The sequence below is a fragment of the Lethenteron reissneri genome, chromosome 10 (assembly GCF_015708825.2).
Source record: "Lethenteron reissneri isolate LAM-NWPU_2019-01 chromosome 10, ASM1570882v1, whole genome shotgun sequence".
NCBI classification, from domain to species: Eukaryota; Metazoa; Chordata; class Hyperoartia; order Petromyzontiformes; family Petromyzontidae; genus Lethenteron; species Lethenteron reissneri.
Genome location: NC_083788.1, coordinates 3,762,950 through 3,823,897, shown reverse-complemented (window position 1 = coordinate 3,823,897; position 60,948 = coordinate 3,762,950). Strand labels below are relative to the sequence as shown.

General features: G+C 54.8%; 1 protein-coding gene across 1 annotated transcript; it reads right to left on the bottom strand.

Moving 5' to 3' along the window:
- Positions 1-264: 264 nt before the first annotated feature.
- LOC133340851 (disintegrin and metalloproteinase domain-containing protein 17-like) lies at positions 265-28,555 on the bottom strand. The gene is made up of 13 exons (XM_061549287.1): positions 28,524-28,555; positions 27,787-27,906; positions 26,985-27,129; positions 26,361-26,449; positions 23,476-23,625; positions 21,527-21,726; positions 20,101-20,204; positions 14,361-14,492; positions 12,991-13,121; positions 12,221-12,299; positions 11,595-11,683; positions 9,442-9,501; positions 265-5,796 (listed from the first exon to the last, which is right to left on the bottom strand). The coding sequence occupies exons 2-13, from the start codon at positions 27,841-27,843 to the stop codon at positions 5,359-5,361; spliced, it is 1,674 nt and encodes a 557-aa protein (XP_061405271.1). The 5' UTR covers positions 27,844-27,906; positions 28,524-28,555; the 3' UTR covers positions 265-5,358.
- Between the last annotated feature and the right edge of the window lie 32,393 nt (positions 28,556-60,948).

Below are 60,948 nucleotides of genomic sequence, written 5' to 3'. Positions count from 1 at the left end.
CCTCGCTCACTCAACCACTCACCCCGCTCACTCAACCACTCACCTCGCTCACTCAACCACTCGCCTCGCTCACTCAACCACTCACCCCGCTCACTCAACCACTCACCCCGCTCACTCAACCACTCACAACCTCGCTCACTCAACCACTCACCCCGCTCACTCAACCACTCACCCCGCTCACTCAACCACTCACCTCGCTCGTCATTTATGGACGGCCCCTCGTGTTGTTATGTTTGTGCGACACAGGCGCTCACAAGCACGGAGTCGAGAGTGGATGAGTTTATTCTCAGGAATGAGGAGGGGGGGACGGTACAGTAGTAGTAGCTTTTATAAAGAGGCAAACGGCAGAATGCACCTTTTTGGTCCAAAGATAATGTAACATCGTATCGTCATTCAGCATTGTCGAGAACTCATCACTTAAAAAAACACTCTCTCTCCAGAACTCCTCACTCAAACACTCTCTCTGCAGACTCACACCAGAACTCATCACTCAAACACTCTCTCTGCAGACGCACTCACACCAGAACTCATCACTCAAACACTCTCTCTGCAGACGCACTCACACCAGAACTCATCACTCAAACACTCTCTCTGCAGACTCACTTACACCAGAACTCATCACTCAAACACTCTCTCTGCAGACGCACTCACACCAGAACTCATCACTCAAACACTCTCTCTGCAGACTCACTCACACCAGAACTCATCACTCAAACACTCTCTCTCTCTGCAGAACTCACGACTCAAACACTCTCTCTGCAAGACTCACTCACACCAGAACTCATCACTCAAACACTCTCTCTGCAGACTCACTCACACCAGAACTCATCACTCAAACACTCTCTCACTCTCTCTGCAGACTCACTCACACCAGAACTCATCACTCAAACACTCTCTCACTCTCTCTGCAGACTCACTCACACCAGAACTCATCACTCAAACACTCTCTCACTCTCTCTGCAGACTCACTTACACCAGAACTAATCACTCAAACACTCTCTCTGCAGACGCACTCACACCAGAACTCATCACTCAAACACTCTCTCTGCAGACTCACTTACACCAGAACTCATCACTCAAACACTCTCTCTCTAGACTCACTCACACCAGAACTCGTCACTCAAACACTCTCTCTCTAGACTCACTCACACCAGAACTCGTCACTCAAACACTCTCTCTCTCTCTGCAGAACTCACGACTCAAACACTCTCTCTGCAAGACTCACTCACACCAGAACTCATCACTCAAACACTCTCTCTGCAGACTCACTCACACCAGAACTCATCACTCAAACACTCTCTCACTCTCTCTGCAGACTCACTCACACCAGAACTCATCACTCAAAACATTCTCTCACTCTCTCTGCAGACTCTCTCACACCAGAACTCCTCACTCAAACACTCTCTCACTCTCTCTGCAGACTCACTCACACCAGAACTCGTCACTCAAACACTCTCTCTGCAGGCTCACTTACACCATAACTCATCACTCAAACACTCTCTCTGCAGACGAACTCACACCAGAACTCATCACTCAAACACTCTCTCTGCAAGACTCACTCACACCAGAACTCATCACTCAAACACTCTCTCTGCAGACTCTCTCACACCAGATCTCATCACTCAAACACTCTCTCACTCTGCAGAACTCACGACTCAAAACACTCTCTCTGCAGACTCACTCACACCAGAACTCATCACTCAAACACTCTCTCTGCAGACTCACTCACACCAGAACTCATCACTCAAACACTCTCTCACTCTCTCTGCAGACTCACTCACACCAGAACTCATCACTCAAACATTCTCTCACTCTCTCTGCAGACTCTCTCACACCAGAACTCCTCACTCAAACACTCTCTCACTCTCTCTGCAGACTCACTCACACCAGAACTCGTCACTCAAACACTCTCTCTGCAGGCTCACTTACACCAGAACTCATCACTCAAACACTCTCTCTGCAGACGAACTCACACCAGAACTCGTCACTCAAACACTCTCTCTGCAAGACTCACTCACACCAGAACTCATCACTCAAACACTCTCTCTGCAGACTCTCTCACACCAGATCTCATCACTCAAACACTCTCTCACTCTGCAGAACTCACGACTCAAAACACTCTCTCTGCAGACTCACTCACACCAGAACTCATCACTCAAACACTCTCTCTGCAAGACTCACTCACACCAGAACTCGTCACTCAAACACTCTCTCAGTCTCTCTGCAGACTCACTCACACCAGAACTCGTCACTCAAACACTCTCTCTCTCTCTCTCTGCAGAACTCACGACTCAAAACACTCTCTCTGCAGACTCACTCACACCAGAACTCATCACTCAAACACTCTCTCTGCAAGACTCACTCACACCAGAACTCGTCACTCAAACACTCTCTCAGTCTCTCTGCAGACTCACTCACACCAGAACTCGTCACTCAAACACTCTCTCTCTCTCTGCAGAACTCACGACTCAAAACACTCTCTCTGCAGACTCACACCAGAACTCATCACTCAAACACTCTCTCTGCAGACTCACTCACACCAGAACTCGTCACTCAAACACTCTCTCTCTATGCAGAACTCATCACTCAAAACAATCTCTCTCCAGACTCACTCACACCAGAACTCATCACTCAAACACTCTCTCTGCAGAACTCACGACTCAAAACACTCTCTCTGCAGACTCACTCACACCAGAACTCATCACTCAAACACTCTCTCTGCAGACTCACTCACACCAGAACTCGTCACTCAAACACTCTCTCTCTCTGCAGAACTCATCACTCAAAACACTCTCTCTCCAGACTCACTCACACCAGAACTCATCACTCAAACACTCTCTCTCTCTGCAGAACTCACGACTCAAAACACTCTCTCTCTGCAGACTCACTCACACCAGAACGCATCACTCAAACACTCTCTCTCTGCAGAACTCATCACTAAAACACTCTTTCTCTAGACTCACACCAGCACTCATCACTCAAACACTCTCTCTGCAGAACTCACGACTCAAAATACTCTCTCTCCAGACTCACTCACACTAGAACTCATCACTCAAACACTCTCTCTCTCTGCAGAACTCATCACTCAAAACACTCTCTCTGCAGACTCACTCACACCAGAACGCATCACTCAAACACTCTCTCTGCAGAACTCATCACTCAAAACACTCTCTCTGCAGACTCACTCACACCAGAACTCATCACTCAAACACTCTCTCTCTCTCTGCAGAACTCATCACTCAAAACACTCTCTCTGCAGACTCACTCACACCGGAACTCATCACTCAAACACTCTCTCTGCAGAACTCACGACTCAAAATACTCTCTCTCCAGACTCACTCACACCAGAACTCATCACTCAAACACTCTCTCTCTCTGCAGAACTCATCACTCAAAACACTCTCTCTGCAGACTCACTCACACCAGAACGCATCACTCAAACACTCTCTCTGCAGAACTCATCACTCAAAACACTCTCTCTGCAGACTCACTCACACCAGAACTCATCACTCAAACACTCTCTCTCTCTCTGCAGAACTCATCACTCAAAACACTCTCTCTGCAGACTCACTCACACCGGAACTCATCACTCAAACACTCTCTCTGCAGAACTCACGACTCAAAATACTCTCTCTCCAGACTCACTCACACCATAACTCATCACTCAAACACTCTCTCTCTCTGCAGAACTCATCACTCAAAACACTCTCTCTGCAGACTCACTCACACCGGAACTCATCACTCTGCAGTACTGCAGCTAGTGAGTGAGTACTGCTGGTAGTGAGTGAGTACTGCTGGTAGTGAGTGAGTACTGCTGGTAGTGAGTGAGATCTGCAGCTAGTGAGTACTGCTGGTAGTGAGTGAGTACTGCTGGTAGTGAGTGAGTACTGCTGCTAGTGAGTGAGTACTGCTGGTAGTGAGTGAGTACTGCAGCTAGTGAGTGAGTACTGCTGGTAGTGAGTGAGTACTGCTGGTAGTGAGTGAGTACTGCTGCTAGTGAGTGAGTACTGCTGGTAGTGAGTGAGTACTGCAGGTAGTGAGTGAGTACTGCTGGTAGTGAGTGAGTACTGCTGGTAGTGAGTGAGTACTGCTGGTAGTGAGTGAGTGAGATCTGCTGGTAGTGAGTGAGTACTGCTGGTAGTGAGTGAGTACTGCAGCTAGTGAGTGAGTACTGCTGGTAGTGAGTACTGCAGCTAGTGAGTGAGTACTGCTGGTAGTGAGTGAGTACTGCAGCTAGTGAGTGAGTACTGCAGCTAGTGAGTGAGTACTGCTGGTAGTGAGTGAGTACTGCAGCTAGTGAGTCAGTGAGTACTGCAGCTAGTGAGTGAGTGAGTACTGCTGGTAGTGAGTGAGTACTGCTGGTAGTCAGTGAGTACTGCTGGTAGTGAGTGAGTACTGCTGGTAGTGAGTGAGTACTGCAGTGAGTGAGTGAGATCTGCTGGTAGTGAGTGAGTACTGCAGCTAGTGAGTGAGTACTGCTGGTAGTGAGTGAGTACTGCAGCTAGTGAGTGAGTACTGCTGCTAGTGAGTGAGTACTGCTGGTAGTGAGTGAATACTGCTGGTAGTGAGTGAGTACTGCTGCTAGTGAGTGAGTACTGCAGCTAGTGAGTGAGTACTGCAGTGAGTGAGTGAGTACTGCTGGTAGTGAGTGAGTACTGCAGCTAGTGAGTGAGTACTGCTGGTAGTGAGTGAGTACTGCTGGTAGTGAGTGAGTACTGCAGCTAGTGAGTGAGTACTGCTGGTAGTGAGTGAGTACTGCTGGTAGTGAGTGAGTACTGCTGGTAGTGAGTGAGTACTGCAGCTAGTGAGTGAGTACTGCAGCTAGTGAGTGAGTACTGCTGGTAGTGAGTGAGTACTGCTGGTAGTGAGTACTGCTGGTAGTGAGTGAGTGAGATCTGCTGGTAGTGAGTGAGTACTGCTGGTAGTGAGTGAGTACTGCAGCTAGTGAGTGAGTACTGCTGGTAGTGAGTACTGCAGCTAGTGAGTGAGTACTGCTGGTAGTGAGTGAGTACTGCAGCTAGTGAGTGAGTACTGCAGCTAGTGAGTGAGTACTGCAGCTAGTGAGTCAGTGAGTACTGCAGCTAGTGAGTGAGTGAGTACTGCTGGTAGTGAGTGAGTACTGCTGGTAGTGAGTGAGTACTGCAGCTAGTGAGTGAGTACTGTTGGTAGTGAGTGAGTACTGCTGGTAGTGAGTGAGTACTGCAGCTAGTGAGTCAGTGAGTACTGCAGCTAGTGAGTGAGTGAGTACTGCTGGTAGTGAGTGAGTACTGCTGGTAGTGAGTGAGTACTGCAGCTAGTGAGTGAGTACTGCTGGTAGTGAGTCAGTGAGTCGACCAGAAGGACGCTCCTCACCCCCACTCAGCATTTCGTCTCCCGGTCGCTGCTATCACACCTTCCCACCATGACCCCCCCGTGTGACCCCCCATGTGACCCCCCGTGTGACCCCCCGTGTGACCTCGCGTGTGACCCCACGTGTGACCCCGCGTGTGACCCCGCGCGGGGATCCGCACCGTCCGTGAGGTCCTCGTAGGAGCGGGCGCGGGTCCCCTCCGACCCCTGCGAGCCCTCCGCCCCGGGGTCCTCGGGGATGGTCTGCATCTCCGCGGAGGGCTGCTGCAGCTGCTGCTGCGGTGGTGGGGGGCCCGCGTAGCCGTGGAGATGGTGGTGGTGGGCAGTGCCCCCCCCCCCGTAGCCGTAGTAGGGGGGCCCTGGAGTGCGGCTCTGCGGAGTCTGGAGGATGCAGTTTCGCCGGACGACGCGGAACGGTGCCGAGTCGCTGCTGTTCAGCTCGGCAGTCTGGAGGTCCCGGGAGACAAAAGTGTCGTTGGTGAGCTGGCACACGAGGGGGGGGGGGGGGGGGTGGCCAGCAGCATGCCCGGCCGCCTTTGTCTCTCCCACCCCCCTCCCCGTGGCGATGTTTTTACACGCCGCACCAGGTACTCATTTGAGGCTGAGTCGACCTAGGGGAGGCCCAGGACCGGTTCTGATAATCGTCACTGGGTGTTGGCCGTGAGCGGGAATGAAACGCGGGTCGCTGGGGCTGTAATAATCACTGCACTGCTGCTCCACCCCTTGATCACGGGGACTCACGCACACAGACACGCACACACGCACGCATACACACAACACACGCACACATCGCACACACATACACACGCACACACACTCGCACACGCACACACACGCACACACATGCACACACACTCGCACACACATGCATACACACACGCACACACACTCGCACACACATGCACACACACACGCATACACACACGCACACACTCACGCACACAGACACGCACACACACACGCATACACACACTCGCACACACATGCACACACACGCACACACGTACGCACACACACACACGCGCACGCGCACACGCGCACAGACACACACACGCACACACGCACGCACACATGCACGCACACAGGCGCACACGCGCACGCACACACGCACGCACACAGGCGCACACGCACACACACGCGCACACACACGCACACACACGCACACACACGCACACACACAGGCATGGGCACGCACGGTGGCGAGCTGTGAACTCTCTCGCCAGCTACAAACCACGATGTACCTCACCGATCTCGTCAAGGAGCGTAAACCATCATCACGACAAACTCCGTTCATCCTCGCAGCAGCAGCAGCAGCAGCAACAGCGGCAGCAGCAGCAACAGCGGCAGCAGCAGCAGCAGCAGCAACAGTGGCAGCAGCAACAGCGGCAGCAGCAGCAGCAGCTGCAGCAGCAGCAGCAGCCGCAGCAGCAGCAGCCGCAGCAGCAGCAGCGGCGGCAGCAGCAATAGCAGCAGCAGCAGCGGCAGCAGCAGCAGCAGCTGCAGCAGCAGCAGCAGTAGCAGCAGCAGCAGTAGCAGCGGCAGCGGCAGCGGCAGCAGCCGCAGCACCAGTAGCAGTAGCAGCAGTAGCAGCGGCAGCAGCAGCAGCGGCAGCAGCAGCAGCAGCAGCAGCAGTAGCAGTAGCAGTAGCAGCAGCAACAGCAGCAGCAGCGGCAGCAGCAGCAACAGCAGCAGCAGCCGCAGCAACAGCAGCAGCAGCAGCAGCAGCAGCAGCCGCAGCACCAGCAGCAGTAGCAGCAGCAGTAGCAGCAGCGGCACCGGCAGCAGCAGCGGCAGCAGCAGCAGCAGCGGCAGCAGCAGCAGCAGCAGCCGCAGCAGTAGCAGCAGTAGCAGCAGCAGTATCGGCAGCAGCAGCAGTATCAGCAGCAGCAGCAGTAGCAGCTTTTTGCTGCGAGCCATCGAATCAAGATGGCGACCGCGTCACGTGCTTTCGGATGCGTTTCTGCGGCCGTCTGGAACGCTCTTCCTTCTGATATTAGGAATCCACTGGAATTTTGCACTTTGAAATCTAGATTAAAAAGTGGCGTCTTGAAAACTGCTTCTCATGTTTAGTTTGTTGTCCTTTCCCCGCACGTCCGATTAGCACGGCTGCCGACGTATGGTGCGAAAGAAGTTCAACGTGGTATGCAGGAGGTCGCGGGTTCGATACCGACCCTGACGCCTGTTCTCTCTCTCTCCCCCTGCGATCGTGTGGATTTTTACCTCCGATTCCTCCGGTTTTTCTCTTTCACATTTAGAATCAACATCGCCGCGCGTTTAGAGTGTTTGGCTGCTGTAAATCGCCACGCGATAAGCCACTTCCTTGAGCTACCATTTGTGGCCAGACGTGGACATTGTGGACCCCACTGGTGAGAGACGTGGACATTGTGGACCCCCCACTGGTGAGAAAGACGTGGACATTGTGGACCCCACTGGTGAGAGAGACGTGGACATTGTGGACCCCACTGGTGAGAGACGTGGACATTGTGGACCCCACTGGTGAGAGAGACGTGGACATTGTGGACCCCACTGGTGAGAGACGTGGACATTGTGGACCCCACTGGTGAGAGAAACTTGGACATTGTGGACCCCACTGATGAGAGAGACGTGGACATTGTGGACCCCACTGGTGAGAGACGTGGACATTGTGGACCCACTGGTGAGAGAGACGTGGACATTGTGGACCCACTGTTGAGAGAGACGTGGACATTGTGGACCCACTGGTGAGAGACGTGGACATTGTGGACCCCACTGGTGAGAGAGACGTGGACATTGTGGACCCCACTGGTGAGAGAAACTTGGACATTGTGGACCCCACTGATGAGAGACGTGGACATTGTGGACCCCACTGGTGAGAGAGACGTGGACATTGTGGACCCCACTGGTGAGAGAGACGTGGACATTGTGGACCCCACTGATGAGAGACGTGGACATTGTGGACCCCACTGGTGAGAGAGACGTGGACATTGTGGACCCCACTGGTGAGAGACGTGGACATTGTGGACCCCACTGATGAGAGAAACTTGGACATTGTGGACCCCACTGATGAGAGACGTGGACATTGTGGACCCCACTGGTGAGAGAGACGTGGACATTGTGGACCCACTGGTGAGAGAGATGTGGACATTGTGGACCCACTGGTGAGAGAGACGTGGACATTGTGGACCCCACTGGTGAGAGAGACGTGGACATTGTGGACCCACTGGTGAGAGAGATGTGGACATTGTGGACCCCACTGATGAGAGAGACGTGGACATTGTGGACCCCACTGGTGAGAGAGACGTGGACATTGTGGACCCCACTGGTGAGAGAGACGTGGACATTGTGGACCCACTGGTGAGAGATGTGGACATTGTGGATCCCACTGGTGAGAGAGACGTGGACATTGTGGACCCCACTGGTGAGAGAGACGTGGACATTGTGGAGCCCACTGATGAGAGAGACGTGGACATTGTGGACCCCACTGGTGAGAGAGACGTGGACATTGTGGACCCCACTGGTGAGAGAGATGTGGACATTGTGGACCCCACTGGTGAGAGAGATGTGGACATTGTGGACCCACTGGTGAGAGAGACGTGGACATTGTGGACCCACTGGTGAGAGAGACGTGGACATTGTGGACCCCACTGGTGAGAGAGACGTGGACATTGTGGACCCCACTGGTGAGAGAGACGTGGACATTGTGGACCCCACTGGTGAGAGAGATGTGGACATTGTGGACCCACTGGTGAGAGAGACGTGGACATTGTGGACCCACTGGTGAGAGAGACGTGGACATTGTGGACCCCACTGGTGAGAGAGACGTGGACATTGTGGACCCCACTGGTGAGAGAGACGTGGACATTGTGGACCCCACTGGTGAGAGAGATGTGGACATTGTGGACCCCACTGATGAGAGAGACGTGGACATTGTGGACCCACTGGTGAGAGACGTGGACATTGTGGACCCCACTGGTGAGAGAGACGTGGACATTGTGGACCCACTGGTGAGAGATGTGGACATTGTGGACCCCACTGGTGAGACAGATGTGGAGGTTGTCTGGGCATTGCGATGCTTCTGGCCGCCGCACGCGATGAAAGCTGCGGGTGACTCACGCTCGCCGGCAGGAAGTGCATGACCTTGCTTTCCTCAAATTGGCGGTCGAGTTTCTTGTCCTGGATGGGTGCACACAAGCACACACACACACGCACACAAAGACAAAGATCCCCCATATAGCCTTAACAGACTGTAGGGGCAAGTGCTGTTAGCGAGCACCTATGAAGGCCGGAACGGTACACGAGGGGGTGGGTGGCCAGCACCACGCCCGACCGCCTTTGTCTCCCCAGTGGCGATGTTTACACGCCGCACCAGGTACTCATTTGAGGCTGAGTCGACCTAGGGGAGGCCCAGGACCGGTTCAGATAATCGTCACTGGTGTTTGCCGTGAGCGGGAATCGAACCCGGGTCGCCAGGTTCGTAGCGCAGCGCGCTAACCACTACACTACCGCTCCCCATACGCACACATGCACACACACAGACGCACACACACACGCACACACGCACGCACACACGCACACACGCACAGGCGCACACATAAAAAGATCCCCCGTGTCGCCTTAATAAACTCTTGGGCCCAGTGCTGTTATCGAGTGGCGACGATGAAAACGGGCACGGCGCGCGAGGGGGCGGGATGGGCGAGCACCACGCCCCACCGCCTTTGTCTCCCCAGTGGCAAAGTTCACGCATCGCACCAGGTACTCATTTGAGGCCCCAGGACCGGTTTAGACAATCGCTATCACTGTGGTTGGAATCGGATCAGCTGGAAAGTTAATATATTCTTGGTTCTTTCGTTAAAGGTAGAAAACTAAAAAATCTAAAATTAAAAACAAAGAAGCCACAACGTTTCGATCGCGGCCTTCTTCAGGTGGAGAGAAAAAGGCCGCTTGCGTTGCGATCGAAACGTCACGGAATTTTTTTATTTTAATTTAGATTTTTTTTTATTTATATCTACGTGAATTTACCGAAAAAACCAGGAAGCTGAATTCCTGCAGTCACGAAAATTGTAAGTGTAAAGTTATTTTTTTACGGAGTGCAAAGTATAAGAAAGGTAATCAAGTCACTTTAAAAAATTAACATTTTTATTAAACTAAACTATTTTTGATCTTACTACGTAAAGCCCCACTGAGCGATTATCTTATTAAATCCTTTATATTAAGTTCGCGTGCTTGCGTGCTTGCTTGCTTAGGACCGTGCAAATCTTTCGGTCGTTTTTTAACCCACTTCCCGTGATCCAATCGAGCTGACATTTTCCACACAGACTCGTTGTGTGTGACAATTAATTTTCGTGAAATTTTTTTTCAAAAATTTTACACTGTTTAGGGAAAACAAATTAAATATTTAATTACCAATTGCTTAATACTGGCAGACAATCATCTGACCCATAGATTTCAGCCATCTCAAGCCAGAGGACGAGAGAACTCTAGCCGCCACGCATATAAAGGATTTAGAGTGAAAAACTTTGTTTTTACGGGTTTACTTGTTTTTCATATGTGACCTGGCCACATCGTGGAAATCTATAGCAGCAAAATTAATCTAAATAATCAAAATTCACACAAATATCCCCCGTGTAGCCTCAACAGACTGTAGGGGCAAGTGCTGTTAGCGAGCACCACCTATGAAGGCCGAAACGGCACACCGAGGGGGTGAGTGGGTGGCCAGCACCACACCCGGCCGCCTTTGTCTCCCCAGTGGCGATCTTTACGCATTGCACTAGGTACTCGTTTAAGGCTGAGTCAACCTATGAAAGGTTCAGGACCGGTGCGGACAAACGTTACTGGTGTTGGTCGTGAGCAGGAATCGAACTCAGGTCGCCGGGTTCGGAGCACAACGCGTGCTCACCACCTTTGCACTACCTCTGCCCAAACAAAGACAAAGGTCTATTGGAGCAAGTGTTCTTAGCTCGCACGCACGCACACACACACACACACGCACCCACACACACACGCACCCACACACACACACACCCACACACACACGCACACACACACACACGCACGCACCCACACACGCACCCACACACACACGCACCCACGCACGCACACACACATCTGTGAGCATAGGAACACATGCTCACGAAGGCACGAGTGATTGCGTATGAGCGAGTGTGTAAGGGCGAGTGACTGAGGGCGAGCGTGAGAGTCGGTGTGAACGCGAGGGTGAGCGAGCGAGGGTGAGCGAGCGAGGGCGAGCGAGCGAGTGAGCATCGTACCACGCAGTGCACGAGGATGCTGAGTGGAACCCAGCAGAGCAGGGAGAACACGAGCACGGAGCCCACGATGTTGTCCGCCAGGAACTTGCCTACACAACGACAAAGATCCCCCGTGTAGCCTTAACAGACTGTAGGGGCAAGTGCTTTTCGTGAGCCCCTACGAAGGCCGGCACGGCACACGAGGGGGTGGGTGGACAGCACCACGCCCGGCTGCCTTTGTCTCCCTAGTGGCGATGTTTACACACCGCACCAGGTACTCATTTGAGGCTGAGTCGACCTAGAGGAAGCTCGGGACCGGTTCAGATAATCGTCACTGGTGTTGGCCGTGAGCCGGAATCGAACCCGGGTCACCGGGTTCATAGCGCAGCGTAGCGCTAACCGCTACACCACCGCTCCCCACACGCACGCGCACACACACGCACGTGCAAACACACACGCACGCACACGCGCGCGCGCACACACACACACACGCACGCACATACACGCACGCACGCACATACACGCACGCACGCACACACGCACACACACGCACGCACACACACGCACGCACACACACACACGCACACACACACGCACACACACACACGCACACGCACACACACACACGCGCACACTGCCGCACTCACGGAAGCTGTTGATGTCGAGTTTGTCGATGAAGACCCAGAACCTCTCGATGGGATCCTGCACGGTCTTCTCACACTTGCCCTGCACCGCAACACCCACACCACCATCACCACCATCGCCACCACCATGGCCACAGTGATAACCACACCAACACCAATCACAGTGTTAACACCACCACCACCACCGCCACCACCACCGCCACAGTGATAACCACACCAACACCATCACAGTGTTAACCGCTCCAGCACCACCAACAGTGTTCATCACCATTACAGTGTCAGCCACACCAGCACCACCACAATGTTCATAACACCCACACCACCACAACCACCACCACCGCCACAGTGATAACCACACCAACACCATCACAATGTTCACAATACCCACACCACCACCACCACCACCCACACCACCACCACCACAGCCAAAGTGCTCTCGACATCGCCACAAACATGTCAGCAAAGCCACACAGGGAGTGTCCGGAGCGGTGTAAACATCCCCGGGGGAGACCAAGGCAGCCAGGTGCGTGTGCGTGTGTGCGTGTGTGCATGTGTGCGCGTGTGCGCGTGTGCGCGTGTGCGTGTGCGTGTGGGCGTATGTGTGCGTGTGTGCGTGTGTGCGTGTGCGGGCGTATGTGTGCGTGTGTGTGCGTGTGTGTGTGTGTGTGCGTGCGTGTGTGTGTGTGTGCGTGTGTGCATGTGCATGTGCGTGTGTGCGTGTGCGGGCGTATGTGTGCGTGTGTGTGTGTGCGTGTGTGTGTGCGAACACGCACGTTGCCATCGCAGAAGCCCACGGAGCAGGTCTTGCCCTTGCGTAGGCGCTTGCGGCCCCCGTCCTGCTCGTAGAGGACGCACGGCCCGTCACGAGTGACGCGGCAACACACGGAGCACGCCAGGTCCACCTCTACGGGGCGGCGGGAGGGGAAGGGGAGAGTATGGGGGTCACGGGACGTGGGGGGAGGAGGGGTCATGGGGGTAGGAGGGGGTAGGAGGGGGAGGAGGGGTCAAGGGGGTACGAGGGGGGGAGGGGACCCAGGCTCATGGGGACCCAGGGGCTCATGGGGACACTGTATGACAACGGTGACAAAAATGATACCGGTTGAAGGATGTAAGGATTTGCATTCATCTCATATCAACCCTTCCACTGCCGTCATCATTGTCATCATCGTCATCATCATCGTCATCGTCGTCATCATCGTCATCATCATCGTCGTCATCATCGTCATCATCATCGTCATCATCATCGTCATCATCATCGTCATCATCGTCGTCATCATGATGATGTCAATTACATTGCCGACGACGATCGTGATGACGTCATTATCTAGTGACGTCATCTCTGATTATGTTGCCATCGATAATTATCGTGACGTCATCGATGATAATGATGATAACACTGATGATCACAAAGACGATGATGATGACAATGACCAATGATGATGATGATAGCACTGCTGATGATGCTGATGATAACACTTTAAAAAATTACATTGACATCAATGATGATAATATTGAAACTGCCATCGATGACGATGCTACTGACATTGTCATCGATGATGATGATCAACGATGATGCTATTGACAGTCATCAATGATGATGATAATGACAAATGATGATATTGGCATCGACGACGACTGATCATTACGATGACGACGATGATGAAGACGATGATAATGACGATGACGACGATGATGACGACGATGATGATGACGACGATGATGATGACGATGACGATGATGACGACGACGACGATGACGATGACGATGATGATGACGATGATGACGACGATGACGATGACGATGATGACGACGATGACGACGACGATGACGACGATGACGACGATGACGACGATGACGATGGTGACGATGATGATGATGATGACGATGATGACGATGATGACGATGATGATGATGATGACGATGATGATGACGATGACGATGACGACGACGATGATGACGATGATGACGATGATGACGATGATGACGACGACGATGACGATGATGACGACGACGATGACGATGACGATGATGACGATGATGACGACGATGATGATGACGATGATGATGACGACGATGACGACGACGACGATGACGACGACACCGCCACCACCGACGCCGCCGCCAAGCGCCGCGCCTGCCCCACCCTTGCAGGCGCAGGACTGCAGGCCCACGGTCTCGCAGAACGGCTTGCAGTGGCCCCCGTCGCACTTGCCCGCGTCCACGCACGTCGAGTTGTCGTCGGCGGGACCCGCCGGGGGGCACTCGCTGCTCACGCCTGCACACCACGCAGACACGGAGACGACCCCCCCCCACTCTCACGTGAACACTCGCTGCTCACGCCTGCACACCACGCAGACACAGAGACGACCCCCCCCCACTCTCACGTGAACACTCGCTGCTCACGCCTGCACACCACGCAGACACAGAGACGACCCCCCCCCACTCTCACGTGAACACTCGCTGCTCACGCCTGCACACCACGCAGACACAGAGACGACCCCCCCCCACTCTCACGTGAACACTCGCTACTCACGACACAGAGACGACCCCCCCCCTCTCTCACGTGAACACTCGCTACTCACGACACAGAGACGACCCCCCCCCTCTCACGTGAACACTCGCTGCTCACGACACAGAAGACGCCCCCCCCCCCTCACGTGAACACTCGCTGCTCACGACACAGAGACGACCCCCCCCCCTCTCACGTGAACACTCGCTGCTCACCACACAGAAACGAACCCCCCCCTCTCACGTGAACACTCGCTGCTCACGACACAGAGACGATCCCCCCCCCCTCTCACGTGAACACTCGCTGCACACGACACAGAGACGCCCCCCCCTCTCACGTGAACACTCGCTGCGCACGACACAGAGACGACCCCCCCTCTCACGTGAACACTCGCTGCTCACGACACAGAGACGACCCCCCCCCCTCTCACGTGAACACTCGCTGCTCAATACACAGAGACGACCCCCCCCCTCTCACGTGAACACTCGCTGCTCACGACACAGAGACGATCCCCCCCCCCCTCTCACGTGAACACTCGCTGCTCACGACACAGAGACGACCCCCCCCCCCTCTCACGTGAACACTCGCTGCTCACGACACAGAGACGATCCCCCCCCCCTCTCACATGAACACTCGCTGCTCACTACACAGAGACGACCCCCCCCCCCCCCTCTCATGTGAACACTCGCTGCTCACGACACAGAGACGATCCCCCCACCCTCTCACGTGAACACTCGCTGCTCACGACACAGAGACGACCCCCCCCCCCTCTCACGTGAACACTCGCTGCGCACGACACAGAGACGACCCCCCCCCTCACGTGAACACTCGCTGCTCACGACACAGAGACGACCCCCCCCCCTCACGTGAACACTCGCTGCGCACGACACAGAGACGACCCCCCCCCCTCACGTGAACACTCGCTGCTCACGACACAGAGACGATCCCCCCCCCTCACGTGAACACTCGCTGCTCACGACACAGAGACGATCCCCCCCCCTTCTCACGTGAACACTCGCTGCTCACGACACAGAGACGACCCCCCCCCCCCTCACGTGAACACTCGCTGCTCACGACACGGAGACGATCCCCCCCCCTTCTCACGTGAACACTCGCTGCGCACGACACAGAGACGATTCCCCCCCCTCTCACGTGAACACTCGCTGCTCACGACACAGAGACGACCCCCCCCCCTCTCACATGAACACTCGCTGCTCACGACACAGAGACGACCCCCCCCCCTCACGTGAACACTCGCTGCTCACGACACAGAGACGACCCCCCCCCCCTCACGTGAACACTCGCTGCTCACGACACAGAGACGATTCCCCCCCCTCTCACATGAACACTCGCTGCTCACGACACAGAGACGACCCCCCCCCCTCACGTGAACACTCGCTGCTCACGACACAGAGACGACCCCCCCCCCCTCACGTGAACACTCGCTGCTCACGACAGAGAGACGACCCCCCCCCTCTTACGTGAACACTCGCTGCTCACGACACAGAGACGACCCCCCCCTCTCACGCGTGAGCCACAGCATAATTGGCGAGCCGTGGATTGCTGTGGCGGCGGGTCCGGTGACCTATCAGAATCAACATTCTAGATTTGAAGCTTTCGTGACTGCAAGGATTCATACCTCTTGGGTTTTTTCGGTAAAGTCACGTAGGTAAAAACATTTAAAATTAATCAAAGTAATAATAGAAACAAAATAAAATAATAAATCACGACGTTTCGGAGGCAACACAGTCACGAAAGCTTCAAATCTAGAATGAATACCCTCAACGGGGAGGAATTCCACCTATCTGTTAGAGTTTTTAACAGACAACGAGACAAGAAGTCACAGCTTCTTCTTGGTTCTTTCGGTAAAGTCACGTTTCAGACTGTCTTTCCGACAGACCTGGTCTTCACCTGAAGACGGCTGCTTGCGTTGTGGCCGAAACGTCGTGAGAATTATTTTATTATGTCTTATTATTTTATTACTTCCCTTCTACGTGACTTTACCGAAATAACAAAGAAGATGAATCCCTGCAGTCACGAAAGCTTTAAATCAAAAAGTCACAGCTTCTCGAGACGCTGGCCTTCCTCAAGAGATGCCGCGATAACAAGATACATCTAGCTGTGACGGTCCCAGCATCAACATCTTTATTTAGACTCGAGGGCTCCAATAAACTCTGAAGCTCAGGAGGTCGTGGGTTCAATCCCGACCCTGACGCCTGCTGCTGTATATTTGGAGTTTGCGTGTCTCTCTCTCTCATCATCATCATCATCACGGTGGCTAGGAGATGTTAACTACCTCGCCTGGTGCGCAGGAGGTCGTGGGTTCGATCCCGACCCTGACGCCTGCTGCTGTATATTTGGAGTTTGTGTGTCTCTCTCTCACCATCATCACGGTGGCTAGGAGATGTTATCTCCCTCGCCTGCTAAGCAGGAGGTCGTGGGTTCAATCCCGACCCTGACGCCTGCTGCTGTATATTTGGAGCTTGCCTCTCTCACCGTGGTTTGTGTTTTTCCCTCTACACATTTAGAATCATAATGCGTATAGATACATTTGGCTGCTGTACATTTCCACGTGATAAGCCACTTCGTAGAGCTACCCCATTTGTGTGGTGTGTGTGTGCGGTGGTTGCGGTGCTGTGTGTGTGTGGTGCTGTGTGTGTGTGCTGTGTGTGTGTGTGGTGCTGTGTGTGTGTGTACTGTGTGTGTGTGGTGCTGTGTGTGTGTGTGTGCTGTGTGGTTCTGTGTGTGCTGTGTGCTGTGTGTGTGTGTGGTGCTGTGTGTGTGGTCCTGTGTGTGCTGTGTGTGTGTGCTGTGTGGTGCTGTGTGTGCTGTGTGCTGTGTGTGTGTGTGGTGCTGTGTGTGTGGTGCTGTTTGTGCTGTGTGTGTGCTGTGTGTGTGTGTGGTGCTGTGTGCGTGTGTGCTGTGTGTGTGTGTGTGGTGCTGTGTGTGCGGTGCTGTGTGTGTGCTGTGTGTGTGTGTGTTGCTGTGTGTGTGTGTGGTGCTGTGTGTGCTGTGTGTGTGGTGCTGTGTGTGTGTGTGGTGCTGTGTGTGTGCTGTGTGTGTGTGTGTGGTGCTGTGTGTGTGGTGCTGTGTGTGCTGTGTGTGTGGTGCTGTGTGTGTGTGTGTGGTGCTGTGTGTGTGCTGTGTGTGTGTGTGTGTGGTGCTGTGTGTGTGGTGCTGTGTGTGCTGTGTGTGTGTGTGCTGTGTGTGTGCTGTGTGTGTGTGTGGGGCTGTGTGTGTGGTGTTGTGTGTGTGGTGCTGTGTGTGCTGTGTGTGTGGTGCTGTGTGTGCTGTGTGTGTGGTGCTGTGTGTTGCTGTGTGTGCTGTGTGTGTGTGCTGTGTGTGTGCTGTGTGTGCTGTGTGTGCTGAGTGTGCTGTGTGTGTTGCTGTGTGTGCTGTGTGTGTGTGCTGTGTGTGTGCTGTGTGTGTGTGCTGTGTGTGTGCTGTGTGTGTGCTGTGTGTGTGCTGTGTGTGCTGTGTGTGTGGTGCTGTGTGTGTGGTGCTGTGTGTGTGTGTGTGGTGTGTGTGTGTGGTGCTGTCTGTGTGTGCGTGTGTGTGTGCGGTGTGTGTGCTGTGTGTGTGTGCTGTGTGTGCTGTGTGTGTGGTGCTGTGTGTTTGGTGCTGTGTGTGCTGTGTGTGCGTGGTGCTGTGTGTGTGTGCTGTGTGTGTGGTGCTGTGTGTGTGGTGTGTGTGTGTGTGGTGTGTGTGTGCTGAGTGTGCTGTGTGTGTTGCTGTGTGTGCTGTGTGTGTGTGCTGTGTGTGTGCTGTGTGTGTGTGCTGTGTGTGTGCTGTGTGTGTGCTGTGTGTGTGCTGTGTGTGTGGTGCTGTGTGTGTGGTGCTGTGTGTGTGTGTGTGGTGTGTGTGTGTGGTGCTGTCTGTGTGTGCGTGTGTGTGTGCGGTGTGTGTGCTGTGTGTGTGTGCTGTGTGTGCTGTGTGTGTGGTGCTGTGTGTTTGGTGCTGTGTGTGCTGTGTGTGCGTGGTGCTGTGTGTGTGTGCTGTGTGTGTGGTGCGGTGTGTGTGTGGTGTGTGTGTGTGTGGTGTGTGTGTGTGTGGTGCTGTGTGTGTGTGGTGCTGTGTGTGCGGTGTGTGTGTGTGGTGTGTGTGTGTGGTGTGGTGTGTGTGTGTGTGTGGTGCTGTGTGTGGTGTGTGCGTGGTGCTGTGTGTGTGGTGCTGTGTGTGTGTGCTGCGTGTGTGGTGCTGTGTGTGTGGTGTGTGTGGTGCTGTGTGTGTGGTGCTGTATGTGTTGCTGTGTGTGCTGTGTGTGTGCTGTGTGTGTGCTGTGTGTGTGCTGTGTGTGTGGTGCTGTGTGTGTGGTGCTGTGTGTGTGGTGCTGTGTGTGTGGTGTGTGTGTGTGTGTGTGGTGCTGTGTGTGTGTGCGTGTGTGTGTGCGGTGTGTGTGTGTGCTGTGTGTGTGTGTGCGTGCGGTGCTGTGTGTGTGGTGCTGTGTGTGTGGTGTTGTGTGTGTGGTGCTGTGTGTGTGGTGCTGTGTGTGTGGTGTGTGTGTGTGGTGTGTGTGTGTGTGGTGCTGTGTGTGTGTGGTGCTGTGTGTGCGGTGTGTGTGTGTGGTGTGTGTGTGTGGTGTGGTGTGTGTGTGTGTGTGTGTGGTGCTGTGTGTGGTGTGTGTGTGGTGCTGTGTGTGTGGTGCTGTGTGTGTGTGCTGCGTGTGTGGTGCTGTGTGTGTGGTGTGTGTGGTGCTGTGTGTGTGGTGTGTGTGTGTGTGGTGCTGTGTGTGCTGCTGTGTGTGCTGTGTGCTGTGTGTGTGTGGTGCTGTGTGTGCTGTGTGTGTGTGTGCTGTATGCTGTGTGTGCGGTGCTTGCGGTGCTATGTGTGCGGTGCGGTGCTGTGTGCTGTGTGTGTGTGTGCTGTGTGTGTGTGTGCTGTGTGTGTGTGCTGTGTGTGTGTGTGCTGTGTGTGTGTGCTGTGTGTGTGTGCTGTGTGTGCGGTGCGGTGCAGTGTGTGCGGTGCTGTGTGTGTGTGCTGCGGTGCGGTGCTGTGTGTGCTGTGTGTGTGCTGTGTGTGTGTGTGTGTGCTGTGTGTGTGTGTGGTGCTGTGTGTGCTGTGTGTGTGTGTGTGTGGTGCTGTGTGTGTGTGCAGTGTGTGCGGTGCTTGCGGTGCAGTGTGTGCGGTGTGCTGTGTGTGCTGTGTGTGTGTGGTGCTGTGTGTGTGGTGCTGTGTGTGCTGTGTGTGTGTGTGTGGTGCTGTGTGTGCTGTGTGTGTGTGTGTGTGGTGCTGTGTGTGTGTGCAGTGTGTGCGGTGCTTGCGGTGCAGTGTGTGCGGTGCGGTGCAGTGTGTACGGTACGGTGTGGTGCTGTATGCTGTGTGTGCTGTGTGCTGTGTGTGCGGTGCAGTGTGTACGGTACGGTGCGGTGCGTACCTGTGCAGTAGGAGGCGCTGCGGCAGATGGAGGGGATGGGCTCCTGGCACAGCTTTCCCGCTTGCTCGTACGAGCAGTTCCGACAGCACGGGGAGTTACGGTCACTGAGCACGGACGGGGGGGGGGGGGGGGGGGCGCGTCACGAATCGCGGGGATGCACAAAGAGAGATGCGTGAGTGAGTGAACGCGTGAGTGAGTGAGTGCGCGAGTGAGTGAACGCGTGAGTAAGTGAGTGAGTGCGTGAGTGAGTGAGCGTGTGAGTGAGTGAGTGAGCGAGTGAGTGAATGTATGAGTGAGCGTGTGAGTGCGTGAGTGAGTGAGCGCGTGAGTGAGTGAGTGAGTGAGTGAGCGAGTGTGTGCGCGAGTGAGTGAGTGAGTGTGTGAGTGAGTGAGTGTGTGCGCGAGTGAGTGAGTGTGTGAGTGAGTGAGTGAGTGTGAGTTTGTAAGCGAGTGGGTGAGTGTGTGAGTGAGTGTGTGAGCGGGTGAGCGAGTGAGTGAGTGAGTGAGTGAACGCGTGAGTGAGTGAGCGCGTGACTGAGTGAGTGGGCGAGTGAGTGAGTGAGTAAGTGAGTGAGTGCGTGAGTAAGTGAGCGTGTGAGTGAGTGAGTGCGCGAGTGAGTGAATGTATGAGTGAGCGTGTGAGTGCGTGAGTGAGTGAGCGCGTGAGTGAGCGAGTGCGCGAGTGAGCGAGTGTGTGCGCAAGTGAGTGAGTGAGTGTGTGAGTGAGTGAGTGTGTGCGCGAGTGAGTGAGTGTGTGAGTGAGTGAGTGTGTGAGTTTGTAAGCGAGTGGGTGAGTGTGTGAGTGAGTGTGTGAGCGAGCGAGCGAGTGAGTGAGTGAGTGAGTGAGTGAGTGAGTGAGTGAGCGAGTGAGCGAGTGAGCGAGTGAGCGAGTGAGCGAGTGAGCGAGTGAGCGAGAGAGTGAGCGGGTGAGTAAGCGCCTGAGTGCGCGAGTGAGTGAGCGGGTGAGTGAGTGTGCGAGTGTGTGCGAGAGTGAGCAAGTGAGTGAGAGAGTGAGCGGGTGAGCGGGTGAGTGGGTGACCAAGCGCCTGAGTGCGCGAGTGAGTGAGCGGGTGAGTGAGTGTGCGAGAGTAAGCGAGTGAGTGAGAGAGTGAGCGGGTGAGTGAGTGAGTGAGCGAGTGAGCGAGTGAGAGAGTGAGCGGGTGAGTGAGTGAGCGGGTGAGTGTGTGAGTGAGTGAGTGCGTAAGTGTGCGAGTGAGTGAGTGTGCGAGTGAGTGAGTGAGTGAGCGAGCGAGCGAGCGAGCGAGTGAGTGATTGAGTGAGTGACCGAGCGGGTGAGCGAGTGAGTGAGCGAGCGGGTGAGCAAGTGTGCGAGTGTGTGCGCGAGTGAGCGAGCGAGCGAGTGAGTGATTGAGTGAGTGAGCGAGCGAGCGAGCGGGTGCGCGGGTGAGCAAGCACGGTGCGCTACCTGCACAACTTCCCCGGGCGCAGCTTGCAGGTGTCGGTGCAGCAGGCGTCGTTGTGTGCGAACGCGGGTCCCGCGTCGCACTGCTCACCCTCCTCGACGCGCGAGTTGCCGCACAGCTTCACCGTGCGCGGCAAGAAGCAGCGCGCCGACTTTGCCTCCAGCGTCTTGTAGATGGCGCGCTTGCTGCAGTTGGAGAACATCTGCAGGCGCAGCGGCAGCAGGAGCGGCAGTATCAGCATCAACAGTAGCAGCAGCAGCGGCAGCAGCAGCAGTATTAGTAGCAGCAGCAACAGCAGCAGTCGCAACATCAGCAGCAGCAGTAGCAGCAGCAGCAGTAGCAGCAGCATTATCAGTCGTAGCAGAATCATCAGTAGCAGCAGCAGCAGCAGCATCGGCATCAGCAGGAGCAGCAGTATTAGTAGCAGCAGCAACAACAGCAGCAGCAGTAGCCGCAACATCATAACCATGAGCAGCAGGGCAGCGTTGAAGCAGCAGGCTGCTGCGTCTGCAGCCCCGGCCAGCTCTGCAGGGCCGTTGTGTTCATCGCGGCTCAGTCTGAGCACGCTCGGCCTACCGCCGCACGCCGGCAGACTGACCGTGATAGAATGGTGGGGGGAGGGGGGGGAGTTCAACGTGGTGGGATGGGAAACATGGCAGTGGCGATGGTGGTAGTGGTGACGGTGGTGATGGTGATGATTGTGGTGATGATGGCGATGACGGTGGTGATGACGGTGGTGATGGTGATGATTATGGTGACGGTGACGATGGTGGTGACGGTGGTGATGGTGATGATTATGGTGACGATGGCGGTGATGGTGATGACGATGGTGATGATTATGGTGACGATGGTGGTGACGGTGGTGATGGTGATGATTATGGTGACGATGGCGATGATGGTGGTGGTGGTGACGGTGGTGATGGTGATGATTATGGTGACGATGGTGGTGATGATGATGACGGTGGTGGTGGTGACGGTGGTGATGGTGATGATTATGGTGACGATGGCGATGGTGGTGGTGATGACGGTGGTGATGGTGATGATTGTGGTGACGATGGTGGTGGTGGTGATGACAGTGGTGGTGGTGACGGTGGTGATGGTGATGATTGTGGTGACGGTGACGATGACGGTGGTGGTGATGATGGTGGTGATGGTGATGATTATGGTGACGGTGACGATGGTGGTGGTGGTGGTGGTGGTGATGATGGTGGTGATGGTGATGATTATGGTGACGATGGTGGTGGTGGTGGTGGTGACGGTGGTGATGGTGATGATTGTGGTGACGGTGACGATGGTAGTGGTGGTGGTGACGGTGGTGAGGGTGATGATTGTGGTGACGATGACGATGACGGTGGTGGTGGTGACGGTGGTGATGGTGATGATTATGGTGACGATGGCGATGATGGTGGTGGTGATGACGGTGGTGATGGTGATGATTATGGTGACGATGGCGATGACGGTGGTGGTGGTGACGGTGGTGATGGTGATGATTATGGTGACGATGGCGATGACGGTGGTGGTGGTGACGGTGGTGATGGTGATGATTATGGTGACGGTGGCGATGACGGTGGTGGTGATGATGGTGGTGATGGTGATGATTATGGTGACGATGGTGGTGACGGTGGTGGTGGTGACGGTGGTGATGGTGATGATTATGGTGATGATGACGATGACGGTGGGGTGGTGACGGTGGCGATGGTGATGATTATGGCGACGATGGCGATGGCGGTGGTGGTGACGGTGGTGATGGTGATGATTGTGGTGACGATGGCGATGGCGGTGGTGGTGACGGTGGTGATGGTGATGATTGTGGTGACGATGGCGATGACGGTGGTGGTGTTGACGGTGGTGACGACGACGATTATGATGACGGTGGCGACGATAGTCATGGCGATGATGGGGGGGGGGGGGGGGGGCAAGGCCGGGGGGGGGGGGTCCAGGCCAACAGCACCTTGTTGTTCTCGTGGTCGCCGCTCACGGCGTAGGGATACATGACGAACTTCCCTCCGGCTTCGTCCGGGGCAGAGCACTCGGCGCTGTCGGGGTCGTGCTCCGCCCCAAAGTTGTGCCCAAACTCGTGGGTGGTCACCAAGTCTGCCTCCTGACAACAACAACAAAAAATTTTCGATTTAAAGACTAACACTGCCCATAGACTCAACACTACCCATAGACTCAACACTGCCCATAGACTCAACACTGCCCATAGACTCAACACTGCCCATAGACTCAACACTACCCATAGACTCAACACTACCCATAGACTCAACACTGCCCATAGACTCAACACTACCCATAGACTCAACACTACCCATAGACTCAACACTGCCCATAGACTCAACACTACCCATAGACTCAACACTGCCCATAGACTCAACACTGCCCATAGACTCAACACTGCCCATAGACTCAACACTACCCATAGACTCAACACTGCCCATAGACTCAACACTGCCCATAGACTCAACACTACCCATAGACTCAACACTGCCCATAGACTCAACACTGCCCATAGACTCAACACTGCCCATAGACTCAACACTGCCCATAGACTCAACACTGCCCATAGACTCAACACTACCCATAGACTCAACACTACCCATAGACTCAACACTGCCCATAGACTCAACACTGCCCAATAGACTCAACACTGCCCATAGACTCAACACTGCCCATAGACTCAACACTGCCCATAGACTCAACACTGCCCATAGACTCAACACTGCCCATAGACTCAACACTGCCCATAGACTCAACACTGCCCCATAGACTCAACACTGCCCATAGACTCAACACTGCCCATAGACTCAACACTGCCCATAGACTCAACACTGCCCATAGACTCAACACTGCCCATAGACTCAACACTACCCATACACTCAACACTGCCCATAGACTCAACACTGCCCATAGACTCAACACTACCCATAGACTCAACACTACCCATAGACTCAACACTACCCATAGATCCAACACTACCCATAGACTCAACACTACCCATAGACTCAACACTGACCCATAGACTCAACACTGCCCATAGACTCAACACATGCCCATAGACTCAACACTACCCATACACTCAACACTGCTAGACTCACACTACCTGACTCAACACTGCCCATAGACTCAACACTGCCCATAGACTCAACACTACCCATAGACTCAACACTACCCATAGACTCAACACTACCCATAGACTCAACACTACCCATAGACTCAACACTACCCATAGACTCAACACTACCCATAGACTCACACTACCCATAACTCACACTGCCCATAGACTCAACACTGCCCATAGACTCAACACTGCCCATAGACTCAACACTGCCCATAGACTCAACACTACCCATAGACTCAACACTGCCCATAGACTCAACACTGCCCTAGACTCACACTACCCATAGACTCAACACTGCCCATAGACTCAACACTGCCCATAGACTCAACACTGCCCATAGACTCAACACTACCCATAGACTCACACTGCCCATAACTCACACTGCCCATAGACTCAACACTGCCCTAGACTCAACACTACCCATAGACTCAACACTGCCCATAGACTCAACACTGCCCATAGACTCAACACTGCCCATAGACTCAACACTACCCATAACTCACACTGCCCATAGACTCACACTGCCCATAGACTCAACACTGCCCATAGACTCAACACTGCCCATAGACTCAACACTGCCCATAAAACCACCTGCCCATAGACTCACACTGCCCATAGACTACACTGCCCATAGACTCAACACTGCCCATAGACTCAACACTGCCCATAGACTCAACACTGCCCATAGACTCAACACTGCCCATAGACTCAACACTGCCCATAGACTCAACACTACCCATAGACTCAACACTGCCCATAGACTCAACACTGCCCATAGACTCAACACTGCCCATAGACTCAACACTGCCCATAGACTCAACACTGCCCATAACTCAACACTGCCCATAGACTCAACACTGCCCATAGACTCAACACTGCCCATAGACTCAACACTGCCCATAGACTCCACTGCCCATAGACTCAACACTGCCCATAGACTCAACACTGCCCATAGACTCAACACTGCCCATAGACTCAACACTGCCCATAGACTCAACACTGCCCATAGACTCAACACTGCCCATAACTCAACACTGCCCATAGACTCACACTACCCATACTCAACACTGCCCATAGACTAACACTGCCCATAGACTCAACACTGCCCATAGACTCAACACTGCCCATAGACTCAACACTGCCCATAGACTCAACACTGCCCATAGACTCAACACTACCCATAGACTCAACACTACCCATACACTCAACACTGCCCATAGACTAACACTGCCCATAGACTAACACTACCCATAGACTCAACACTACCCATAGACTCAACACTGCCCATAGACTAATACTGCCCATAGACTCAACACTACCCATAGACTCAACACTACCCATAGGCTCAACACTCCCATAGACTAACACTACCCATAGACTAACACTGCCCATAGACTAACACTGCCCATAGACTCAACACTACCCATAGACTCAACACTACCCATAGGCTCAACACTACCCATAGACTCAACACTGCCCATAGACTCAACACTGCCCATAGACTAACACTGCCCATAGACTAACACTGCCCATAGACTCAACACACGCACATGCACGCACGCACGCACGCGCACACGCACGCACACACGCACACACACACACGCATGCAGACACACGCACACACACACGCACGCACGCAGACACACGCACACACACACGCACGTATGCACACACGCACGCATGCAGACACACACACACGCACATGCGTGTGTGCACACCTTGGTGAGGATGGTCTTCCCATAGTTCATGGTGCTGGTGAGCCCGGTGTTGAGGAAGATGTATTTTTTGGCTTGTTCGTTAAAGTAGCCTACACAAGCACGCGCACGCAACATACACGTCACAACACCACACACATCGTCACAGCGCACGCATGCTGTCAGGGCAAGTGCCGCTAGCGCGCCTATGAAGGCTGGCACGGCACACGAGGGGTAGGTGGGTGGCCAACACCACGCCCGGCCGCCTTTGTCTCCCCAGTGGCGATGTTCACACATCGCACCAGGTTACTCATTTGAGGCCGAGTCGACCTAGGGGAGGTGCGGGACCGGTTCAGGTAATCGTCACCGGTGTTGGCCGTGAGCGGGAATCGAACCCGGCTCGCGGGGTTCGTAGCACAGCGTAGCGCTAACCGCTGCACCACCGCTCACACACAACAACAACAACAACCGCCATTCGCCACTAAGTGGCGGTGACGTCACCACGACGCTTGTGCCAGGCTCACATACATACGCACGCACACGCACGCACACGCACGCACACGCACGCACGCGCACACACGCACACACACGCACACACACGCACACACACGCACACCAGCTTTGTGTGTGTGTGCGCCCACCACTCACTGGGCGTGCAGATGCCCCCCACGGCGCTGGTCTTGGGCGAGCCCACGTAGGCGAGGCCCAGCGTGCCCTGGCTGAAGTCCTGGTACGTGAAGAGGTGCGCCAGGCACACGTTGCGAGCGCTCTCCGACACGTCGATGCTGAATTGCTGCTCTCACGTGAAAACGCATGCACGCACACACACACGCACGCACGCACACACACGCACACGCACGTGTACACAAGGGGCAAGTGCTGTTAGTGGAGCAGCACCTACGAAGGCCGGCACAGCACACGAGGAGTTGGGTGGCCAGCAGCACCACGCCCGACCGCATTGGCGATGTTTACACACCGCACCAGGTAATCATTTGAGGCCGAGTCGACCTAGGGGAGGCTCAGGGACCGTTTCAGATAATCGTCACCGTTGTTGGCCGTGAGCGGGAATCTAACCCGGTCCGCCAGCTTTGTAGTGCAGCGTGCTGACCGCTGCACTACCGCACGCACACACGCACACACACACACACACGCGCACACACGCACACACGCACACACACACACGCACACACGCACACACGCACGCCTTCCCTATGTACCCCCCCACCCCCCACCCCCCTTCGGAGTGGGCAGGTAGGAACTTGGTTGGACAGCGCATTCGTGCACAGACAGACAGACAAATAATCCCTGGTGGGCAGTGTGGAAGCTGTTGTTCCTACCTGTATAAGTGTCGTGTATAGTGTCGTGTGTAGGTTAAACGTTGAGTTTTATAAGGGCACCACGGGGTGACCAGCCCCACCCCACCCACCCCCCAGCACCAGGCCCCCCCCACCTCCAGCAGGGCCTTGACATTCCACGCGGCGGCGCCCGGCGGGCTCGTGCCGTTCATGTTGTAGTGGCGCTTGCCGCTGCTGCCGGAGCTCACGGCCGTCGGCCTCTGGTGGACGATGATCTACGCACCACGCGGGGACCACGCGGGGACCACGCGGAGAGACCATGGAAACGCGTAAGGAGAGACACGCGGAGATGTGGGGACTCGTGCAGGGACAAGGGGAGAAGTGGTCAGATGCGGAGAGACACGGGGAGACACGGGGAGACACGGGGAGACACGGGGAGACACGGGGAGACGTGGGGAGACACGGGAAGGCGTGAGGAGACACGGGGAGACACGGGGAGACGTGGGGAGACGTGGTGAGACCCGGGGAAACACGGGGAGACACGGGGAGACGTGGGGAGACACAGGGAGACACGGGGAGATGTGGGGAGACACGGGGAGACACGGGGAGACGTGTGGAGACACGGGGAGACACGGGGAGACGTGGTGAGACACGGGGAGACACGGGGAGACACGGGGAGACGTGTGGAGACACGGGGAGACATGGGTCCTCACGTGGCGATGCGGGAAGGCACGTGAGGGGAAAGACGCAGAGACACAGGGGAGACGTGGGGACATACGAGGAGACAAGGGCATGTCTACTTTCGTGGTTGATGTGGGTGGTAATGTAGTAGTTCTTGTGGTAGTTGTTGTGGTCGTGGTTGATGTGGTCGTTGTGGTGGTGGATAGCCCACCTGATCGATCTGTAGTCCGTAGCCCCGGTAGTTGTTGTGGTCGTGGTTGTTGTGGTTGTTGTGGTGGTGGATAGCCCACCTGATCGATCTGTAGTCCGTAGCCCAGGTAGTTGTTGTGGTCGTGGTTGTTGTGGTCGTTGTGGTGGTGGATAGCCCACCTGATCGATCTGTAGTCCGTAGCCCCGGTAGTTGTTGTGGTCGTGGTTGTTGTGGTTGTTGTGGTGGTGGATAGCCCACCTGATCGATCTGTAGTCCGTAGCCCCGGTAGTTGTTGTGGTCGTGGTTGTTGTGGTCGTTGTGGTGGTGGATAGCCCACCTGATCGATCTGTAGTCCGTAGCCCCGGTAGTTGTTGTGGTCGTGGTTGTTGTGGTTGTTGTGGTGGTGGATAGCCCACCTGATCGATCTGTAGTCCGTAGCCCCGGTAGTTGTTGTGGTCGTGGTTGTTGTGGTTGTTGTGGTGGTGGATAGCCCACCTGATCGATCTGTAGTCCGTAGCCCCGGTAGTTGTTGTGGTCGTGGTTGTTGTGGTTGTTGTGGTGGTGGATAGCCCACCTGATCGATCTGTAGTCCGTAGCCCCGGTAGTTGTTGTGGTCGTGGTTGTTGTGGTTGTTGTGGTGGTGGATAGCCCACCTGATCGATCTGTAGTCCGTAGCCCCGGTAGTTGTTGTGGTCGTGGTTGTTGTGGTTGTTGTGGTGGTGGATAGCCCACCTGATCGATCTGTAGTCCGTAGCCCCGGTAGTTGTTGTGGTCGTGGTTGTTGTGGTTGTTGTGGTGGTGGATAGCCCACCTGATCGATCTGTAGTCCGTAGCCCCGGTAGTTGTTGTGGTCGTGGTTGTTGTGGTTGTTGTGGTGGTGGATAGCCCACCTGATCGATCTGTAGTCCGTAGCCCCGGTAGTTGTTGTGGTCGTGGTTGTTGTGGTTGTTGTGGTGGTGGATAGCCCACCTGATCGATCTGTAGTCCATAGCCCCGGTAGTTGTTGTGGTCGTGGTTGTTGTGGTTGTTGTGGTGGTGGATAGCCCACTTGATCGATCTGTAGTCCATAGCCCCGGTAGTTGTTGTGGTCGTGGTTGTTGTGGTTGTTGTGGTGGTGGATAGCCCACCTGATCGATCTGTAGTCCGTAGCCCCGGTAGTTGTTGTGGTCGTGGTTGTTGTGGTTGTTGTGGTGGTGGATAGCCCACCTGATCGATCTGTAGTCCGTAGCCCCGGTAGTTGTTGTGGTCGTGGTTGTTGTGGTCGTTGTGGTGGTGGATAGCCCACCTGATCGATCTGTAGTCCGTAGCCCCGGTAGTTGTTGTGGTCGTGGTTGTTGTGGTCGTTGTGGTGGTGGATAGCCCACCTGATCGATCTGTAGTCCGTAGCCCCGGTAGTTGTTGTGGTCGTGGTTGTTGTGGTTGTTGTGGTGGTGGATAGCCCACCTGATCGATCTGTAGTCCATAGCCCCGGTAGTTGTTGTGGTCGTGGTTGTTATGGTTGTTGTGGTGGTGGATAGCCCACCTGATCGATCTGTAGTCCATAGCCCCGGTAGTTGTTGTGGTCGTGGTTGTTGTGGTTGTTGTGGTGGTGGATAGCCCACCTGATCGATCTGTAGTCCGTAGCCCCGGTAGTTGTTGTGGTCGTGGTTGTTGTGGTTGTTGTGGTGGTGGATAGCCCACCTGATCGATCTGTAGTCCGTAGCCCCGGTAGTTGTTGTTGTCCCACGTGGTAATGCGGTAAATGTCATCCACTCGGTCAATCAGCTCAATCTGCACGCACACACACACACACCCGGACACAAAGACAAAGATCCCCCGTGTAGCTTCAACAGACTTTTGGGACAAGAGCTTTAGTGAGCTGCACCTATGAAGGCCGGCACAGAGACACGAAGGGGTGGGTGGCCAGCACCACACCCGGCCGCCTTTGTCTCCCCAGTGGCGATGTTTACACATCGCACCGGGCACTCATTTGAGGCCGAGTCGACCTAGGGGAGGCTCAGGGACCGGTTCAGATGATCGTCACCGGTGTTGGCCGTGAGCGGGAATCGAACGCGGGTCACCGCGCTCGTAGCGCGAACCGCTACACTACCGCTCACCGACACGCACACACAGACACAGACACACAGGTACAAACAGATGCACACCCACACCAAAAACTAAACTATTTAGTATTTTACCAGCGAAGGCCAACCGAGCTGCGTGGATCTTCTTCAGAAGCGACCCGGCCACAAATGATAGCCCAACGTAGCGGCTCATCATCATCATCATCGTCGTCACGTGAACATTGACAGCAGCCAGCCAGAGGTAGTCAACATCTGACCTCGTGGTGTCAACACAAGCGTGCCCCCTGCTGGGCTCACTCGGTAGTTGACGGTGCTGCGGTCCTCCCCCTCGTGTCCCCCCATGACCCCCCATGACCCCCACGTCCCCCTCATGTCCCCTCCCCCCGCGTTCCCCCCCCCGTGCCCCCCCCCGTATCACCCCCCCACCCATTGACCCCCAGCCACGTGTCTCACGCTGTAGTTGACAGTGCTGTTCGTGTCCACCCATGTCACCCCCATGCCCCTTCCCTCCTCCCCCCGTGCCCCCACCCTCCCTCGGTGTCCCCCCCCCCGCATCACCCTCCCCCCGTGACCCCCCAGTGACCCCCCCGCCCCGCCCCTCACGAGATAGTTGACGGTGCTGCTCTCCTGGCTGCGCCCCATGTGCGTGAAGAAGCGGAAGTCGGCCACCAGCAGCAGCTTGCACGTGTCCTTGGGGGCCGCAGGGTCCGGGGAGCGGCGCGCCCTCGGGGGGCCCTCTACACGGGGGGGGGCGGGGGGGGGGCATCCAGGGGTATCACGTGATCAGGGGGAGGGGACGGCGGTGAGGGGGGGCGGGGATCGAACGCACCGCCCAATGGGAACGCGCGCCACGCACGGCGCTGCGCGAGCTGGGAAAGCGAACTCGGGTGGACGGGTCGATAGCGCAGCGCGCTAATTGCTGCGCCACCACTCGCCCTGTTTAGTCTGTGCCCTGGGGGCAAGGGAGTTCACTCGGCCCTCCGGCCAGCGGGGCCCCCCGGCACGGTGGCACCGCCTGCACACGCGACGGCCACCCCACCGACGCACGCACCTGTACACACAAAGACAAAGATCCCGCCCCACCGCATAGCCTCAACAGGCTGTCGGCGGCAAGTGCTGTCGGGCCGAGTCGACACAGGGGAGGCCCGGGACCGATTCGGAAAAAGGTTCCAATATTCACCGCCACTCGTGACTTGGCGGCGCGCCCCGCTCGTCCCGCACGCCGCCGTACCTGTGCGCTGCGGCGCCTCGGGCTCCCCGGCAACCCGCCCCCCCGCGGCCCCCCCCCCCCGCGGTCCCTCCCCCCGCGGGCCCCCCCCCCCGCGGCCGGCACCCCCGGGCTGGTGATGCCGCAGAAGCGGTGTGCTGGCGAGGCGGCCCCGGCCGACAGGGGCCCGGCCGGGGGCCGCACGTCCACGCTGCGGTAGACCACCAGGCGGCCGTCGGCCGCCGTACCGTTAGTCAGCCTCCACAGGGGCTGGCGGGGGGGGGGGGGAGGGAGACGGGAAACATTGTGATGAAGGTGGTGGGGTGTTGGTGGCGGTGGTGATGATGGTGGTGGCGGTGGTGGTGATAGTGACATCAACGGTGGTGACGGTGGTGGTGGTGGTGGTGGTGGTGATAGTGAGATCAACGGTGGTGACGGTGGTGGCGCTGGTTGAGCCATGGGAATCTCCATGCGGTACTTGTGGAATTGGCCGATTATGGTGACGATGGTGACGATGGTGTTGGTGACGATGGTGACGATGGTGGTGGCGATGATGGTGACGATGGTGGTGGCGACGATGGTGACGATGGTGGTGGTGACGATGGTGACGATGGTGGTGGCGACGATGGTGACGATGGTGGTGGCGATGATGGTGACGATGGTGGTGGCGACGATGGTGACGATGGTGGTGGTGACGATGGTGACGATGGTGGTGGCGACGATGGTGACGATGGTGGTGGCGATGATGGTGACGATGGTGGTGGCGATGATGGTGACGATGGTGGTGGTGACGATGGTGACGATGGTGGTGGTGACGATGGTGACGATGGTGTTGGTGACGATGGTGACGATGGTGGTGGCGATGATGGTGACGATGGTGGTGGCAATGATGGTGACGATGGTGGTGGCGACGATGGTGACGATGGTGGTGGTGACGATGGTGACAATGATGGTGGCGATGATGGTGACGATGGTGGTGGCGACGATGGTGACGATGGTGGTGGTGACGATGGTGACGATGGTGGTGGTGACGATGGTGACGATGGTGTTGGTGACGATGGTGGTGGTGACGATGGTGACGATGGTGGTGGTGACGATGGTGACGATGGTGGTGGCGATGATGGTGACGATGGTGGTGGCGACAATGGTGACAATGGTGGTGGTGACGATGGTAACGATGGTGGTGGTGACGATGGTGGTGGTGACAATGGTGACGATGGTGGTGGCGATGGTGACGATGGTGGTGGTGACGATGGTGACGATGGTGTTGGTGACGATGGTGACGATGGTGGTGGCGACGATGGTGACGATGGTGGTGGCGACGATGGTGACGATGGTGGTGGTGACGATGGTAACGATGGTGGTGGTGACGATGGTGGTGGTGACAATGGTGACGATGGTGGTGACCGATGGTGACGATGGTGACGATGGTGGTGGTGACGATGGTGGTGGTGACGATGGTGGTGGTGATGATGGTGATGGTGACGATGGTGACGATGGTGGTGACGATGGTGGTGGTGACGATGGTGACGATGGTGGTGGCGATGATGGTGACGATGGTGGTGGTGACGATGGTGACGATGGTGGTGGCGACGATGGTGACGATGGTGGTGGCGATGATGGTGACGATGGTGGTGGCGACGATGGTGACGATGGTGGTGGTGACGATGGTGACGATGGTGGTGGCGACGATGGTGGTGGCGATGATGGTGACGATGGTGGTGGTGACGATGGTGGTGGTGACGATGGTGACGATGGTGTTGGTGACGATGGTGACGATGGTGGTGGCGATGATGGTGACGATGGTGGTGGCAATGATGGTGACGATGGTGGTGGCGACGATGGTGACGATGGTGGTGATGACGATGGTGACAATGGTGGTGGCGACGATGGTGACGATGGTGGTGGCGATGATGGTGACGATGGTGGTGGCGACGATGGTGACGATGGTGGTGGTGACGATGGTGACGATGGTGGTGGTGACGATGAGTGACGATGGTGTTGGTGACGATGGTGGTGGTGACGATGGTGACGATGGTGGTGGTGACGATGGTGACGATGGTGGTGGCGATGATGGTGACGATGGTGGTGGCGACGATGGTGACAATGGTGGTGGTGACGATGGTAACGATGGTGGTGGTGACGATGGTGGTGGTGACAATGGTGACGATGGTGGTGACGATGGTGACGATGGTGGTGGTGACGATGGTGACGATGGTGTTGGTGACGATGGTGACGATGGTGGTGGCGATGATGGTGACGATGGTGGTGGCGACGATGGTGACGATGGTGGTGGTGACGATGGTAACGATGGTGGTGGTGACGATGGTGGTGGTGACAATGGTGACGATGGTGGTGACCGATGGTGACGATGGTGACGATGGTGGTGGTGACGATGGTGGTGGTGACGATGGTGGTGGTGACGATGGTGATGGTGACGATGGTGACGATGGTGGTGACGATGGTGACGATGGTGGTGGTGACGATGGTGACGATGGTGGTGACGATGGTGACGATGGTGGTGACGATGGTGACGATGGTGACGATGGTGACGATGGTGACGATGGTGGTGACGATGGTGACGATGGTGGTGGTGACGATGGTGACGATGGTGACGATGGTGGTGGTGATGATGGTAACGATGGTGACGATGGTGACGATGGTGACGATGGTGGTGGTGACGATGGTGACGATGGTGACGATGGTGACGATAGTGACGATGGTGACGATGGTGACGATGGTGACGATGGTGGTGGTGACGATAGTGACGATGGTGACGATGGTGACGATGGTAATGATGGCGGTGCTGGTGAATGATGAGCACCTCCATGTAGCACTCGTGAAATTGACGGATGATTACGACGATAGTGATGATGATGGTGGTGACGATGGTGACGATGGTGATTATGGTGGTGATGATGGTCATGATGATGGTGGTCATGATGGTCATGATGATGGTGGTGATGATGATGATGGTAATGATGATGATGGTAATGATGATGATGGTAATGATGATGATTGTGGTGATGATGATGGTGATGATGGTGATGATGATGATGGTGGTGATGATGATGATGATGGTGGTGATGATGATGTTGATGGTGGTGTTGATGGTGGTGACGATGGTGATGATGATGGTAATGATGATGATGGTAATGATGATGATGGTGGTGATAATGTTGATGATGGTGGTGATGGTGGTGATGATGGTGATGATGATGGTGACGATGGTGATGATGATGATGATGTTGATGGTGGTGTTGATGGTGGTGACGATGGTGATGATGATGTTGATCACCTCCACGTGGTATTCTTGGCCTTGGCTGATGATCCGCGCTGTGAAATCATCGTGGTCCAAGTGAGCCTGTACTCGTGAACCCTGCTCACCTGTTCATCACCGCATCATCGCCACGTCACAAACATCAACACATCACATCGTCGCATTAACACAACACATCACCACATCACGCATTACATGAACACCAACTTACATTAACACATCCCAAACAAATCAATAGATTTAGAAGCGTTGCAGGTTGAATGACGTGTCAGCAAAGGTCGCAAACGGGTTTTGATTCCTTACCCGTACCCGGCCGCACCAGGGTCGCAAACGGGTACCCGATACCCGTACCCGTACCCTACCCGTACCCTACTCGGCCGGGTACGGGTAGGGTACGAGTATCGGGTACCTGATTGCGACCTCTGGGATGAAGCCATGTTGCAGGCGCGGGTGGGTTGATTCTAGGAACTTGAATTGTGAGAAGAGACAAGACGTTGGGAATGAGTGACAAACGGTGACTCACCAGTGACTCACGGCCTACCCGTACCCGGCCACACCAGGGTCGCAAATGGGTACGGGTAGCCGGGTATTGGGTAGGGTACGGGTATCGGGTACCCGGTTGCGACCTCTGCGTGCCAGGCTAGGTGCAGGAGGTTACGGGACAAACCCGGGCGTTGTTGACCCAGGTTAACTGACCGAGACGACTGCCAGAAGCTCCACTTGTGCCGCCTGCCAGCGGCGTCAGGGGGCGGGGGGCGGGGGGCGGGGGGGGATGGGGGGGCATGGGGGGGGGGCCCCCCACCACTCTCACCGAGCACGGATCCGCTGTAGAAGGAGTGCGTGTCGACGGGGATGCTCCTCACGCGGCCGCCCTCCCCCCACAACTCGGCACGGAACGTCGGCGTGAAGAGCGCGCCGTTGGGAATCAACAGGAGACGGAAATCCCTGCGGGACGCACAGAGACAAAGATCCCCCGTATAGCCTTTCAGACTCTTGGGGCAAGTGATGTTAGCGAGCACCCATGAAGGACGGCACTGCGGCACACGAGGGGGTGGGTGGCCAGCACCACGCCCGGCCGCCTTTGGCTCCCCAGTGGGGATGTTTGCACACCGCACCGGGTACTCATTTGAAGCCGAGTCGACCTAGGGGAGGCTCTGTATCCGGTTCAGATAATCGTCACCGGTGTTGGCCATGAGCAGGAATCGAACCTGGGTCGCTGGATTCGTTGCGCAGCACACTAACCACTGCACTACCGTTCCCACCATGACACACACACACGCACACACACAGGCACAAAGACAAAGACCCCCGTGTAAAGCCTCAATGGACCGTTTGGGGCAAGTGCTGTATACGTCCAGGCCCAACGTTATTCTAGATTTAATACATCATTTCTATATTTATTAAACAGCTTATCAGCAAGCTAGCGTGCCACATGCTCAAGCAGGAAACCCGTGTTCCTCTTTAACACGTGCCCAGAAGAAGCTGCATAACCGCCCGGCGTTTAACGATTTCCAAGTTTGGCTTCAACTTTCCGACGGACGGCTGCAGGGCCCCGCCCTTGTTCCCGTTTCGCCGTCGTTCACGCGACCACCAGCAGCAGCCCCTTGGGATGAGGGCCCCACCACACCAAGTGGTTATCTGAGCGTATATCGCTACGCTGGTCAGTAGCCGTAAGGTGGGGGGGGGGGGGGGGGGGTGCCGGTGGGGGCGGTGGGCAGCGTGAGGAGGAAGGAGTGGGCAGCTGTGACCCTAAGTTGACCTCGAGTCGTGCGCTCGCCGCCACTCCACCGTGCGTCATCCTGCCGGTCACCGTGCGCTGTCCGACGGCCGCGTCGCACGAGCACAAACAAGGCGTGCGTGCGTGCGTGCGTGCGCGCGGTGGTGTAGCGGCAGGCAAGGCTGCGTTGGCTGGGTCATGTCGCCCGCATGCCCAGCCACCGCATGCCTAAACACCTTTTGTTCGGCCGAATCGAGGGGGCTAAACGGGCGCGGCACGGGCTAAGGAAGAGATGGAGTGATGGGTGAGTGGGTGAGTGTGTGGGTGAGTGTGTGACACGGGCTAGAAAAGAGATGGAGTGATGTGGTACAGGAGGACGTGGAGCTGAGTGGACTTGCCGATGACCGGTACCAGCGGTGTCAAGATCGGCCTCTGTGGAGGAGGCTCGTGAAGGACGCTACTGGGCAGTTGGAGGCAGTCGCCCTCCAACAACAACGGAGGGCGGAGGAGCGACGCTCACAACAATGAGCGGAGTGCCGGGTGGCTAAAGCACAGCAAGTTGGTACAGTAGGGGGCACAGGTGGTGCATCAGCCAGTGATTTCAGTCAATCAACACATGGCACCTGGGTCTGCCCCGTGACCTCCTGCCAGCGGGCGTTCGACACTTCACGTGGCTTCAACGTGCACCTAGCCTGGCACAAGCGCCGTGGTGACGTCACCGCCACTTACTGGCGAATGACGGTTGTTGTTGTTGTTGTTGTTTAAACGTACAACATGCTGCGCTACGAACCCAGTGACCCGGGTTCGATTTCAGCTCACGAACACCGGTGGGCCTCGCCTAGGTCGACTCAGCCTCGATTGAGTACCTGGTGCGGTGTGTAAACATCGCCACTGGGGAGACAAAGGCGGCCGGGCGTGGTGCTGGCCACCCACCCACCAAACTCGTGTGCCGTGCCGGCCTTCACAGGTGCTACTCGCCAACAGCACTTGCCCCAAAAGTCTATTAAAGGCTATACGGGGGATCTTTGTTTGTGTGGTGTTTGCGGGGAACGGTGGTGCAGTGGTTAGCATGCTGTGCTACAAACCGGTGAGCCAAGTTCGATTCCTGTTCACGTCCAACACCGGTTCAGACAAGAGTCACCGATGTTGCTGCTTGTGAGTGGGAATCGCCCGTGGGTCGCTAGGCTCGTCGCACAGGACGATCAATCCGTGCACCAACAGTCTAAACCACCCACACAAACTCTCTACACACGCACACACTACACACTCTCTGCACACAGACACACACACACACTCACTCTCTGCACACACACACTCACTCTCTGCACACACACACACACACTCACTCTCTGCACACACACACACTCACTCTCTGCACACACACACACACTCACTCTCTGCAACACACACACACACACTCGCTCTCTGCACACACACACACACTCGCTCTCTGCACACACACACACACACTCACTCTCTGCACACACACACTCACTCTCTGCACACACACACACACACTCACTCTCTGCACACGCACACACACTCACTCCCTGCACACACACACACACACTCACTCTCTGCACACACACACACTCACTCTCTGCACACACACACACTCACTCTCTGCACACACACACTCACTCTCTGCACACACACACACTCACTATCTGCACACACACACTCACTCTCTGCACACACACACACACTCTCTGCACACACACACACACTCACTATCTGCACACACACACTCACTCTCTGCACACACACACACACTCACTCTCTGCACACAAACACTCGCTCTCTGCACACACACACACACACCCACTCTCTGCAACACACACACACACTCACTCTCTGCACACACACACACACACTCTCTGCACACACACACACACTCACTCTCTGCACACACACACACACTCACTATCTGCACACACACACACTCTCACTCTCTGCACACACACACACACACTCACTCTCTGCAACACACACACACACACTCACTCTCTGCACACACGCACACACACTCTCTGCACACACACACACTCACTCTCTGCACACACACACACACTCACTCTCTGCAACACACACACACACACTCACTCTCTGCACACACACACACACACTCTATGCACACACACACACTCACTCTCTGCACACACACACACACTCACTATCTGCACACACACACACTCACTCTCTGCACACACACACACACACTCACTCTCTGCAACACACACACACACTCACTCTCTGCACACACACACACACACACACTCACTCTCTGCACACACACACACACACACACTCTCTGCACACACACACACACACACTCACTCTCTGCACACACACACACACACTCACTCTCTGCACACACACTCACTCTCTGCAACACACACACACTCGCTCTCTGCACACACACACACTCACTCTCTGCACACACACACACACTCACTCTCTGCACACACACACTCACTCTCTGCACACACAGACACTCACTCTCTGCACACACACACACACTCACTATCTGCACACACACACTCACTCTCTGCACACACACACTCACTCTCTGCACACACACACTCACTCTCTGCACACACACACTCACTATCTGCACACACACACTGTCTGCACAGACACAGACACACACTCTCTCCGCACAGACACACACACTCACTCTCTGCACACACACACACACTCACTATCTGCACACACACACTCACTCACTCTCTGCACACACACACACACTCACTCTCTGCACACACACACACTCACTCTCTGCACACACACACACACTCACTCTCTGCACACACAGACACACACTCACTCTCTGCACAAACACACTCACTCTCTGCACACACACTCACTCTCTGCACACACAGACACACACACACTATCTGCACACACACTCACTCTCTGCACAGACACAGACACACACTCTCTCCGCACACACACACACACGGACTCACTCTCTGCACACACACACTCACTCTCTACACACACACACACTCACTATCTGCACACACACACTCAATCTCTGCACACACACTCTCTGCACACACACACACTCACTCTCTGCACACACACACACACACTCACTCTCTGCACACACACACACTCACTCTCTGCACACACACACACACTCACTCTCTGCACACACACACACACACTCACTATCTGCACACACACACACACACACTCACTCTCTGAACACACACACACTCACTCTCTGCACACACACACACACTCTCTGCACACACACACACACACACTCACTCTCTGCACACACACACACACACTCACTCTCTGCACACACACACACTCACTCTCTGCACACACGCACACTCACTCTCTGCACACACACACACACTCACTCTCTGCACACACACACACATTCACACTCTGCACACACACAGACACACACTGACTCTCTGCACACACACACACACACTCACTCTCTGCACACACACACACTCACTCTCTGCACACACACACACACTCACTCTCTGCACACACACACACACACTCACTATCTGCACACACACACACACACACTCACTCTCTGAACACACACACACTCACTCTCTGCACACACACACACACTCTCTGCACACACACACACACACACTCACTCTCTGCACACACACACACACACTCACTCTCTGCACACACACACACTCACTCTCTGCACACACGCACACTCACTCTCTGCACACACACACACACTCACTCTCTGCACACACACACACATTCACACTCTGCACACACACAGACACACACTGACTCTCTGCACACACACACACTCACTCACTCTCTGCACACACACACACTCACTCTCTGCACACACACACACACTCACTCTCTGCACACACACACACACACTCACTATCTGCACACACACACACACACACTCACTCTCTGAACACACACACACTCACTCTCTGCACACACACACACACTCTCTGCACACACACACACACACACTCACTCTCTGCACACACACACACACACACTCACTCTCTGCACACACACACACTCACTCTCTGCACACACGCACACTCACTCTCTGCACACACACACACACTCACTCTCTGCACACACACACACATTCACACTCTGCACACACACAGACACACACTGACTCTCTGCACACACACACACTCACTCTCTGCACACACACACACTCTCTGCACACACAGCGAGGCCCTGGGCTTACCTGTCGAGGGCCGAAAACGTGAGGGACCTCTCGAGGGAAGCGGGAGCCCCCAGGGCGCGGCGGGAAACGGAGTGGGTGAGCTCCCCCAGCGACAGCACGCTGTAGTGGAGCAGCATGCGCGACAGGTCCTGCTCTACACACGCCACAGCAGCACCAACAGCACCACCGTCGTTAGCGTCGTCGTCGTCGTTAACACAAGTAGCGCTGTCATCAACAATGCTGTCACCATTATCGCCACCTCCGCTCTCCCATTGATATGTTTCGTGGCTTCTACATACTATTAACATTCTCTCCCTTTGTGAATGCTACCCCCTACCCCCTCCCTTTGATGCTGCTAATCCTGCATAATGCACGGGCATAATATGACTTTGAAACCCCCCCGCCCACCTCCTACGCATTTCACAAGTAGTACTAATCCCATATCTGCATTTCCCATAAATATGCTAAATTCCTCTTGATATGTAAATTATTTTGTCAAGGCGCTCTTCTTCCACCTCCAACCCAGCTTATATATACGCTCCAAGCTTGGCGGTGTTTCATTCTTCACCTGAAGACGGCTGCTTGCGTTGTGGCCGAAACGTCGTGAGAATTATTTTATTTGTATTATTTTATTACTTCCCTTCTACGTGACTTTACCGAAAGAACCAAGAAGAACAACATCATCACTTTCACCGTCATGATCGTCGTCATTGATACCAGTAGCGCCATCCTCAACAACACCGTCACCATTATCATCATCATCACCACCACCATCATCATCACGATCGTCATCAACGACATCACCACCACCATCATCATCGTCGTCATTAACACCAGTACCGCCATCTTCAACAACACCGTCACCATTATCATCATCATCAACATCACCATCATCATCATCACGATCATCATCAACGACATCACCACCATCATCATCGTCGTCATTGATACCAGTACCGCCATCCTCAACAACACCGTCACCATTATCATCATCAACAACATCACCACCATCATCATCACGATCGTCATCAACGACATCACCACCACCATCATCGTCGTCATTAACACCAGTACCACCATCTTCAACAACACCGTCACCATTATCACATCAACAACATCACCACCATCATCATCACGATCGTCATCAACGACATCACCACCACCATCATCATCGTCGTCATTAACACCAGTACCGCCATCTTCAACAACACCGTCACCATTATCACATCAACAACATCACCACCATCATCATCACGATCGTCATCAACGACATCACCACCATCATCATCGTCGTCATTGATACCAGTACCGCCATCCTCAACAACACCGTCACCATTATCACATCAACAACATCACCACCATCATCATCACGATCGTCATCAACGACATCACCACCACCATCATCATCGTCGTCATTAACACCAGTACCGCCATCTTCAACAACACCGTCACCATTATCACATCATCAATATCACCATTAACATCATCACAATTACCACCTACAACACCGAAGTCAAACATACCCCACACATAACCTACACCTTCAGTAAAGTCCCGTAGTTAGAAATTCAATCAAATAAAACAAATCACGACGTTTCGATTGCAACACAAGCAATCTTCATCGGGTGGGAAACCCACAGCAAGAAGAATTTGCTCAAGTGCTGTTAGGGAGCATCAATGAAGGCCGGAATGGCACAGAAGGAGGTGGGTGACAACTGTTGTTGTTCGTGAGCAGTGGTTAGCACAGTGCGCTAACCACTGCACCACCACTCCCCAAAGACAAAGATCCCCACTATAGCCTTAACAGACTGTTGGGGAAAGTGCTGTTAGCGAGCACCTATGAAGGCCGGCACTGCACACGAAGGAGTGGGTGGCCAGCACCACGCCCGACCACCTTTGTCTCCCCAGTGGGGATGTTTACACATTACACCAGGTACTCATTTGAGGCTGAGTCGACCTACAACGCCATCACCACCATCACCAACATACACATAACGACATCGCCATCACCGACCTACAGATAATGATATCATCATCATCATCATCATCACCGACATCGCCTCAAATAAAATCGGTTTACAGAAGTGTGAACAACAACAACGATCTGAACGTGTCTACAGATGCGACTGCACCTCCACCACCACCATCATCATCTATGTGAGTCTGTGGGTCTCTACATGAGACCACACACGAGCTGAACAACTGTGAAATCTATGCGGCTCTATGAATCCCCGTGTGAGTATGTAGGACTGCATGCGAGTCTGTGGGTCTCTACGCTGGTCCGTGAGTCACTCGGTGAGACCACACACGAGCTGAACCACTGTGAAATCTATGCGGCTCTATGAATCCCAGTGTGAGTATGTGGGACTCCATGCGAGTCTGTGGGTCTCTACGCGAGTCCGTGAGTCACTCGGTGAGACCACACACGAGCTGAACCACTGTGAAATCTATGCGGCTCTATGAATCCCAGTGTGAGTATGTGGGACTGCATGCGAGTCTGTGGGTCTCTACGCGAGTCCGTGAGTCACTCGGTGAGACCACACACGAGCTGAACCACTGTGAAATCTATGCGGCTCTATGAATCCCAGTGTGAGCATGTGGGACTGCATGCGAGTCTGTGGGTCTCTACGTGAGTCCGTGAGTCACTCGGTGAGACCACACACGAGCTGAACCACTGTGAAATCTATGCGGCTCTATGAATCCCAGTGTGAGTATGTGGGACTGCATGCGAGTCTTTGGGTCTCTACGCGAGTCCGTGAGTCACTCGGTGAGACCACACACGAGCTGAACCACTGTGAAATCTATGCGGCTCTACGAATCCCAGTGTGAGCATGTGGGACTCCATGCGAGTCTGTGGGTCTCTACGCGAGTCCGTGAGTCACTCGGTGAGACCACACACTAGCTGAACCACTGTGAAATCTATGCGGCTCTATGAATCCCAGTGTGAGTATGTGGGACTGCATGCGAGTCTGTGGGTCTCTACGCGAGTCCGTGAGTCACTCGGTGAGACCACACACGAGCTGAACCACTGTGAAATCTATGCGGCTCTATGAATCCCAGTGTGAGCATGTGGGACTGCATGCGAGTCTGTGGGTCTCTACGTGAGTCCGTGAGTCACTCGGTGAGACCACACACGAGCTGAACCACTGTGAAATCTATGCGGCTCTATGAATCCCAGTGTGAGTATGTGGGACTGCATGCGAGTCTTTGGGTCTCTACGCGAGTCCGTGAGTCACTCGGTGAGACCACACACGAGCTGAACCACTGTGAAATCTATGCGGCTCTACGAATCCCAGTGTGAGCATGTGGGACTCCATGCGAGTCTGTGGGTCTCTACGCGAGTCCGTGAGTCACTCGGTGAGACCACACACTAGCTGAACCACTGTGAAATCTATGCGGCTCTATGAATCCCAGTGTGAGTATGTGGGACTGCATGCGAGTCTGTGGGTCTCTACGCGAGTCCGTGAGTCACTCGGTGAGACCACACACGAGCTGAACCACTGTGAAATCGATGCGGCTCTATGAATCCCCGTGTGAGTATGTGGGACTGCATGCGAGTCTTTGGGTCTCTACGCGAGTCCGTGAGTCACTCGGTGAGACCACACACGAGCTGAACCACTGTGAAATCTATGCGGCTCTATGAATCCCAGTGTGAGTATGTGGGACTCCATGCGAGTCTGTGGGTCTCTACGCGAGTCCGTGAGTCACTCGGTGAGACCACACACGAGCTGAACCACTGTGAAATCTATGCGGCTCTATGAATCCCAGTGTGAGTATGTGGGACTGCATGCGAGTCTGTGGGTCTCTACGCGAGTCCGTGAGTCACTCGGTGAGACCACACACGAGCTGAACCACTGTGAAATCTATGCGGCTCTATGAATCCCAGTGTGAGTATGTGGGACTCCATGCGAGTCTGTGGGTCTCTACGCGAGTCCGTGAGTCACTCGGTGAGACCACACACGAGCTGAACCACTGTGAAATCTATGCGGCTCTATGAATCCCAGTGTGAGTATGTGGGACTGCATGCGAGTCTTTGGGTCTCTACGCGAGTCCGTGAGTCACTCGGTGAGACCACACACGAGCTGAACCACTGTGAAATCTATGCGGCTCTACGAATCCCAGTGTGAGCATGTGGGACTCCATGCGAGTCTGTGGGTCTCTACGCGAGTCCGTGAGTCACTCGGTGAGACCACACACGAGCTGAACCACTGTGAAATCTATGCGGCTCTATGAATCCCAGTGTGAGTATGTGGGACTGCATGCGAGTCTGTGGGTCTCTACGTGAGTCCGTGAGTCACTCGGTGAGACCACACACGAGCTGAACCACTGTGAAATCTATGCGGCTCTATGAATCCCAGTGTGAGTATGTGGGACTGCATGCGAGTCTGTGGGTCTCTACGCGAGTCCGTGAGTCACTCGGTGAGACCACACACGAGCTGAACCACTGTGAAATCTATGCGGCTCTATGAATCCCAGTGTGAGTATGTGGGACTCCATGCGAGTCTTTGGGTCTCTACGCGAGTCCGTGAGTCACTCGGTGAGACCACACACGAGCTGAACCACTGTGAAATCTACGCGGCTCTATGAATCCCAGTGTGAGTATATGGGACTCCATGCGAGTCTGTGGGTCTCTACGCGAGTCCGTGAGTCACTCGGTGAGACCACACACGAAATGAACCACTGTGAAATCTATGCGGCTCTACGAATCCCAGTGTGAGTATGTGGGACTGCATGCGAGTCTGTGGGTCTCTACGCGAGTCCGTGAGTCACTCGGTGAGACCACACACGAGCTGAACCACTGTGAAATCTATGCGGCTCTATGAATCCCAGTGTGAGTATGTGGGACTGCATGCGAGTCTGTGGGTCTCTACGCGAGTCCGTGAGTCACTCGGTGAGACCACACACGAGCTGAACCACTGTGAAATCTATGCGGCTCTATGAATCCCAGTGTGAGTATGTGGGACTCCATGCGAGTCTGTGGGTCTCTACGTGAGTCCGTGAGTCACTCAGTGAGACCACACACAAAATGAACCACTGTGAAATCTATGCGGCTCTACGAATCCCAGTGTGAGCATGTGGGACTCCATGCGAGTCTGTGGGTCTCTACGCGAGTCCGTGAGTCACTCGGTGAGACCACAACAGAGCAATGAACCCATTGTCAACTCGGAACAATTGACATAACATCAACAGAGCCATTTCCTGGCAAGACTCATCTCTCTGCACGTTACAGCCTCATGAGTTACTCACTTCCGATTAGCACGGTTTGCTACGTGCTACGTGCGGTTCGAAAGAAGTTCGATCAGCCATGAACCAGAGAGACTAACAGCGTAATTGGCCATACATCCCAATGCTAAAATATTAACTGCAGATTAAATAAAATTTATTTTTTGTATTTTACCAGGTCAAGCCCACTGCGCTATGTAGCTCTGTGGCTATCACAAATGGTAGCTCACAACGAAGTGGCTTATCACGTGGAAATCTATAGCAGCCAAATACTCTAAACGCGTGTTGCTGATTTTAAATGTGGAGGGAAAAGCCGGAGGACCCAGAGACAAAATCCACGCCCCCACGGGGGGAGAGAGAGAGAGAGAGACACGCAAACTCCAAAAATGCAACACACATCAGGGGTCGGGGTTGAACCCATGCGCCTCGTGTATACCCGGCAAGGTAGTAAACATCTCCAAGCCACCGTGGTGCCCCAGATTCTTCAACTGGATTCACGCAGCACCAGCAGCAGCAGCAGCGGCAGCAGTGGTAGCAGCAGCAGCAGCAGTGGTAGCAGCAGCAGCAGCAGCGGCAGCAGTGGTAGCAGCAGCAGCGGTAGCGGTAGCAGCAGTGGTATCAGCAGCAGCGGTGGCACCAGCAGCAGCAGCAGCAGCAGCGGTGGCACCAGCAGCAGCAGCAGCGGTGGCACCAGCAGCAGCAGAGGTGGCACCAGCAGCAGCAGCGGTGGCACCAGCAGCAGCAGCGGCGGCAGCAGCAATGGTAGCAGCAGCAGTGGCAGCAGCAGCAGTGGTAGCAGCAGCAGCAGTAGCGGCAGCAGCAGCGGTAGCGGCAGCAGCGGTAGCAGCCGCGGCAGCAGCAGCGGCGGCAGCAGCAGCAACATTGTCCCCTACTGGGTCTCGAGACTCAGTCAGACTTTCTCGGGTAAATAAATAACCAAGAACCACCACCACCACCATCATTATTAACATCATCACGATGACGAATTAGATCCCCCAACGCAACAGAGGTCGCAACCGGGTACCCGATACCCATACCCTACCCGATACCCGGCTACCCGTACCCGGCCGGGTACGGGTACCCATTTGCGACCCTGGTGCGGCCGGGTACGGGTAGGCCGTGAGTCACCATTTGTCACTCATTTCCCAACGTCTTGTCTCTTCTCACAATTCAAGTTCCTAGAATCAACCCACCCGCACCTGCAACATGGCTTCATCCCAGAGGTCGCAATCGGGTACCCGGGTATCGGGTAGGGTACGGGTACCCGTTTGCGATCCTGGTGCGGCCGGGTACGGGTAAGGAATCAAAACCCGTTTGCGACCTCTGCAACGCCACCACCACCACCACACCTAAACACCACCGGTACAACAACTGGAATATCACACCACCACCATCATCATCAATAGTGGCATCATCATCATTGTTAGTACTGTATCACATCATAACCATCATCATCACATGGTTAGGACTACAGCAACATCATCAACAGCACCTTCGATGTGCACAGTTGGTTGGCTACAAGTTCAACATACGTACATCAAATCCGAACACCAACACCATCATCTTCATTGACACGACAACGCCGCCGCCACCACCACATCATCAATACCACAAAACCATCGTTACATCATCATTACCCAGCCATCATCATCATCACATCGTTCATACCACAAAACCATCGTTGCATCATCATTACCCAGCCATCATCATCATCATCACATCGTTCATACCACAAAACCATCGTTACATCATCCTTAGGTAAAACCATAACATCATCACTATAATTACACATCCCCCCCCCCCCCCCCAATATTCAAATTTGCTCAAAATGTCCCCCCCCCAATATATTGCTATAAAATTGATTTCTGTTTATGTGATTGTGGTTATGGTTGTACTTTATGAATCCCTAATCTCTGCCATTACATACAATGAAACAAGAAATGGTAAAAAAGAAAAAACAGACCAATGTAATACAATACACTAGTAGACATTATTGTTAAAACATAAATAAAAAGTCCATCCTATGTGTTAGTGAAGTTTTTTTTATATTTTAGGCAGGAAATGGCAGGAGATTGTATTCTCGATCTAATGGGCAAACGAAGAATGTACAAAAATAACAACTTGGAGAAGTACAAACAAATGCAACAGAAGATCAGGGAAGCAATCGGACAGGCAAAAGAAAAGTGTATGGAAGAACAATACGCCGAGATTGAAGAACTAATTAAAAAACATGACAATTTTACTCTGCACAAGAAGCTCAAAGAAGCTGGTAACATCTACAGACCAGCCCCAACAGCTACCTTGTATGCGGACAACCAACCAATCCTAAATAAACAAGAAGAAATGGACACCTGGACAAACGATATACACAAGCTCTATGGCGCCGCGAGAACACCTGCAGAAAAAGACCAACAGATGTCGAAAGACGCTCTACACATTTTAACATCAGAAGTAGAACATGCAATCAAAACAGCTAAGTCAGGCAAAGCGTGCGGGCCCGGCACAATCCATGTAGAATTGCTCAAACTATTAGACAGCAACAACATACGACAACTGACTAATTGGTACAATCAAATATACAATGGCAATAAAATTCCATCCGACTGGCTACAATCCATCTTTGTGGCCATACCAAAGAAAGCAAAAGGCCGGAAATGCGAGGACTACAGACTGATAAGTTTGATGAGCCACGTGCTGAAAGTCTTCCTGAAGGTAATTCAACAGCGTATACGCTCCACATGCGAAAATGCATTGAAGAACACACAGTTTGGCTTCTGCAAAGGACTCGGCACAAGAGAAGCAATCTTCTGTCTACAGATCTACTACTACAGCGATGCTACGAACATCAGAAAGAAGTGTACATCTGCTTCATAGATTACGAGAAAGCCTTTGACTCAGTCGACCACGACCGACTAGCAGCTCTATTAAAACAATTGGGACTAGATAAAAACGACATCAACTTCATCATTGCTCTTTATTGGAAGCAAACAGTCCAACTCCGATATGACAACGAATTGACAGACCCAACACCAATACAAAAAGGTGTACGACAAGGCTGCCCACTTTCACCCAGTCTTTTCAACATCTACTCGGAGCAGATTTTTGATCGAACACTAGCAGATATTAAAGTCAATGGACAATACATCAACAACATCAGGTATGCCGACGACACTGCACTGCTGGCCGATTCGGAACAAGACCTACAACAAATCTTGGACGAGGTTGCCACAGAGTCAAATATGGGGCTTACGAATTAATAAAAACAAAACAAAGGTTATGAAGGTCAGCCGAACTACAAGCGAAATAACAATCAAGCTTGGCAGCGAAAAATTGGAACAAGAACACCGATTTAAATACCTTGGTGTAATCATTGACGATCAGTTGAGCCATGAAGTCGAAATCAAGAGCAGAATTGAACAAGCAAGGCAAGCATTTATTCAATGGAAAACACTCCTTGCAGACCGCAACTTGAGTACATCACTGAAACTGCGCACACTGAAATGCTACATCTGGTCAATTTTGCTGTACGGAGTAGAGACGTGGACACTGACAACAACAAAAAGGCTCGAAGCTTTCGAAATGTGGCTGTATCGAAGAATGCTGAAAATCCCATGGACAGCCAAAACCACCAATACACAAGTACTGCAAGATATGGGCACTGACAGGCAACTGCTGAAGACCATCGTTAGCAGGAAGTGTTACTACCTAGGCCACATTGCCCGAAACGACCACAAATACCAGCTATTAAAGCAAATCCTGGAAGGAAAAATCGATAGGAAAAAAATTAACCCGTAAAAACAAAGTTTTTCACTATAAATCCTTTATATGCGTGGCATCGGGGCGGCTAGAGTCCTCTCGTCCTCTGGCTTGAGATGGCTGCCACCTATGGGTCAGATGATTGTCTGGCAACATTAAACAATTGGTAATTAAATATTTTAAAAAATTTCCCTAAACAGTGTAAAATTTAGGAATTTTTTTTCACGAAAATGCATTGTCACGCACAACGAGTCTGTGTGCAAAATGTCAGCTCGATTGGATCACGGGAGGTGGGTTAAAAAACGACCGAAAGATTTGCACGGTCCTAAGCAAGCAAGCAAGCGAACTTAATACAAAGGATTTAAAAACGACCAGGATGGCCAAAAACGACATGGCTCAGTAACATCAAAACATGGCTACAATTAACAACAGCAGCACAAACTCTACACGCCGTGCTAGACCGGGACCAATGTCATCGTGAAGTCGCACACGCCGTTAGGCAGCACTAAAGAAGAAGATTTTTTTATTCTGGGGGGGGGGGTCCCTGAAAGATTTGGTCCCCCCCCCCCCCCCCAATGTTGACTCCATGGCTCTGGCCTTTGCAATTACAATAATCGCCAATGTAGCCACAACAATACCATGCTGTCATCACAGTATCATCAACGGCAGCATATACACACCTTACCACAACACCACCATCATTAACGCCTACATCATACTTGCAGCACATCACAATTAACACAATTACACCATCAACATCACCATCAACGCAACACCTGTCATCTGAATCATCACCATCACAACCGTCATCATCCCTGACGGCAGAACACCATCACCACTGACATAAAAAAAAACACAATCACATCAAACGCCGTAATTCTATCACTTTCACTACAACCCCATCATCTTGATAAATACACACGTCACCATCATCCTTATGAGGAAAATGCCATCGTTACTAACACCACATCAACCTCCACACCACCATCCATCACATCACCACCATCACAACACCATCCATCACATCACCACCATCACCACCATCACAACACCACCATCCATCACCATCACATCACCGCTAGAGCAACACCACCATCACAACACCACCATCACAATACCACACCACCACACCACCACCACTACAACACACCACCACCACTACAACACTCCACCACCACAACAACAACCACCACCACCAAACCACCACCACACCACCACCACCACACCACACCACCACCACCACAACACCACCACACCACCACCACCACACCAACACCACCACCACACCACCACCACACCACACCACCACCACAACAACCACCACCACAACACACCCCCACCACCACAACACCACACCACCACCACTACAACACCACTATAACAACCAGCACAACACCATCACTACCACCACCACAACAACACACCACCACCACAACACCACCACACCACCACCACCACCACCACAACACCACCACCCCACCACCACAACAACACACCACCACCACAACACCACCACACCACACCACCACCACAACAACACACCACCACCACAACACCACCACACCACACCACCACCACACCACCACCACAACACCACCACCACAACACCACCACCACACCACCACCACCACACCACCACCACCATCTCACCACCACCACCATCTCACCACCATCACTACAACCACAACCACCACCACACCACACCACCACCACCACACCACCACCACAACACCACAACAACCACCACCACACCACCACCTCACCACCACCACCTCACCACCACCACCACACCACCACCACCACAACACACCACCACCATCACACCACCACCACAACAACACCATCACACCACCATCACTACCTCACCACCACCACACCACCACCAAACCACCACCACCATCTCACCACCATCACGCCACCACAACACCACCATCACACCACCATCACTACCTCACCACCACCACACCACCACACCACCACTACAACACACCCCCACCACCACAACAACACACCCCCACCACCACAACAACACACCCCCACCACCACAACAACACACCCCCACCACCACAACAACACACCACCACCACCACAACAACCACCACCACACCACCCCACTACCACCTCACCACCATCACTACCTCACTACCACCACCACCACCTCACCACCACCACCACAACAACACCACCACAACAACACCACCACCACAACCACCACAACACCCCCACCACAACACCACACCACCACCACAACACTACCACACCACCACCACCACCACAACACTACCACACCACCACACCACCACCACAACCACACCACCACCACACACCACCACCACACCACCACACCACCACACAACAACAACCACCACCACACCACAACAACAACCACACCACCACCACCTCACCACCACAACAACAACACACCACCACCACACCACAACAACAACCACCACACCACCACAACAACAACACACCACCACAACACACCACCACCACCGCCCCCCTCACCTGCTCGAGGCCCCAGCTCGGGCTGCTCCCCCAGCGAGTTTGACACCACGACGAGGAGCAGCAGCAGCAGCACAAGGGGGGTCCATGGGGGGGTCCATGGGGGGGTCCAGGGGGTCCACAGGGACCCATCGGGGGTCCCCCTCATGGCTCCCAAGTGCAGAGGGGACCCAAGCCAAGGGGGGCCCCCCTAGAGCCTGGGGCACCGATAGGGGAGCGGCGTTGGTCGGCCCGGGCTAATCGAAGGGGGGGGGGGGGTCGAGAAAGGGCCCCCCAATCTTCAAGCGGTCCCCTAGGTTTTGGGGGTCTCTGGGATGAAAAGAGGTCAACCCCCCCCTAGAAGGGGGGCCATGAGGAGCAGTGAGGGGGGAGCTGTGGGGGGTGGGGGGGGGGGGGGGGGGCAGTCTTGAGGGGGTCCCCAAGGCGAGGGGACCCGGGGGTTGCGGTGAGGGTTACCCACCCACCCCCTTGTAATCGAGGGGGGCCCCAAGGCGAGGGGGTCCGCGAGGAGAGGGGGTCCCCGAGGCGAGGGGGTCCCCGAGGAGAGGGGGTCGCCGAGGCGAGGGGGTCCCCGAGGAGAGGGGGTCCCGGAGGCGAGGGGGTCCCCGAGGCGAGGGGGCGAGCGCTGTGAGCAGCAGGAGGACGACGAGAGGGATTTGACGTGGAAGCGCTGGGGGTGACGCTGGATGATGATGGTGGTGGTGGTGGTCAACTTGATGATGATGTGGTGGTGGTGGTGGTCAACTTGATGATGATGTGGTGGTGGTGGTCAACTTGATGATGATGATGATGGTGGTGGTGGTGAACTTGTGAGGAGAACGAGGCGGCGGCGATGAGGTGGTGGTGGTCAACTTGATGATGATGATGGTGGTGGTGGTGGTCAACTTGTGAGGAGAACGAGGCGGCGGTGGTGGTGGGTGACGAGTTGCTGCAGCAGCAGCTGCTGCTGCTGCTGGGAGGGGAGGATGAGGCGGAGCCGAGACCAGGAAACTCGCGGCCTGTGACACTCGGCGGGAGGCGGAGTCCGGGACACATAACCCCCCCCCCCTGGCCCCTCCCCCCCTCCCACCCTGGCCCCTCCCCCCCTGGCCCCTCCCCCCGTTGCCCCTCCCCCCTGGCCCCTCCCCCCCTGGCCCCTCCCCCCTCGCCCCCTCTCCCCCTGGCCCCTCCCCCCCTCCCCCCTCAGCCCCTCCCCCCCTCATCCCCTCCCCCCCTGGCCCCTCCCCCCCTCATCCCCTCCCCCCCTGGCCCCTCCCCCCTGGCCCCTCCCCCCCTCCCACCCTGACCCCTCCCCCCCTGGCCCCTCCCCCCCTCCCACCCTGGCCCCTCCCCCCCTGGCCCCTCCCCCCGTGGCCCCTCCCCCCTGGCCCCTCCCCCCCTGGCCCCTCCCCCCTCGCCCCCTCTCCCCCTGCCCCTCCCCCCCTCCCCCCCTGGCCCCTCCCCCCTCGCCCCCTCCCCCCCTGGCCCCTCCCCCCCTGGCCCCTCAGCCCCTCCCCCCCTGGCCCCTCCCCCCTGGCCCCTCCCACCCTCCCCCCTGGCCCTCCCCCCCTCATCCCCTCCCCCCCTGGCCCCTCCCCCCCTGGCCCCTCCCCCCCTGGCCCCTCCCCCCCTGGCCCCTCCCCCCCTCATCCCCTCCCCCCCTGGCCCCTCCCCCCCTGGCCCCTCCCCCCCTGGCCCCTCCCCTCTGGCCCCCTCCCCCCTGGCCCCTCCCCCCCCGGCCCCTCCCCCCCCGGCCCCTCCCCCCCTGGCCCCTCCCCCCTCTTCCCCTCCCCCCCTGGCCCCTCCCCCTCTGGCCCCTCCCCCCCTGGCCCCTCCCCTCTGGCCCCCTCCCCCCTGGCCCCTCCCCCCCCGGCCCCTCCCCCCCCGGCCCCTCCCCCCCTCCCCCCTCAGCCCCTCCCCCCCTCATCCCCTCCCCCCCTGGCCCCTCCCCCCCTCATCCCCTCCCCCCCTGGCCCCTCCCCCCTGGCCCCTCCCCCCCTCCCACCCTGACCCCTCCCCCCTGGCCCCTCCCCCCCTCCCACCCTGACCCCTCCCCCTCTGACCCCTCCCCCCCTGGCCCCTCCCCCCTCATCCCCTCCCCCCCTGGCCCCTCCCCCCTGGCCCCTCCCCCCTCATCCCCTCCCCACCCTGGCCACCCCCCCCTCCCCCCCGGGTCAGGCGTGAGAGTCGGGGGGGGGGGTCGGGGGGGGTCAGGGGTGAGAGTCAGGGGGGGGTCGGGGGGGGTCAGGCGTGAGAGTCGGGGGGGGTCAGGGGTGAGAGTTGGGGGGGGGGTCGGGGGGGGGTCGGAGGTGAGAGTCGGGGGGGGGGGTCGGGGGGGTCAGGGGTGAGAGTCAGGGGGGGGTCGGGGGGGGTCAGGGGTGAGAGTCGGGGGGGGGGTCGGGGGGGGTCTGGGGTGAGAGTCGGGGGGGGTGTCGGGGGAGGTCAGGGGTGAGAGTCAGGGGTGAGAGTTGGGGGGGGGGTCGGGGGGGGTCAGGGGTGAGAGTCAGGGGGGGGTCGGGGGGGGTCAGGGGTGAGAGTCGGGGGGGGGGTCGGGGGGGGGTCTGGGGTGAGAGTCGGGGGGGGTGTCGGGGGGGTCAGGGTGAGAGTCAGGGGTGAGAGTCGGGGGGGGGGTCGGGGGGGTGGGTCGGGGGGGTCAGGGGTGAGAGTCAGGGGAGGTCGGGGGGGTCGGGGTGAGAGTCGGGGTCGGGGGGGGTCGGGGGGGTCAGGGGTGAGAGTCAGGGGAGGTCGGGGGGTCGTGAGAGTCGGGGGGGTCGGGGGGGGTCGGGGGGGGTCAGGGGTGAGAGTCAGGGGAGTCGGGGGGGTCGGGGTGAGATCGGGGGGGGTCGGAGGGGGGTCGGGGGGGTCAGGGGTGAGTCAGGGGAGGTCGGGGGGTCGGGGGTGAGAGTCGGGGGGGTCGGGGGGGGTCGGGGGGGTCAGGGTGAGAGTCAGGGGGGGGTCGGGGGTCGGGGTGAGAGTCGGGGGGGGTCGGGGGGGGGGGGGGGGGGGGTCAGGGTAGAGTCAGGGGGGGGGGTCGGGGAGGTCGGGGGTTAGAGTCGGGGGGGGTTGGGTCGGGGAGTCGGGGTGGTCGGGGGTGAGAGTCAGGGGGGGGTGTAGTTTGTCCTGGCAGGCAGGAAGGTGAATGTTGCAAAAACAACAAATGTCACCCCTCACGCTCCCTCTGAGTCGACCTCACGCCACCACCACTCCACCACTCCACCACCACTCCACCACTCCACCACCACTCCACCACTCCACCACCACTCCACCACCACGCACTCGCGCGCTTTGCCCGCGTCCCCCCATCCCATGAAACATTTCCTGCGAAGTGATAACGGTGACATTGCGTTGGCATGAGGGAGGGCCGTTGCCCGAAACGTCGCCTGTTATACACCGTAGTTCTATTTCTTAAGGCCGCTTGCAACACAAGCGAGTGATAGGAAACGAGCCTGTGTGTGTGTGTGTGTTTCCTCACGTCCACCAACACCGGGTGACGATTATCTGAACCGGTCCTGGGCCTCCCCTAGGTCGACTCAGCCTCGGATTTAGTCGCCCAAGTGGTGACGTGGAGACAAAGGCGGCCGTGCGTGGTTGCTGGTCACCCACCTCCTCGTGTGCCACAGGTGCTGCTCCTCACGATGTAGGAGTTGAACTTCTTTCGCACCGTACGTAGATGTGGTGCAGTGTTGAGTCTATGGGCAGTGTTGAGTCTATGGGCAGTGTTGAGTCTATGGGCAGTGTTGAGTCTATGGGCAGTGTTAGTCTATGGGTAGTGTTGAGTCTATGGGCAGTGTTGAGTCTATGGGCAGTGTTGAGTCTATGTGCAGTGTTGAGTCTATGGGCAGTGTTGAGTCTATGGGTAGTGTTGAGTCTATGGGTAGTGTTGAGTCTATGGGCAGTGCTGAGTCTATGGGCAGTGTTGAGTCTATGGGTAGTGTTGAGTCTATGGGTAGTGTTGAGTCTATGGGTAGTGTTGAGTCTATGGGTAGTGTTGAGTCTATGGACAGTGTTGAGTCTATGGGTAGTGTTGAGTCTATGGGTAGTGTTGAGTCTATGGGCAGTGTTGAGTCTATGGGTAGTGTTGAGTCTATGGGTAGTGTTGAGTCTATGGGTAGTGTTGAGTCTATGGACAGTGTTGAGTCTATGGGCAGTGTTGAGTCTATGGGTAGTGTTGAGTCTATGGGTAGTGTTGAGTCTATGGGTAGTGTTGAGTCTATGGGTAGTGTTGAGTCTATGGACAGTGTTGAGTCTATGGGTAGTGTTGAGTCTATGGGTAGTGTTGAGTCTATGGGTAGTGTTGAGTCTATGGGTAGTGTTGAGTCTATGGACAGTGTTGAGTCTATGGGCAGTGTTGAGTCTATGGGTAGTGTTGAGTCTATGGGTAGTGTTGAGTCTATGGGCAGTGTTGAGTCTATGGACAGTGTTGAGTCTATGGTGCAGTGTTGAGTCTTAGGGTGGTGTTGAGTCTATGGGTAGTGTTGAGTCTATGGGTAGTGTTGAGTCTATGGGTAGTGTTGAGTCTATGGGCAGTGTTGAGTCTATGGGCAGTGTTGAGTCTATGGGTAGTGTTGAGTCTATGGGCAGTGTTGAGCCTATGGACAGTGTTGAGTCTATGGGTAGTGTTGAGTCTATAGGTAGTGTTGAGTCTATGGGTAGTGTTGAGTCTATGGGTAGTGTTGAGTCTATGGGCAGTGTTGAGTCTATGGGTAGTGTTGAGTCTGTGGGTAGTGTTGAGTCTGTGGGCAGTGTTGAGTCTGTGGGTAGTGTTGAGTCTGTGGGTAGTGTTGAGTCTATGGGTAGTGTTGAGTCTATGGGCAGTGTTGAGTCTATGGGTAGTGTTGAGTCTATGGGTAGTGTTGAGTCTATGGGCAGTGTTGAGTCTACTGGCAGTGTTGAGTCTATGGGTAGTGTTGAGTCTATGGGCAGTGTTGAGTCTATGGGCAGTGTTGAGTCTATGGGCAGTGTTGAGTCTATGGGTAGTGTTGAGTCTACGGGCAGTGTTGAGTCTACTGGCAGTGTTGAGTCTATGGACAGTGTTGAGTCTATGGGCAGTGTTGAGTCTATGGGTAGTGTTGAGTCTATGGGTAGTGCTAGTCTATGGGTAGTGTTAGTCTATGGGTAGTGTTAGTCTATGGGCAGTGTTGAGTCTATGTGCAGTGTTGAGTCTATGGTGCAGTGTTGAGTCTATGGGTAGTGTTGAGTCTATGGGCAGTGTTGAGTCTATGGGTAGTGTTGAGTCTATGGGCAGTGATAAGTCTATGGGCAGTGTTGGTCTATGGGCAGTGTTTAGTCTATGGGCAGTGTTGAGTCTAAGGGCAGTGTTAGTCTATGGGCAGTGTTAGTCTATGGGTAGTGCTGAGTCTATGGGCAGTGTTGAGTCTATGGGTAGTGTTGAGTCTAAGGGCAGTGTTAGTCTATGGGCAGTGTTAGTCTATGGGTAGTGCTGAGTCTATGGGCAGTGTTGAGTCTATGGGTAGTGTTAGTTTATGGGCAGTGTTGAGTCTAAGGGCAGTGTTAGTCTATGGGTAGTGCTGAGTCTATGGGCAGTGTTGAGTCTATGGGCAGTGTTTAGTCTATGGGCAGTGTTGAGTCTAAGGGCAGTGTTAGTCTATGGGTAGTGTTAGTCTATGGGCAGTGTTGAGTCTATGGGTAGTGTTAGTCTATGGGTAGTGCTGAGTCTATGGGCAGTGCTGAGTCTATCGGTAGTGTTAGTCTATGGGTAGTGCTGAGTCTATGGGCAGTGTTGAGTCTATGGGTAGTGTTAGTCTATGGGTAGTGCTGAGTCTATGGGTAGTGTTGAGTCTATGGGCAGTGTTGAGTCTATGGGTAGTGTTGAGTCTATGGGCAGTGTTGAGTCTATGGGTAGTGCTGAGTCTATGGGCAGTGTTGAGTCTATGGGTAGTGTTAGTCTATGGGTAGTGTTAGTCTATGGGCAGTGTTGAGTCTATGGGTAGTGTTGAGTCTATGGGCAGTGTTGAGTCTATGGGTAGTGCTGAGTCTATTGGGCAGTGTTGAGCCTATGGGTAGTGTTAGTCTATGGGTAGTGTTAGTCTATGGGTAGTGCTGAGTCTATGGGCAGTGTTGAGTCTATGGGTAGTGCTGAGTCTATGGGCAGTGTTGAGTCTATGGGCAGTGTTAGTCTATGGGTAGTGCTGAGTCTATGGGCAGCATCTATGTATGTTTAACTTCTTTCGCACCGTACGTAGCCACCCGCGCTAATCGTAGGAGCTACGCGCTAACAGCACTCGGACAGAAACCAATGTGAACGTTGGGAGTGATGTTCGCAGTTGCACACGCAAAGATCAAACAAAATATCATAACAACTCATGAGACAAAGCCATACAAAATAAAGCATTCTCAAGTGTAGGCCAATCCGTTTCAAAGACATTTATTTTATTATCAGAGCGTGTCTGTTTGCATGTTCAGCACAAGTACGTGTGGTTGATGCAGACTTGATTCCTTGAAATAGGTATCTATCTGATGCTTGAACATCTTAAAGCCTAAATTTCGATTTAAGGCTTTCGTGACAGTAGGGATTCATCTTCTTGGTTCTTTCGGTAAAGTCACGTAGAATGGAAATAATACAATAATGAAAATAATACATAATAAAATAATTCTCACGACGTTTCGGCCACCTGAAGACGGCAACTTGCGTTGTGGCCGAAACGTCGTGAGAATTATTTTATTATGTTTTATTTTTATTATTTTATTATTTCCATTCTACGTGCCTTTACCGAAACAACCAAGAAGATATTAAAGCCTGTTTCATTACTAGAAAGGGTGAAGCCTATTCTGATAGATTTTTCTCTCTCGTACATTTTTATCCTTCCATTAAGGTCCCCGGAGGATACAAAGAACCAGTTTTTACGCCACGGAAAGAAAAACACCAACAGAGGGCTAGCAAATATTTGGGGGGGCACATCTCCCCCCCCCCCCCAATATTCAAAGATGCTCAAAATGTCCCCTCCCCACCCCCTCCCAATATATTGCTATAAAATGGATTTGTTTATATGATTGTGGTTATGGTTGTATCTTATTGGTTCCTTCGGTAAAGTCACGTAGAAGGGAAATAATACAATTAAACATAATAAAATACAATTCTCACCAAATCGAAAAGTTACGGTTGTACTTTATGAATCCCTAATCTCTGCCATTACATACAATGAAACAAGAAAAGGTAAAAAAATAGAGCAATGTAAATACAATACACTAGACATTATTGTTAAAAAATAAATAAAAAGTCCATCCTATGTTAGTGAATTTTTTAATCTTTTACGCAGGAAATGGCAAAATATTAGTTTTCAAATGTAGATTTTTTTTTATGGAGGGGGGGGGGGGCCTGAAAGATTTGGTCCCCCCCCCCAATGTTGACTCCATGGCTCTGGCCTTTGCAATTACAATAATCGCCAATGTAGCCACAATAATACCATGCTGTCATCACACCATTACCACAACACCACCATCATCAACGCCTACATCATACTTGCAGCACATCACAATTAGTTTTAAAATTTAGATTTTTTTTTCTAGAGGGGAGGGGGGACGCCAACCCCCCAGGAAGATTTGCCCCCCCCCCCTCAATGTTGACTCCACGGCTCTGACCTTGCTTTGAGAACCATCTTTAGTCACAGTGGGGGGGAGGGGGGGGGGTGACTCACGCGGGATGCGTGTCGTGCCCAGGCTTCTGGGTATGTTCAGGATCATCAGCTCTGAGTCACGACCCACTGTTTGTGGAGGACGAGGACACTAAAGAGGTTTGGAATGGAATGTGGTTACAGAGCACAGAGCCTGCAAACGCTGCGGCAGAGGTCGCAACCGGGTACCCGATACCCGTACCCTACCCGATACCCGGCTACCCGTACCCGGCCGGGTACGGGTACCCGTTTGCGACCCTGGTGCGGCCGGGTACGGGTACGGGTAGGCCGTGAGTCACTGGTGAGTCACCGTTTGTCACTCATTTCCCAATGTCTTGTCTCTTCTCACAATTCAAGTTCCTAGAATCAACCCGTCCGCGCCTGCAACATGGCTTCATCCCAGAGGTCGCAATCAGGTACCCGATATCCGTACCCTACCCGGCCGGGTACGGGTAGGGTACGGCCGGGTACAGGTACCCGTTTGCGACCCTGGTGCGGCCGGGTACGGGTAAGGAATCAGAACCCGTTTGCGACCTCTGCAACCCAGCCATCAATCGACTCCACATTCTTCAGCACCACACCGGCTTCATCTCTTCTCTAGCCCGCACTGTCCCCCCCACCTACCCCTCGATCCGGCCGAGGCACGCGGTGGCTGGGGCATTCAAAACAAACGCATCTCGGGACGAACATCATCCAGCGGTCCCGTGACGACCTCCTCCTCCTCCTCGTGCCGATTCCAGCGAGCCACAGTGCACCTAGCCTGGCACGAGCGCTGTGGTGACGTCGCTGGGGTGGTGTGAGCGGTGGGGGAGGGCGATGCCAGTTCACGCTACGGTTACATCAGCATCCTGTTGCTGTGGCCAGCCAGCTGACTGCTGCTGCTGCTGCCC

What these genes read in the sequence shown, in the direction of transcription:
- LOC133340851 (XM_061549287.1), bottom strand. Translation starts at nt 27,843, where the DNA reads ATGAACGGCACGAGCCCGCCGGGCGCCGCCGCGTGGAATGTCAAGGCC. An exon ending in GGAAGACCATCCTCACCAAG is followed by an intron (nt 23,626 to 26,360) that starts GTGTGCACACAC and finishes TGTTGTTGTCAG; the next exon opens with GAGGCAGACTTGGTGACCAC. An exon ending in CGCCCGGGGAAGTTGTGCAG is followed by an intron (nt 20,205 to 21,526) that starts GTAGCGCACCGT and finishes GTCCGTGCTCAG; the next exon opens with TGACCGTAACTCCCCGTGCT.